This window comes from Tasmannia lanceolata, unplaced genomic scaffold (genome assembly GCF_043159265.1).
Source record: "Tasmannia lanceolata isolate RefF3 unplaced genomic scaffold, GAP_Taslan_0.1 ptg000005l, whole genome shotgun sequence".
NCBI classification, from domain to species: Eukaryota; Viridiplantae; Streptophyta; class Magnoliopsida; order Canellales; family Winteraceae; genus Tasmannia; species Tasmannia lanceolata.
In genome coordinates, this window is record NW_027518682.1 from 1,277,231 (window position 1) to 1,338,178 (window position 60,948).

Sequence of the window (60,948 nt, forward strand, 5' to 3'; positions counted from 1 at the left end):
ACTTAACCCCTAATGTTTAAAAAGTTACAAGTAGACCCCCTCGTGGTTTCAATTTGTGTAAGGTAGACCCCCTCAGTTGACGGTTTGTCCACAAATTGAAGGGTTAGGATGATCCGATGGAACTAATTTTTTAGGCACACCCTATCTATGTCAGGGCCCATCAAATGAACGTTTTGGATCATTCAAACAATGTGAGCCCACTGTGTTTTTTATAGTGTTTGGATTCGGATATGGGGGCCTACCTTATACAAATTGAAACCACATGGGGTCTACTTGTAACTTTTTAAACATTAGGGGTTAAGTTGAATGTGTCAGAAACCACAGGGGGTCTGAGTGTATTTTTAGTATCATGGCACATATTCTACTGACAGTACCACATCTTCTAGTGCGCCACTTGACCACCTAGGCATGTTAGCCTGGCCGTTCCAACTAACCACCCTTTGACCGTTACTTCAGCGTCGAAATCTAAGAGCACCAGTAAAACTACCATTTGATTTTTGCGGAAAAGTCGTTGTCGATTATTTCGTCATAGGATAATTCATTACCCATTGCCGTTAGGGGTGGCAATGGTTTGGTTTTGGTTCCCAAAACCGAACCGAACCGAAATTTGAATCGGTTTGGTTTTACCAAACCAAAACCGAGCCGAAACCAAATTTTCGGTTCCCTTCGGTTCGCTTCTGCCTATTTTGCCACTCCTTACTCATAATCACTGGGAATATTCGGTTTCGGTTCCGTTAACCAAACCGAAACCAAATTTTCAGTTCAGTTTCGGCTCGGTTCCGGTTCGGTTCGGCCAATTTGGCCACCCCTAATTGCCGTCTCTACATTGTCTTTTCTCTGTGTTTTTTTCCCTTGCACATCATTCTTATCCGAAGCTTGATCTTGGGACCCACGACATGGCCTCAGAATGATCCAGGCCTTTAAATCAAGTATTGAGCATTTCTACAAATCTAACCATTCATTTAAAATTGAGTTATCCGATTACTGTAAATTTCAGGTCATGTTATGTTCCACCAAATGAAGTGTCCAGATCAAACTAATATCATACAGGTGGGGCCAAATCCGCGCTTCTAAAATTAAACCTTCTTATTTTCTGGGTTCTTAATTACATGATAGATGCTCATATTTTTCCATATTTTTTCAAGGAAAAAGGAAAATGATAAATGAGCCCCTTTTCTTTACATGGGACAGTCAGCTCCAGTGTTCTTCCCAGGAAAAATAAGAGCTAGTAGAAGAAATGGGCCCCACTTGTTCAGCGATCCGAAGTTCGAACGATTTAACTGCCGACCTGTTATGTGATCCAAACCATTAAGTGCTGGGCCTTTCCAATGATGGCCAATGCATCAAAATCCACTCATATTGGGAACTTTTTTACCCTCCCATTTATGGTAGTTAAATATACGGTGAGAAAATAAAGATCAACGGTCAGTATTTTATGGTCACAAATCGGAGGGTCAACATTAATTGCTAAGGCCTATTAGTTCAACGGTTTGTATCACTGAACAAGTGGGCCCCATTTGTACTTCTACTCTTTTCTATTTTTTCTTGATAAGAAATTAAGAACCCTCTTTTTCCAAATGAGGGTTGGACGTCGGAGCTACTTGGGGTGTTGTGGGCCGACGACATGTGACTTTGGCTAATGCACAACGCAATTAGTCACCTTCATTACAGTTGGCTTGACATCCTGACTATGACTTCTAACTAAAGTCTAAGATGATTACACATTGCTTGTTCAAAATCCCTGTCTTTTGCCATGTGTTGGCCTTCTGCATTTTATTTTACTTTCTCCAAGGTAGGGGACAAGTCTTTTCTGGGATGTTAGCTGTGCTAATAACATTAAGGCCCCATTTGGATGCCGAGAAGATTTTGATTTGGGATTTTCACATTTGCAGCCCTTTTAGCATTGACATTTGGATCCCGATCAAATCCTTGAATTTCCAATTCAGCTACTAACAGTGAAAAAAATCAGATTTCCAAATAAGCTACGAAAATGAGAAATTTGAAATCAACAGATCTGGTAGTTTCCTTCACCCTCTTGGCTCCTCAACATCTCTCCCGGAGCAGGAATTATCTCCTTCTCTCTCTGTCCCCTCAACATGAGCTGGCAGATCTATTCATTTTGTACTGAAAACTCAATTTCAAATCCAAATACAAAATCTGAGGTATCCAGACGGGCCCTAAATGCTTTACAATTGAAAATTAGCACTCTCTTTAGTTGATTAATAGAGTTTTTATATGGTCCACAGTCATGCATATATGTGCAGCAAAACAAAAAATAAAAATAAAAATAAATTGGGACTCGCATTAGTTGGTGAGCTAAACCATTCATTTGTCGGGCACAACGTACTTAGGATGATCCTAACCCTCTAATTTGAGGATGGAAAACCTCACTAATTGGAGGATTACACGTTGAAGTACAAATGATTAAATAACACCAACTCTAACAGCTTAAGCATTTGGCGTAATTGGTTGTTTGGCATGGTATCAGAGCTAATGTCTCGCCACAGTTCTTGTGTTAAAAAACCAATAACAGCTTGATATTAAAAATTAGCGAGTAGGGCAAACCCAAAAGAGGGGCCACATGTACAGCCAATCCAAAAAAGAGGGGCCACAAGTGACGGGGAGTGTTGAAGTATAAATGATTAAATGACACCAACTCTAACCGCTTAAGCATTTGAAGTAATTGGTTCTTTGACATTAGAATCATCCTCTGGATTAGATTTTTGGGACACGATCTATCTACACTGGGGCCCAATAAAAGAATGGTTTAGATCACACAAAAATGTGGATCTCGCAGTATTTTTGCTCTACATGCATGCAATGCCGTCCATCATATAATAGGGCAGGGCCTGGATTCGCCACCAAGTCAGATAAACTAAAGGAGGAATAATCACAGGAAAATCACTTGGTTTAAGGTGGGATGTCGAACAGCATTTGTAAGATTGAGGCCTGCAAAAACCAGCGTTTGAAAAGACATCTTAACGTATGACTTTTTCATCTTGCTCTATCAAAAGTCGAGAATCATCCAATGGGTGTTTGAAATAGAATGTATTTGCGATGGCCAACAACAATGATGGACCTTGTCACCACACACGTGACAGGGGATTACAGATGGTAATTTTCCTTAACAACAATGATGGACCTATGTATATATTCATACAAGTCCATTAGGCATTACTCTCCATAAATATAGCGTGTATCTAACTATACACGCAACTTCTATGTATCGTCTCTTTTAAGAGAGAGAAAAATATAATGCAAGTTCTGCGTATAGACCCTTAATTTTATGCAATATTTTCATTCTTTGATTTTAGCCTTTTTTTTCAAATCCAAAATAAGAAACGTATTTTACTATTTTAGGAGATTTAATATGTGAAGAGATATTATTTTAATCAATCCTTAATTTTTGGCAATTTTTTCATTCCTTGATTTTAGGCATTTTAAATTCCGGGTGCCACATCCCCTAAACAGTTTTTAAATTTCGTTATTAAGGTTCGTGTGAATGCAGTGGGGGTGACACGTGGCGCAGCCTCAGCTTCCCACATTCAACTTTACTTTTATATATAGCTAGATTGGCTAGAGAGAGCTTTTTGGAAATGTAATAACCTTTTGACAGCTCTTAATTTAAATACTAAAAGGTAGCGAAAATATCAAAATATCGTTGGCTAATATCATTTCCCAAATTAAAACTTCTAACATGTATGGCGATTTTGTTCTTAAAATCGACACTTGCTCGTTTAGTTGAAGGAGAGAAAAACCCATTTCTCTCCATTTTCTTCTCCCTTTTTTCCGTTTGTCTCTTCCCTATTTGTCCTGTCTTCCAATTTTTCTCCCTTTTGTGGTGTGTGGGTCCCATCTACACAGGTACTGTCCACCTTAAATATCCTAATTAAAAATCAGGCTCTTCTAAATCCAGTTTTGTGATATTAGTTCGGCTATTGTGCCATGTAACCTTCCATTTAAAATATCATTGAAGCGGATTGATTAGGATGAGAGAGTATTGCAGTCAACACAATCTTTTAGGCCCTATTTGCATTGCAGGAATTTTTTGGAAAGGAAACATATTTCTAAATTTTGTTACCGTTTTTTACGGAAGAAAAAAAATAAATTAAACCAACCAATTCAATTTTAACTTAGAGGGACTTTCAATTTATGATAATATCCCTCTAAATTAACCACAATCATATCATTTCTCACTAAAAGGTGGAAAGAAAAAACTTTCCCAAGAAACAATTTTCCGTCGGAAATGTTTTTCTTGCAATCCAAACTGGGCCTTATTGATAACACTAAAACCAACCTTGCCTACCAAACGTGGAAAAAAAGGCAGCAAAGGTTGACCGAGTGCTAGACAAAAAACTGCATTTGCTGGCAGACTAACAAGCAAATAGAACGCTTGGGCTGTAGGAGTAAATTCGTTAATACAATGAAGTTGCTCTCCATTGGGAAGGAAAGCTCGGGTTTAATCTATCCTTGGAGAGGCTTGTGATCCTCTGTTCATGCCGATAGGGTCTAAAGTGTTTATTTAAGATATAGACAGGGTAGCCAATCCTAGGAAAAAGTCGACTCTCTTTTTGGTGGGCGAAAATGTCCACTCATGACCCATCATACCATCCTTCGAGTCCTCTCAATATAGTTTCGAATAGATACAATTTAGTATGAAAAAAGTCCTATAGTTTTCGAATAGATACAATTTAGTATGAAAAAAAGTTCTGGCGTGTTTCTTGTTTTTTCCTATAAACAAGTGAATCTGGTGACTTCAGACTACCACTGGGCCACCGTAGTTCTAATCCCCCACGTCTCTAGGAAGCAATTCGTACGTGTCTATTCCTTGCACTATTAACGAGAATAGCTATCATTTTCCAATATCAGCACCATAGTTATCAGGGTGGGAAACGGAAACGGGAAACGAAACGTGAAACAGAAACGGGAAACGCATGAAAAAATATATATGGGAAACGAGAAACGTGAAACAATAGAAAAAGGTACGAAAAACGTCTTAGGAAATTATGTGTTTTTCCAGAATGATTTTCCTAAGTTCCACACATGTTTCCTACACGTTTCATATGCGTTTCCTACGAGTTTTGCATATGTTTATCAGACGTTTACACATTATTTACATAACTTTTCTATTTATTTCCCATGTGTTTCAGAAATATTTCTCCAATTTTGTATCATATTTTGGAAACGTTTCGGAAACGTGTTTCCCAACCTCGAGAAACATATTTTTGGGGAAACGGGTTTCCCACCCGCCCAAGGAGTTTCCGGCAACTATGATCAGCACAATCATCTTTTGATGATTGCTCTGACTTATCTTATTGTTTTTTGTTTATTTAAATGGCTGTAAGGGTTATTACATTTCACAAATTGTGCCAATATGATTTCCCTTCCCGATTTTCTTGTTATATTCATTTACTTTACACAAAAAGCTCCAAAACGCACCAGTGGTCTAGTGGTAGAATAGTACCCTGCCACGGTACAGACCCGGGTTCGATTCCCGGCTGGTGCATTTTGGAACCTTTTTGAAGGTATGAGATTTGTGTTTCAGCTGAGAAACTTTGTTTTTGCTCAAGCAAATGGACCATAGGAAACTGCAGCAAAAAAAAAAAAAAACCCATGCTTGGCAGCCAAGAAAATATATTTTATGGAATATTGGTGGGCCAGTTGTGACAGAGGCTGAGACAGAGAGACTTGAGAATATGGGAGTGAAGGGGTACAAAAAGGCCATAAAAATAGTGAAAAAAAAAACACAATCTGAAGTACCGTATTATTTTTCACTGTTTTTCAAAGATGTTCACATCCTCTCTCCACTATGCCCTCTCAAGTCTCGCCCTTCTCTTTCTCAGCTCCTCTTTCACAATTGGGCCCACAAATACTATGTAGAATAATTTTACAGGGTTGCCAAATATGCACTCAGGCCCTGTTTGTTTGGGATTTTGAGAACCGGTTGTATGAATCGAAAAACGATTATTGGACTCAAAATCACTTCTTCCTCCCTGGCTCCTACAGTTACAAATTCGCATTTTTGTAGCAATCAAGACCATCAATCTGATAGGAATGAAAAATAAGTCTCGGAGGAAATGAAGAAAGAGCATAGCTCCCGAATGATCAAACAGCTTGGTGGCCCACACAAATGGAAATAAACTCATCCGTAGGCCCTGTCTGTTTTGGATTCTGGGAACAGATTTTGAATCCAAAACTGATTATTGGACACATTGACTCCAATAATCAGTTTTGGGCTCACAATCGGTTCTCAAAATCCAAAACAAACAGGACCATAGAGAGAAATGTAGGATGGACACAGTCCAAAACAGGGTTAGGGCCCACCCCAACGACTGGAACCATTAATTCGGCCAACCACCACAAGACCAATGCAATACTTCTTGCCTCACTATTACAAGATGATCCTAGCCCTGATGAAAAATGTCTACTTAATTGAGGCCTAAGCCTCTTTAGATACCTCTAAAAGTTATTATTTGCACACAATCTAATATAAGCAAATGGTTTTGAAGTTAAAAATGATTATTTGTAAATATTGTTTATTATATTTGTAAATAATATAATTAATGGCTTCCAGTTAATCATTAAAATCCAATTTGCAGGTAAGATTAAAATGATCATATTTGCACATGAGAGCAATTTCGATGGCATCTAACAGGCTAGCCTTAACCATTTGACTGTTTGTAGGCCTTGATCTTGTCTTGTGAAGTGATGGCAAATTGTTCAGTAATGCAAACCGTTTATCAGGCCTAGCCATGCACAAAAAGGAAATTCTCCCTAATTCCCTTAAATTCTCCCAAAGCAAACCTAGCTTAATGGGGAGCCGCCGATGTTTGGTGGTGGTTCGAGGTGGAAGCCGCTGCAGATCGGGTGATGATGTTGGGTGGTTGGCTATCATGGACCCCCACAAATATGGCATTTTTTGCTGGATTCAATTCAATTGAGGCTATTGGGTAAATGTAAGGGGTAATGGGTTTTTCTTTTGGGTCGAGGAGAATGCTCCTGAGCAATTCATACTATGTAAATTTGGTGAGACTACTGGTCCCCATTGTAAATTTGTTGGTATGAATATATTTGTCAATTTTTTTAAAAAAAGAGTTAATGTTTTTCACTACTGCACACTCAAAGGCCACAAATTGAACAAGGTCGAATAGAAGTAATTTGGAACATTGAACAAGTAGTCACTTCTATTTGTGCCCGCGTATATTTTTACATAGAAAAATATGGGCATAGATCATAGAACTCCCCCTCCCTCATATAGATCATATAACTCTCCCTCTTCCACAAGAAACAATTCAATGTGATTAGTTAAAATAAATGCAATACAATCCATGGGTGCAAAAAACAAAATACTGTAGTACAGCACCTGTAAATTATGCGGAGTTCAAGTAAACAAATACACATCTGAAAATTTAACACTGGCATGTCTAATAAAACGACACCGAAACATTCCTTTTCACATCACTGAACTAGAAGATTAAGTAACAAACAAACACAAACTGAGATGGGCGAATGAACTTCAACTTCTACATAGAATCTTTACACCACCAAGCATGCTCATGATGACATAACCTCCAAGATCCAGTATTGATGAGAATCCACCAGATTCCCCTCGAGATTCCATTTTGTGATAATAACATTCAAAACCCTCCTCCCATCTTTGAACCTCCGTATCTACCAGTAACACTACCATTTCCATATGCTGTAGAGACAGAATTTGATCCCGGACAGTCTCTAGCCCAGTGCCCACTTTGATTGCATTTGAAGCATTTACCAGAGGCACTGTCACTGTAACCTCCCCCCAATGGCTGTTGTCTATTGATGATGCTGGGGCAGTTCTGGGAATTGTGGCCAGAACCACCACAGCTATTACATAGAAGGAACACCCCTGTATCACCTATACTCTGACCAGCAACGGCACTATAAGCATTCCCTTGCAGTCCTACATGGTTATGTGCACCTTGTCTGATTCCCACATTGCCGTATCCTGGATTAGACATTCCAGAATCGGAAACTATAGCTGCTGGTTTTCCCGGAAAAACACTGGTTTCTTCTCCTGGAAGTTTATCTATCGAACTCAAAAGAAATTTGCTCTCAGATGAGAAATTTACTTTCTCTGCTTTGACAACAGTTGATTTTACACGCTGTTCGTCGCTGAAGGTCTCCTCTTTCACTTTCAACTTGAATAAATACTGAGTAAAGAGAATCTTCCTTATAATTTCTCCAAATTTTACATCATCTTGTTCTTCATATTTCAACATGTACAAATCCTTTGCAGAAATGCCCATGATCTCCTCACCAGATTCCTGGAATGCAGTAACCCATGTTAAGCCTGTGTGGTCCTGTATTTGAAGTTGAAGAAGATATCTATAGTCACACTCGGGGACAGACTGATCGCACCTCTCACAAACCCATGTTCCATCACCATTATTGTTAACCTTCTTGTTGCATTGCCTATCCCCAACCATCAGAGGACAAGCAGTATAGCAGAAATTTTCAACCTTTATGAATGAAACTGTTGCCTTAACGGTGATCCAATCTGGTTTCTCAGATCTTCCAAGCTCCTCATCCTTGATTTGTGAAACAGTTTTACGGGAATCTGTCCTTCCCATACTTGATGCGTCCCTGGAAATAGACTGAGAAATGGCATTCTTCCCCTCTCTATCAAACCACTCCATGAGCCTCTGTGCCTCGGGAAAATCAGGGTTTATGAATAATTGGGATGTAGAAATTGTCCCAATTGTCTTCCCATTGAAATCATTGACTCGTGCAGCTTTCACAGCCACAACAGGAAATACCCCAGAATCACACATAACTTGTAGTTGTTGGCCTTCTGCATTGCAAAAGCTTCCCCAGAGAGTTAACTCAACACTTCGGCCCGACATATCCTTCAACTGAAGAGTTCTTTTGTGAGTTTCAGTACCATTTTTTCTCATTATTGTACTCGAAGGGTTAATCAATGACACCATACCAATCACATCCACCATAGAATTACTGTCCATGCCCTCAATGTCGCTTATGGGCCGAAAGTTGAATTGTTGCCTTGGTATAGAGTTATCCTCTTCCAAACATGGCTGAATCGTCGAGGTAGACTCCAGAAAAATCTCCCATTCATTATTGAGGTGATTGAAATTTTTCTGAGACTGTTTAAGGCTTCCCTTTGATATCAAGTACACTTTACCAATCTCAATCACGTCATAAAACTGATCTGCCACTGCATTAAAACAGGTCACGCGTATTTCTCCTCCTTCAGAGTCGAGAAGATCAAAAGAGAATACCTTCCCCTCCCCCCTTGGATTGTTGTAGCGTCTAAGTTCCCCCTTTGCTGTTACCCGGGCCTTGATTGTCCACCTCCCTTGGTAAGGATTGAGAGCAGCAATGGGAATTATCCTAGCAGGTGCTTCGTTCTTAGATATAGGTCCTCTATTTGCATACATTGGAGGTGGCTGTTGATATGTCGTCTGTACCGGGTGCCCATAGTTATTGCTGGGAGGCCGTGATCCAACTGCTGCTCCGGGACCCATAACACTTTGATTGCGATTAGATATGTTTTGAGGTGGATTACTATAACTCCCAGATACTGATCCTGGAAGCCCAACACCTGGCTCTGCTTTGGGATACATGGAAACTCCATTAGCCGCGGTTTGTCCAGGGACACCACCACCAGAGAATGAACCACCATAAGATTGAGGGTTTGAATCTGAATTGGATTTCGGGCGGAGAGCAGCCCCACCGGCCACATTTTGTCCTGCAAAAGGGCCACTAGCAAGTGAACCACCACAAGATTGTGGATTTCCAGCTGCTATTCCAGGTTGAACCATTGAAGATGACTGTGCAGTCACGGGAACTCTTCCCTGTGAAGCAGCAGTTGCACCGTCCACATATTGCTTTGGTTCGCCAATAGGATCACACGTTTCAACTATTACTTCCAAGTTGATGATGATAATGATTCTGAATGCATTGATAGATATGGGAAAGTCGCAGTTTAAAAAATATGAAGTAAAGGGAAAAGGAAAGAAATAAGCAAGACATAATTAATAGAAGGAAAGCGAGATAAATTGAACAAAAGAAGATGTGACATAATACAACAAAAAACGAAAGCATGATGTTAGCAGAAATAGCACAAAACATTGCCCACACTTTTCATTTTGATAAATCTGTGACCTGCAAATTGAAGCTAAAAGCTTAAATCGTCAGTTGGTTTTCAACCCAAGGTTTTCCATGCTAGGTTTCAGTTATGCAGCATTGAGATTGAAGGGATGATTGATCATTACTAATATGCCTTTTTGTATGAAGGCCGACTGATTGCTTGATATAATCTTCGGGAGAACCCTATTCAGTCGCTCAGCCAGTGCTTTCGCTAGCGCTTAGCAAAGGCATCAGACTAAGCTAATAGAGTGGAAATCTGATATATTAACAACGCCTTTCACTTTAGGAATCAAGGCGATGGATGTGGCGCGTGTCCCTTTATTTAGCTCCAAGCCATAAAGAATTCCTTGAAAATTTTAGATGTCTCTTCTTTAACATAGTCCCAACATGTCTGAAAGAATACTAGGCAAAAGCCATCCACCCCGGCGAGCGGCAAATCCCTCCCTCCCTCCCCCCTCTCTCACTCTCTGCGCGCGTGCGCACACACATCCTGGACTAAGGGACACCATTCCTTCTGTTGAGTGTAGGCCCTCATAAGACTCTAAGATCTCTCGCACAATCGCTTCCTTGTCCTCCTTGATTGCATTTTTATTTCCCTCCTTGATCCATCACACCCATGATTTTCCCCTCCATGCAATTTCTTTCCGAATTACTATTCGGTTATACTCATGTTTTAGTGAACCCATCTCTTCTACCTTCTCCGAACTAGCCAATCCTTCCTCATCCGCCTTAGAAATCTGTTAGATTCTCGCAACCAGTCCTTCCTTTACGATTCTTCTTTTTGCCTTTCCTGATTCCACTCCTTCAACCTCTTTTTCACATGACGTAGTTTTTTTTTTCCAATTACTCCACCAGTTGGGCATGAGACCGATATTTCATTCCACTGCCTACACAATCTCTCGTCCATTTTAGGTACTTCCAATCATGTTAATTCGAATCGGAATGGAATATGACCCCACAACTCAAGTCTAAGATCTAAAAGATGAGGGCAATGATCAAATGTGGTATATGGCAGAGCGAGCAGATAAACATCATGAAGGATAGACAGCCACAAAGGGCAGACAAGGAAACGATCGATTCTCCTACGACTTGAATTCGTCACTCACGTGAACTAGTCCCTACTCAAAGAAAGATCAAGAAAGAACAATGAGTTCATTCCTTCTAATGAAATCAGAGAAGTCCATCATGCACCGACTTGTTCTACTACAAGCCACCCTTGCCACTACCATTGTGATCTTGTTAAAATCTCCTCCTATACACCATGGATTAGCCCACTTGCCACTGACCTCATCTAACTCTGCCCACAACGATCGCCACTCCGCTCTCTGAATCGGCCCATATACTCCTGTAAAAGTCCATACCGAATTATCAACTACGCTCTTCACCACAATCGATATTGAAAATCTCCAAATGTGGTTTTCTTTAATCCCGAATAAAATCAAGTCCCAGGAGACTATAATCCCCTCTGCCAGGCCACTTTCATTGATGATCACGAAATCCCAAGATTATCTACCTCCCAGCTCTTTGATCACAACCTAATTCATGAATTCCATTTTGGTTTCTTGGATGCAAAGAATTTTTGGCTTATGTTTTATCATCAGCGGCTTCACCTAGGCCTTTTTCTTCGAAGTAACCCAACCCTCTCATGTTCCAAGATAGTATCTTTATGGCAACACTAGTTAACGAGAATTTCTCCCCCTGGATATACTCCTTTTCAGCCAACTTCGACCTCTGCCTCCACCTCTTAGATTCAACCTCTTGGATTCACAGACAAAGCGCCTTCATAGTTCACCGAGAAATGACAGCAAACCATCTCCCTTATCAACCTCCGAGAAGCCTCCAATTTTGATAACTCCAACAGATCTGTCATCTGTTGATCCCTCTCTTCAGATTGTTGAAACAATCTCCTCAAATTTTCCTCTAGTCCAGCATATGATAGACCCAAAACCTTGTTAGTTGCCATAATATGATTCAAAAATAACTCATTCAAATCCCTATTCATTCTCTACCACGCGATTGGACTTGTGTCTTCTTCTATCCTCTGAACAATTGCTAAGTTGTTACTTCCCATTCAATATTTCTTTCTTGATTCACTCCCCTTGGATCCATGTTTGCTCTACCGGGGTTCTTGTCTCCTCGTTTTCCATCTCTTCACCTGAGCCAGCAACCTGCACAGAGCCAAAAATATGGTGCAAACCTACTAAAAAACCCAGAAGTGTGGATTGGGTACTTGGGGAAGAGGACTATATGGGGTTAGGGTGTGGGTGTGGAAATATATCTAACTATGGCCCAACAAGGTTCCACATATCAAGTTCATAAAAAAACAGCTAGCTAATGAAAACAGCATAAATCTCAAACAAGGTGTCACAAAATCAGATCTAGGAAATATATCTAACTATGGCTCAACAAGGTCAATGGCTCAACAAGATCTAGTAGTGACAAGCGAGTGGCAATAGGTGAGGAATTAGGGAAATGTGATGATGGGTAATGGGTAAAGAAACCGGTTATGTAAAGGATGTTAAAATATGAGGAAAAAGGTTTATGGGGAAAAATTAAAAAATGATGATAGGATCAAAGGAGGAGAGGACTATGGGATCAGAGTGTGGAAGTAGGAAGGGAAACCTAAGAGTGGGAGTGCCGGTTTTCTTGCCTTGATCATACTACTGCTCCAGGTAATGTCCAAGAGGAGAAAAAGAGCAAGCTCGAGAAGAGAAAGAATAAGGGGCTGATCTCGGCCGGAAGAGAAAAGAGAAGAGGAGTGTAGAAACAAGATCAATTGAGGGGGGGGGGGGGATAGCCAGGGGAAGCAAGGGATCGAAGGGGGAAACCAAGAGGGTGAGAGGAAAAAGATGATAAGAAGTGAGAGAAGAAAATTGCGGAGGGGGGGGGGGGTGGAAGAGTAGGAAAGAAGAGAAAGAGGAGATGGAGGGAGAAAGGGGGCGGCTCACCTAGCCATGAGGGGCAAAGAGAAGGGAAGAGAGGAGAGGGGGAAGCTTTCTCCACACTAGGGGGAGGGCCATCTTTTAAATCACCGTAGTTAGGGTTTTTGGAGGGGTTGAGAGATTTATATGATAGTGGATGTTGCGTAAGTGGTGGGCCCAAGGGGCTACCCAATAGGAGTGGTTAAGTGGAAGTAAAAGAGAAATAAATGGTGGGTCACAAGGTTGGCCAATAGTATAAAAGACTGGATTTTTAAAGGCTTAAGTAGATTTTAAGGTTTTTTTAAAGTGCGTTTAAAAATGATTTAAGCGATGGGCCGTGGTAATGCCCATTAGAATAAAAGAGTGAGTGGGTGTGGGTTTAAGTAACGGTGAGCCTTACAAGAAAAGAGAGAAAGGTAGGTTGTATGTTGATGTGGACATCTCCCACATCTAAGATAAAAAAAAAAAAACTAACTCAACTCAACAAAGCCTTTGTCCCAAACTAGTTGGGGTCGGCTAAATGAATCCTTTAGAAAAATTTCATGAAGAAGGTGAAAGGAATCTACCCGGCTCTAATCCTGGCTCAAGTTGGGTTCTTCTACGTGGATCATTTTCTTCCATTGTATCCTATCCAAGGTCATGTTCTCTGTTATGTTCCTAGCTATCAAGTCTTTCCTCACTGTTTCTACCCCAGTTGTTTTCGGTCTGCCCCTACCTCTTTTTACTCCATCAATATGGCACGAGTCGCCTCTTCTCACCGGAGCATCCAAAGGTCATCTTAAGCGGTGCTCTCTCATAACAAAAAAAAAAAAAAAAAAGAACTAAATAAGTCTCTCGTAACAAAATAAATAAACTAAAGTCTATGGTTGATGGAACGCATCAATCACCCAGATAGTTGTACCCATCTCTCCGCTTCTCTTGTCATGAATCACCCAAGTAGTTATACTCATTTCCTCTTCTCTTTTCATGTGTCACCTAGGTAGTTATACTCATCTCCTCCTCTCTTGTCATGTGTTACCCAAGTAGTTATACCCATCTCTACTCTTCTCATGCCATGTGTTATACAGATAGTTGTACCAACCTCTCCTTCTCTTTTGCCATATGTCAACCAAGTAATTATACTTATCTCTCTCCTTCTCGTAAAAGAGTGTTCTTTGTACATTATTTTGCTAATGAATGATAGAATGAATAAAATAATGGAAGCTATGTGCAAGTGGAGGTGATTTCCTCCCCTCTTGATCGTGAGTATGATGCCCTAGATCTAACCTTGAAGTGATTCCATGGCAACTACTTGTGTGATTCCTTAGTGTCTACTCGTACCTTAAGTAAGATCCAGTGATTAAAAATGTGATGCGGCATGGAACACGGCCGAGGAAAAATCATTGTCGACTCATTGCAGCCGCGGCCAAGGACGCGGTTGATGTGGCTATCGGTTGACGCAGTCATAACTTGGGAGAGTCAAAGGAGTTTCTATTGACTCTGTAGGGCAAACGAGGAACGCGGCGACAAAACGCGGAAGCGGCAAAGGGAAAAGGGAGTCGACTCGAGGGACTAGGGAGTCCACGATGACGCGGAGGAGTTTTAAAACTACTAAGATCTTATTTCTCTCTTTTTTGAATGCTATTATCTTCTAATTCTCTTCTCAATCCCCAATTTTAGTCTCTTTAATTTGTGGGGTTCAAACTGTAATCTTGGATCAATTTCAACCATTCTAGTTTCAACATTCTTAGTAGTAATTCCTAAAGAATTTTAAACCGTAGATTTAGTCGTTAAATGGAACTTTTGAAATATCTTATGTCATGGACCTGGTCAATATATCATATTTCTCCTAGCAAGCGAATCTGCAAGTCAGTTCATAGTTTCATACTAAGCGGAATATGGTAAAAATGAAAAGGAATTAAGAGTTACAAATCCCTATGATCGTATCAATTATCCCTGTAAGTTTCCATGCCCCCCCGATATATTCTGTTTGCCCGTGATTTTTTTTATGACATAGGATATCCCCACCCTATCTAGGGTAGGACTAATCCCTACGGATGTTCGCCCATGATATTGCGTTAGAAGAGTGTATGTCCCCCGGAAGGATACCAGCAGGATACTGATGAAGAGCTTTAAACCAGTCAGCAATATGCAACTAGAAAGAATCCACTTATGCCGTAGTGACCTGCCACTTTTTCAAACCAATGGAAACTTTAGAGAGGACTAGTATAATACTCTAAAGGGAAATGTTAGAAGCACGAGATGTTACTACCGTAATCTTTACAAAACAAAGCTTCATTGTTGTCTCCTTTCACCAGTTATTGGCAGCTTGCATAGGGATTCGAGATGGAAGCCACACCTACAAGAATCCAAATCATAGCTGTGCCCTCCAATTGTCCATCAAAACTTGAATAATACTGGCAGGAAGAGGAATCAGGGACCAGCTGGTATTTTTCTTTTTTTGGTGATAAACATAATACAATGAAACATTGTAAGGATCACGGAGAGCAGCCTCTTTGATTCAAAGAGATTTATTTCCAAATACAATTTGCAACACCCACACAAAATTCGAGCTCATCCTATCCAAAGCCCCAACAAATCCTTTCCAGCTTTAGGCTTTTACGATCTCCGACACCCATTTGTTATAAACGGTAACCCAATTATTTGTAGAGTTATAGGTCCGCCATTATCCTTGTTTACAAGCTTAGTTCTTAGTCTTTCGATTCTACTAACAGTGAAAGAGAACTTAAATACATAAAAACACAAAACCTTCTAAACATTAGAAACACATAAAGAGATTCATCTGAAATATAAGTAAATACCAGTACTAAAACCAAAAGAAACAAAATTGGGGGAAAAATCAGAACTCACTTGCGATTCTGGATGACATTACAGACAAACTCCGTCAACAGAACGATCGATCCTTTCTGCAACTTCCCTGATTTAATGATATGATTCATCTGCGTGGCAAGCATAGCTTGTTGCAAATGTGACCCATCTGAGAGAATCATCCGATACCGTTCGTTGGTGGTTTGGGTTGTATTTACCAATCTAATATCAAAAACTTGGAGAACAGGCTTCAAATCCGCCTCTCCGTTGCACACCATAGCTATCGCACCTTTTGTCAGATTAACTGCCATTTTTTTTAATCCTCTGGCAAAAACCAACTAGTAAAAAAGAGAAACCCTGTTCAATCACTGAAGCTTTTGTTCGCCTAACTTAATATTAACATTGCCGAAAGCTCAGAAGTGAACTCTAAGAGAAACGAAGCTCAGATTATGGATATTTTAATCAGAGAAATGGATCGGTAGATAAATCGATTAAAAGTAGAGAGAGAGAGAAAGAGAGAGAGATCAAAACCCTAGGAATGAAGAGACAGGACTTGGGAGTTGGGAGGGAAATCGCGCCAATTAAGTTTTGAGTTACCGCCCTTTCGGCAAAAAAGAAGGGGCACGGATATGCTATATAAATATCGTAAGTGCCCCTACGTGGACCCAATAGATGGAATAGATCTTAACCCTCCCATCTATATAGGTTTCCATGATCTGAAGTTCCTCAACAGATCGGAGGGCTACGATCATCCTATGAATATGATTTTGGGGGCAAAGCTTATTTACGTTGTGACCCCACTATTGAACGGTTTGGATCATCCTATGGAGTAGGCCGTACAATACTTTTTGAAAAATACAGGGCTATAAGAAAGTTTCTATTTATAAGATTTTAAATAATTTGGGATTTATCACCATAACCCCATCTTCCCATTGTATATATAATATATCATAGATAAACATGGTTATATGTTTATACAGAAAATGACACAAAATTATTTTCATTATCAAAATATAGTTGTAGGGAATGCACTTTACAGTTAGAAAATATGGTAGCGTTCTCTAAGGCCCTGTTGGTTTCAGATTTTGACAACTGATGTTGAGGATCCCAACCAATTATTGGCCCAAAATCGGTTGTCACAATCTGTTGGGATCCACCATAATTTTGCGCCAGTAATCGGTTGGGCCCTCACAATCGGTTGTTACAATATGAAACGAACTACAGCATCTGAGGCTCTATTTGTTTTGAATTTTGAGAGCCGATTGTAGTCCAAAACTAGTTATTGGACTCAAATTTACCTTTCATTTTGAGTCTAAGAATCAGTTTTTGACTGACAACCGATTCTCAAAATTCAAAACAAACAGGGCCTATAGCCTATTTGTTTAAGATTATGACAACCGAGTGTGAGTGCCAAACGGATTACTGGTAGGGCTGCAACTCAGGTCGGGTTTCGAAGAACCCAACCCTACCCGAGAAATATCTCGGGTCGGGTCGGGTTTTTTTCCAGAAAACCCACGATTCCCAAACCCGGCCCTACCCATGATAAATCTTGGGTCGGGTTGTTTTACGTTGACGCAATTTTTTAAGGAATACTCTTGTTTGGCAAGGCAACTCAACTCATAGAAGTAGAAAAACTCAAGCATGGCAAACTCTTTAGTGCATTAACTAATAACTAGTCCAAAGAGAATAAATTGATGCATTACCAAATACAAATGATTATACTCATATGAGATAAACAACAAACTATTTAGTTGAAACTTGAAACCCTAGAGCTAAAGGAGGGAAACAAACAGAAGATGGAAAGAGTCCTGTGATTGAATGCGTGCGTGAGTTTACTTTTAAGTTTTCACTTTTAAAGTAACAAAGTTTAAGAAAAAAAAATACATACTATAACTTAAGTAACTCGGGTCAGGTCAAGTCGGGTCGGGCCCCTTCAAACTCGGCTCGACTCAAGATTCATGCGGGCTTTTGGATCTTAGACCCAGCTCGACCCGAAACCCGAGAAACATGAACCCAACCCAAGCTATTTTGGGGTCGGGTAAAACCCGACCCAAGTTGCAGCCCTAATTATTGCAGCCCTAATTACTGGTCTCAAATTTAAACATAATTTTGAGTCCAATGATCGGTTTGGCACTCACAATCAGTTGTCATAATCTTAAACAACTCAATAGTGTTTCTACCCTTTTTTCTTTTTTTTTTGTTGTTGCAGGGAACCAAAAAAAACGGCAATAATGGCATTCTTGAAAATTGACCTGTTCCAGTCAGCTTCTTCTATTTTCTACTTTTGGGCAAAAAATTGTGACAAATCATGTGAGCAGAGAGTAGGCGTTCCGTAATGAGAAATCGTTACGGCATACCATTTTGGCTGTGTTTGTTTTGGATTTTGAGAAACGATTGTTACTCCAAAACTGATCATTGCACTCAAAATTACACATACATCTGGGTCCAACAAACAGTTTTGGACTCGCCATGGGCTCAAAACCCAGAAACAAACATGGCCTAAATGTACGTTTGAGTCCACTTATCATCAGTCTTGGACTTAAAAATCGGTTTTCAAAATCCAAACTGATTTCATGTACAGTTGATCGCCAAGAAATCTGGTGCGCCCATCACTTTTGATGCCCTATCAGACCATTTTCGATGGCTGATTTGGTTGTATCGAGACCCACTTTGAGGCATTGTCATGTAATTGGGCCTTCCTGACCTTCAATTCTTCATTACTTGAACGTGTTGTTATAGAATTTGAGCAGTTTTAAAAGAAAATTTTATTTTGGCAATCTAACCAGAAAAGGTCTGGGTTCGATCCAAACCAATTCAACCATAGTTTAACTTGGGGCCAAACTGTGTTCCCTTTAATAAATTAAATTTATATGCCATGAATTATTGTAAGATATCTTAGTAGGAAAGAAGAAAGATCATGGTGATATCTTAACAAATTTTAAAAAAGTATAAAAATAAAAAAGATTAAGAAAAATAAATTAGGGAAGAAGAACAGAAAGGAAAAGGTGGCATTGCTGTTTCAAAACAAAAGGAAAATTCATTTGTCAACGGCATTTTGCCTATGCAACCCATGTGTCATGTGTGCCACACTATAAATAGCCAAATAAGGGAAGTGATAAATTTGCCCCATTTTCTTCCCGGGCCAGCCTCCTCCAGTGTATTTATGATTCTGCAAGGGGGTGGCTCAGGAAAGAAATGGGGGAGAATTTACCCCCCCACGCCAAAATAATACACAGAGTGTTCCAACGCATGACATAAATCCCATCAGAAATTAATATAAAGCTTTATTTATTAATTTTATTCAATTCCTTTATTCATGTATGCACGGTCTCCCCAATGCACACATCATGACAGAAAAGAGAAGGGTACCACAGAGATGAAGATAGATGCGTCCATAAGTCTGGAAATAATTATACTCTCACTCTCTCTCTCTCTCCCTCTCCCTACTCTTTTAAATAAACTCTCGGATGATATGTCCTAAGCCTTATACATTTTGGATGACTTGCCCTGAACCCTGCTCATAATCCCCGTTGTCCTCCTCGTCCTCCTTCTCCTTCATAACTTCAAGCTCATTTTCCAGTGTTGCAACCTAAAATGCGTACAAGAGACAAAGCTATTATTAGAGGAATATAATTAGAAGGGAATTGCTACGGTCCATCGCAAAAGGCATTTCGCAGATGGTCTGTTGCATGTCAGATTAGCCACCTCGTGAATGAAGACAACAGCCGCTGAAAATTGAGCATGTGTGGCTAATCTAACATGCGACAGACCACCTGCGAAATGCCTTTTGCTATGGACCCTAGAAATTCTCTAATTAGAATAATGTTAGGTACCTAACCAGTATCCCAAAAACCGCAAAGTTAAGCCTTTAAACCTGTCTCATACAATGATCGGTCCCACCCAGTCCTATACATAGGCATACTTTTATCAATGCACCGTTCCTAGTGGCCCATTATGTGATGAATTTCACTATAGCCATTTTTTTATAGGTAGCCCCTTTTCCTGCATCTCACTCTTCGGTAACTTTCACTCTGTTTTGCCGAGTAGCCCTTTTTAGGTAGTCCTCACTCCACAGGTCACCTCTTCCATGATTGGAATACTTGACATGGAGACGGTTCTAATAAACTAAATTTTAAGTACGAACCAAAACGCCAAAAGCCCTAGAGTTGATGGAATGCATTAGATTAAGTCCTTTAAGCCTGTTCCATAACAGGTTGGGTCGTACCTAGTCCCACAGCTAAGCAGGTCCCCACTTAGGATCAAACAATTTTTTTTCAAAAGAATCAAAGGCAAAAGTAGAAGCACTTACCCGTTCATCGAATTCCTCTTGCATGCTGATGAATGCAGCTTTGAGAATCGCGTACTCTCGGTACATAAACCTGACTTGAGTACACAGAGCAGATACGTTCACCTCTCCACTTGTAGAAGGGAGAGCTCGAAGAGGTGGGGCCAGAATTGGACCGGAATGAAAGGGTGTCCCTCCCAGCTGTGGCTGTACTTGATTGTAGAATTGCTGAGGATCATGTGGGGGGAACACCGAGTTTGCATTTAAGCCAGTGTGAGGTCCGCTAAAAATCTCCGGATTTCCAATGATATCACACGTCTCCACCAAGATATCAACGGTGATCAGAGTTATTTCTCTGATTAGAGAAACTTCAAGTTAGTCAGACTAAAATATCAGAAAACCACACACATACACGAATGGAGAGAGCCATGCAATCGAGGGCCTCTTTGGGGGGTTCCTCTAATAATTAATTACATATAAACTTATGAACATGATATTTTCACCCCCTTTTGGTTGTCTTTTTCCTGAGAATGGCTTCATTTTCAGGAAAAGACAGGCAAATGGAGATGGAATGCAACAACTTTTAGGGGGAAAAGACAAACAAAAGCAACATTTTGGGGAAAAAGACAAACAAAAAGATACGGAAATTTTTATTTAGAAGAAAAGGCATGCAAGCCATGTGTTCAATAGAGGGAGAAACCATTGTGGATCTTCCTCTCTTTTCAAGATCTTAGATCGTTCTTGATCTTGATCTTACTTCATCTAGATCCATCTTTCCTTTCATCTCTCTTAATCTTGTGTGAGATCAAGAAGAAACTACCAAAATCTTAAAAAGTGAAAAAGGAATTAAATTGGATAAATGAGCGCCTAGAAAAATCCGCCAATAATTTTGAAGAACCGTGCTTTTAAAAAAATAACTAATTTGTGAAAATAAAAGGAAATAAGTAAAATATTTTCACCATTATTAGAAAGCATTAAATAGGATAGAAAATGCTGCTCGAAATAATCGTTCAATTTAATTTGTATTTTCAAAAGAAAAGGATTAGATAATAATCTATTACTAGAAAGGGATTTGCTAGGGTCTAAGGCATTTCGCTGCTAGTCTGTGGCATGTCAGACCAGCCACCTCGTGAATGGAGACAACAGCTTTTGTCTCCATTCACGAGGTGGCTCGTCTGACATGCGACAGACCAGCCACAAAATGCCTTTTGGATGGACGCTAGCAATTCCCTACTGGAAATAATCCTCCAACCCCAATATAATATAACGCATTGTATTTTTCCATAGATATATATACCATATATAGGAAAAGGGAATCTAAGAGTTTGCATAGGTAGCTTACCTATGCAAGCTACTTACCGCAAGTGACTGGAAAACTTTTCCGGTGAGTGGCTGGTATCGTTTTGTTTCTCTCCGGCCGATGAATCACCCCCTAAAGTATCAAGTCGATCCGACGGCCAGATCGATTTGAAACTTTTGGAGAGGAACAAAACAATACCATCTACTCGCCAGAAAATTCTTCCGGCTGCCGGCGGTAAGCAGCTTGACGTTTGCATATGTGAACTTACCAACTTCTCCTAAAGCTTAAGCTTTTGGAGCAGGCAGTATTTAATCTTTTATTATACTTTAACACTCCCCCTCACGTGTGGCCCCTCTTTTTAGGTTTGGCCTACATGTGTCACATGTGGCCCCTCTTTGGGTTTTGCCATTGCATGTGGATTTTGCTACTAAGGAGGTTTGAAACCAAGCATTTGCTCTGATACCATGTTGGAGAACCACGAAACCATGTTGGAGAACCACGTAAGCTACCTATGCAAACTCTTAGATCCCCTTTTCCCATATATCTATTATTAACGTGCAAGAATAACATGGTTATTTGTATTTCAATCCGAATAAAAAGATGTAGCTTAATGCCTTCAGCTGGTTTGGTTGCATGCATGTAGGACTAGATGTACAAAACCCCCGAAGAGGACTCCATTCTGTCTGAATCGTAAATCGGCAGTGAAAAATTTGACTCACTGATTTACCGATTTAACTCGGCCGACGAGTTATGGATATCAACACAAGTTTGAATCCCAATTGCGACACCATGCATACTGAAAATGCTAGAGACACGAACAATGAGAACACTGTATAAATTAAATAAGAAACCACTGCATGTTCAATTTTTATCTAGACAGACCTTCAATTTATAACGATATCTCTTCAAATAAGCCATACCCACATTTCGTAAGGTAGAAATGAAAGCTTTTCCTTATAAACTTTTTCTACAAGAAACGTTTTCTTGCAATCCTAACGAGGACTAAGGGGAACAAAAGCTAAGATGGAAAGATAGCAATGAAAAAAAAATCAACAACTTACAGAAAGTCCTCTTCGACCTGATAAATGTCATAATCCATTACTTTGATGATCGATCCTTTTACGACACTCCCCCGCATTGCAAGATAGTTCGAGTTTCCAGCCAGCATAACCCAATTCAGGTGAGTGCCGTCGGAGACCTGCATAGTATATAGTACTTCTTCGCGGGTCCTCCGATAAATGTTGTCAAAAAAGTTCAATGGCCTAACAGCATAAACTTGAAGGATAGGCTCCATGTCTTGCCTCCCATGAACAAGCATGGAGACTATAGCACCCCTTGTCAAATTACAATCCATTCCTCTTGAAGAGTGAGCAAAGGCCATATGCTGGTCTTGCATGAGAAATGGACTATAATTTCCCTAGGGAAATCTTACCTTCTGATTGTTGTGAAGGAGGAGGAAGAGGGAGCTAGCTATTTATAGAAATCCAAGCGGTGCCGTGCTTTCGTAACCGATGGCTATGATCCTTCGAGATTTCAATGGCTAATTTTGGGCCGTCGTTGAAAGCAATGAATATATCTATCTGTATCCGCTCACAGCCGCTCCACGCGTGAGCTGAACAGTGGCAATTTTTTGTTTTGACATTAAATAGATGCCAAGAATGGAAGATATTCGTCTTCGTTGCATGCGTAAGGTTATCCTCTGAAACGTAACGCTTACTTTATTTGCTCCGAGGATTTTTGTGATAATATTTTGAATAATTCGGGCTTAAGTTTCCCGCAAATTTCATTACTAGGATCGTAGTATATTTCGAGAAATAAAAGATTCATGTTTGGGAAAATTTTACAAGGAAATATTTGGGTTTATGAAAGAATTGTGAAAAAAACCAAGTATTACCCTTCAAATCTGGGACTACTTTGTGTTGTTTGTTTTTCTTACATTGGGTATGTTGATTTGGGAAAGAAAGAACATTATAAATAGTTTACTCACAAAAATTCATAAATACAAGGTCACAAGATCAGCACAAGAGCATAATTTATAGGGAAATATTATACCAAAAATATCATTTTTCTTAAGTGGGGCTTTGAAGAGTCTTCAAAGTCCCTTCATCATTCATTCTACAAAAAAGAAGAAGGAAATAGTGTTCATATTCAAATGATAATTTCCATTTAGTATTTTGTTTATCCTAGCTGGGAATGCCAAAGAGAAGGAATACTGTTGAAGGATAAGTGATTAAATAACACCCTATTGAGGTTTTGGAGTACTTCGCTGTTTCACATGGTATTTAATAACACCAACTCTAACAGCTCTAACAGCTCAAGCTTTTGGAGTAACTGGCTGTTTCACATGGTATTGGAGCTATTGCTTGCTATTGTTTCACGGCAGGTCCTGGCTTCAAAACCCAACTCCTTCATATTAAAAATCCATGTGTACAGCTAAGTGGCTAACCCACCAAAGAGGGGCACACATGAGGGGGGAGTATCGAACTATAAATAAATGACTAAATAACACCAACTCTAACAGCTTAAGCTTTTCGAGAATTCGAGCAATTGGTTCGTTCACAAATACTAGTAACAAGGCATTTCGTTAAATCTATTGTAACCTCCAAAGAGCACTTCTCCGAGAAGGGTTATAGCTCTTATGGGGTTCCCACAGTTCCCACTCGTAAGTTAAAGAGCGCTCTTAAGTTAAAAAGGGGTCGTTTGGATGTTGTGTAAATAGGCTTTAATGTGATGAATTTCCCACCCTTTGAGTCTTTCTGTCGGACATTAAGGACTCTTATGAGCTTGGGAAACTCAATTTGTATAAAAATGGGTTTCGAGATTTTTTTTAACAAACGCGACGTTATGTTCGGCTGTAAATAATTAAAAGAGAGTGCAAGACAGCAACCAAATAGATTGTCTTTCTTTGATACTTGATGATCTGAACTTACATACGACTGAATTTAAATAAGAAAAGAAGGCTAACTCCTTCCTACAAATAAGCAACTAAAAGAAAATGCTCCCTACAGATAAGCCACAACGACACTACTAGCAATTTAAAAGATAATGCTAAATAACTGCTCCCCCAATATCTCAACCACACCGAGTCTTGAGATTGACTGAATAACTAACCTACTAAGCAATATTTTCGTAACATCCCCTCTTATTGCTTAGTTGGTATCTGCATCCTTCATTCCTAAGCTTGACTTGAACTTGTTAAACTTCTATGCACTTAAGGATTTGGTGAAGATATCTGCAACTTCTTCGTTTGTTGGTACATGGATCATTTCTATTTCCTTGTTCAGAACCTTTTCTCGAACGAAATGATAATGGATCTCTATATGCTTTGTGCGAGCATGAAATGTTGGATTTGATGCCAACATTATGGAACTGATGTTGTCACTTTTGAGCTTAATGCTGTAATCAACCTTTTCTCCAACATCTTCAAGCAATTGAGTTAACCAAGCACTGTCGCAGGTGGCTAGCATTGCAGCTCTATATTCTGCTTCGGTGGATGAGAGTGCTACAATAGGTTGTTTCTTGCTTGCCCAAGATACAACTCCTGTGCCCAAACTGAAACAGAATCCCGACGTTGAGCGACGTGTAGATGGATCTCCGGCCCAATCTGCATCGCAATAGCCTGAAAGTTTTATTGAAACTCCACATTTATAAAAGACTCCTTCGTTGACTGTTCCCTTTACATATCTTAAGACGTGCTTGACAGCTTCCATATAAGATTTCCTTGGATTTTGCATGAATTGACTCACAATTCCCACAACATAAGCCAAATCTGGACGAGTAATTGTCAAATATATGAGACCGCCAACAATCTCCCTGTACAACCGAGGATCATCAATGACTGCTCCTTCATCTTTTGTCAAGTTGTGATTCACTTCTAATGGTGTTGGCATTGGATTGGAATCCAACATTCGAAACTTCTCAAGTAACTCCAGAGCAAATTTCTTTAGCATGATTAAAATGCCATGATCATTCTGCACTACTTCAATTCCAAGGAAAAATTGAAGCTCTTCCAAGTCTTTCATCTCAAAGTTTTGGAAGAGATCATTCTTTACTTTCTCAATCATACCAGAATTACTCCCCATAATAATGAGATCATCAACATATATGGCACATATTGTTAATGATTGGGGAGAGTTGTTGATAAATATGCAGGAGTCAGCATGTGAGGCAATAAATCTGTGAAAGTAAAAGAATTCTCTAACCTTGGCAAACCAGGCTCTTGGAGCTTGCTTTAGCCCATACAGTACCTTTGTGAGTTTGCACACATAATTTGGCTTTTCAAGATCTTTGAATCCTTCTACTTGATCCATATAGATCTCTTTGTCAATTTCTCTATTTCAGAATGCATTTTTCACGTCCATTTGGTGCAGTTTCCATCCTCTTTCAGCTGCAATTGCTATGATAACTCGAATGCTTGTGATTTTGGCAACAGGGCTGAACGTCTCATCATAGTCATCACCATAGGTCTGTGAGAATCCTCTTGCCACTAATCGAGCTTTGTAATGCTCAACTTCACCATTGGATTTACGCTTAATCTTGTAAATCCACTTGCAACTGATAGGCTTCTTTTCAGCAGGAGTGGAACAAGCTCCCATGGAGCATTCTTAGTTAATGCTTGCATTTCTTCTTCCATAGCTTGCTGCCACTTTGGATCATTTGCTGCCTCTTCATAGCTTTTTGGTTCATAGGAGTTTATGACCTGTATTATGTAAGCATAGTGTAGGTTTGTGACATAGTAATCAGCAAGTCTTCATGGAGGATACCTTTCACGTGCAGGATATTGATGTCTTCTAGCAGGAGAATTAGGTGAAGTGAAGATCCCATCATTCTCTTGAGAATTCGGCTGTGAAGAATTTTCGGATTCTTCTTCTTCTTCATGCTGTGGTGTGAAGGGCAGTAACTCTTATTAATTCTCTTGAGATGGCTGGTACCATTGTGATTCCTCATCAAACTTGACATCCCTGCTTTCATATATACGCCTCTTGATGGGATCAAAGCATCGATATGCTTTCAGTTCCGATGAGTAGCCAAGAAAGATGCACTTTATAGCTTTCTTGTCAAGTTTATCTTGGCCTTCATTGGTGCTCTTCACGTATGCAATGCTTCCAAATATCCGCAAGTGTTCTAGACTTGGTCTTCTTCGAACCAACAGTTGATATGGAACTTCCATTTCAGCTCGCAGTGGCATCCGATTGATTAAGTATACTGCAGTATTAATTGCTTCAGCCCAGTAGATCTTCGGCATTTGCTTCCCACTAAGCATTGCTCTAGTTGCTTCAGCAATGTGACGGTTCTTCCTTTCAGCAATGCCGTTTAGCTGTGGTGTTTCAACACATGTAAGCTGCCTTTTTATACCATGCTCATCGAGAAACTTGATGAACTCATTTGATACGAATTCTCCACCATTGTCTGTCCGTAGGTTCTTTATCTTCCTGTTAAGTTGATTCTCAACCAGAGCTTTAAACCTTTAAAATTTTCAAAAACCTCGGACTTCTTACGAAGAAAATACAGCCATGTATATCGTGAATATTTATCAATAAATGATACAAAGTACCTCTTCCGGCTGTGTGACTCAACAGGACTTGGTCCCCAAACATCACTATGAACAACTTCAAGAGGGTAGTGTGCCAAACTTTTAGAGGCCGTGAAGGGCTGCCTTGATGCTTTAGCGAATGCACATGCTTCACAGATGACTTGCTCACAGTGTTGAATGAGAGAAATTCCAGTGACCAGCTTCTTTCTTGACATATCTGCCACCCTTTGAAAATTGCAATGCCCCAATCTTTTGTGCCAACGATGAGCTATGGCAAGTGCATAATTCTTCTTTGTTGGTGATCCTTCCATTGTTAGAGCAAATAGTCTTCCCACCTTCTTGCCTCGTGCTACTAAGTCACCATTTTCTTCTTGTAGATCTCACATCCATTGCCGCTAAAATTGACATCATAGCCTTGGTCTACGAGCTGTCCTACAGACATGAGGTTCTTGCAGAGTTTAAGAACATGAAGGACATTAAATAATTTGTTAATACCTCCATTTGACTCTTGCAATTCAACTTGGCCTTGCCCTTTGATTTCAAGAGTGGTATTGTCTCCCGTTATGACACCCGAGACCTTCGTGAATGGTTCTTTGGTGACAAACAATTCCTCCCTTGGGGTCATGTGATTTGAGCACGCTGAGTCAATGTACCATTGATCATTTGCAAGATCTGCTTTCTCCATCATGCACAGGGCTTCTTCATTCTTGTTATCATCACGATTTTCATCTGGTTGATCTTCATATTCCTCTACAGCGCTGGAATTTCCTTCCTTGTGCCAGCACTCCCTTGCAAAGTGACCTCTCTTGCCGCAGTTGTAGCAGTTGAAATTCCTGCCATTGTTGGTAGATGGTCGAGACTGGTTGCTATTTGGATTCCTAGATCCCTGAAACTTTGCCTTTCCTCGAGGCTTTCCACGAGCATTAGTGAATAAGGCTTCGTTAGAATTCTCATACCTTTCAGGTTTGCTCTCCAGTTTACGTCTTTCAAGCAAGGCTTCTTCTTGAAGAAGGAGGCTCACTGTAGACACCCCATTTTGACCATACCCTAATCGGCTCGGTTTGAATAAAAACCCTACCAGGGTAATGATCTAGAGTCCCAATCTATGCACTAGAGTAGTTTAAGATCCCGAGTAAAGTTTTGGAAAATTTCAGAAAAAATTGATGGAAATGGTCAGGGCGAGTGAGTGTGTTAATCGAAGCATGTATATAAGGTCACAAGTGTCAAGTAAAGAAAAGGGCGGTGCATCATTGAAGCATGGTAGTGTCAAGTGTCGGTATTGGTTTACCTTGTGAAGTTCTAAACTATTGAAGGAGCGGGCATCTATTCGGCCATGCATGGATAATAATAAGGAGCAGTGAATGGTGGACCAGCTCTGGTTCTTCAGTGCTTCTCATTTTTGTGGGCCCACCACCTACTATATGGAGGGAATCTGTTAGTAGAGAAAGGAGTTGGGAAAGCATTTCATTTTTATAGTGGCCCCTTTCTTGCCGGAACCACTCTCTTACAAATTTGGGTTTCATATACACTGCTAAAAGGTGGCTGTCCCGAAGAGAAAATGGGCTTGAATGTTTCATTTCTTATATAAAGGGAGGGTAGATTATCCAGGCAAAGTGTGCGAATATCAAAATATTGTAGTTCTAATAGCATCTCTCTATGAGCAGAGGGGTGTGAAGTAGCATAATGAGGGCTGTCCATAGAACTAGGAGGGGGTTAGAATTTGGACATTTCCATTTATAAAAACCCTATCGAGTTAGGGCAAAAGGGGAGGGGCTCTTTATTTTCGTTGAAGGGGGGGCAGCCGCATAAGAGGAGAGATTTGCAGAGAGGGAGAAAGAGAGGAAGCTACCGTCTCCGGCCATTCCCCCGGCCGGTCATCACCCACCTTTTCCATCTTCTTCTTCTTCCCCACCTCCCACCACCAAAACCCATTTTCCATCAAAACCCTCATCCACCGCACCACCGCACCTCCACCACCCTCCAACCTCCAGCCGGCCCATTCTCAGCCACCATCACATCTCCACCACCATCAAGCTCCACCATCGGCCTCCACCCGGGCAGCCAACTCCAATCACCTTCCCCGGCCACTCCCCCTCGCCACCAGCACCATCTTCTACGGCAAAACCCCTCAAAATCTGGCAAACCCGAAACCCACACCTAAATCAAAACCACCTCTGCAACCTCCACTCAAGCCGCCACCTCCTCCGGCCGGCCAACCACCATCTCTCAACCATAGCCGCCGGCCAGCCACCAAACCTTCACCACCGTCGGCCGCCACCCCCATTCTCTCCTCCATCACCGTCGGCCACCACCCTCATTATCTCCTTCACCTCCATCGGCCGTACCTCCACCAAGCCTCTTCCACCGAAACCCACCGAAACCCTCTTCTCAACCACCATTCACCACCACCAACCGCACCACCCAAACCCAAAACCCATTTCGAAAAACCCAAAAAAAACCAGCCACCACTGACCACCCCAAACCCATTCGAAAACCCTCTCCCACCTTCATCTCCTTTTCCCTCACCGGCCGCCACCACCGCCTGCTCCGGCAAAGCCACCATCACTCTCCACCTCCACCAGCCATCTCCTATACCCCCACCATCACCCACCTCTGCAAATCCGACTATCCATTATTTTCCCCTGCAAACCCACTTCATTTCTCACCCCCACCATCTCCATTTCTATACCAATCTCAAACCCATTTTTATTTTCTTATCAAATCCCATCTTCTTCCCAACCCAACACCATTAGCTCCGGCCAGCCACCTCCATTTTCATCCATTTTTTTTTCTTTCTTCTCTTTCTTTCTCTCAGACCCCAAACCCACATCAAAACCCTCTTGATTTCTCATCTCAACCTCCCTATTTCTGTTCTCTCCCCATTTCAAACCCCATCTCACCGACCATCTCCATCTTCATTTCGTTCTAATAATCCCTAAACCACCTCTACGACCCACCTCCAACCACCGTCTCTGGCCGTGCCGCAACCTCGGCTTCCTCCTCTCAACCCCCATTTCTACCACAAATTCCCCCACCGTTACCTCCGCCGGATTCCGGCCTGTGTTCTCCCTCTGGCCAGCCATCTTTTACCAAGCTTCCATTACAAGCTGTTACTATATTCAAGATCTCTTGAGCTTTAGTTGATCCATTCAATTCAGTTGCTCGGCATTACATCAATGAGCTCAACAAAAATTGCATGATTCGGTGACGGCATCAGCTAAAAAAAGGAGGAAACTAAACACGAAGGTTTAGATCTGAGAAGGGATGAGTGAAATTCATCATTTTAGAGAATGAAGCTCAATTAAGGTTTGGACTCGAAGACAAGAAGAAATTAACTTGTGGTCTCACACTCATTGCAATCGGTAGTTCTTCGATCAGGTAATATGTTTTCACTTCTATCCATTCTTTATGACTGCTTGCTCGTTCTCTTTAGTCCTATACTTTTCAATCAAAAGGTGTAGGTCTTCTACTATCCTTCTCTAATTGCTTCATGGATGCTAATGTTTGCTAATGTTGTGTGTTTGATTGAAATTTTCCTGATGCTTATAGGTCTGAATTTTTTTCTTCTTTATTAATGATGCTCTGATCTTTGTGTAACGTGTTGTTTCTTATCATAAGTGAGTTATCGAGATGTGGGACATAAGAGATAAGATGACTGGAGGAAATAATAAAACCCGTTGCGCATAAATTAGAGTATTACTACTGATGGTTTATATTGCATGGTGTTCTTTAGTCATACATTTGCTGTGTTTACTTCGCTGGATGTCATCCTTAGTACAAAATTCTCAAAACTTGTATCCAATTTTGGAGAGGATTTTTATCTTGCATATCTTTTTGTTTTGGTAAAATAGAGGCAAATAGTCTTAATTGAGAGGTTCCCAAATGAAGGTAGTGTAATTCACTTTATACTATCTCATTTTAGGAATTCGCAGGTTCAGCCCTTTAGTGCAGAGTTTTTGGTGCATATAGCATTTTGTTAGCTGCTCGTGCACCATTTTTCGGGTCTATATTTAATGAAGAAAAATGAGATAAGCATACCCTGTATTGTTATTCATGATCCCTTGATGTGTATTAATTTCTAGATAAGAATGACTCTATCAGGTTCAGTTGGAGTTCTTTTGGTTGGTATGGATGCTATTCACTTGATTCTCTGAATTTTAAAATAAAATGTCCTACTGCCTTTAATTATGTAGTTATGTTTTCAGAAAAATGGGCTGAAATTCTTTGTGAATCTCATGTTTAAATGTTAGAGAAGCTTTAGAATAAGAAATATTGTGCACGACTGTGGCTACTGTTCTTGTGTCGATCAATCTAATTGAAGTGAGACAGATCTCTTTTCCCTGTCATTTCTTTTGTTTGGAAGTAGCTTGTTGGAAGTTATTATTTGTTATTCTCTTTCACTTACTCAAAGATGAAGTTCTTACTTGTTACATGTTTCGTATGGTGTCACAATTGTTACATCTCTTCTTATCTTAAGCATTGAGTTAGGTTCTGAAGACAATAACGAATGGACTGTTCAGGTGAGATTATCTTGAAGCTTATCATATTTGTTTAATTTTATTTAAATAAATTGTTTTAGGAAAGAAGGAGATCAGATGACTACTCTATTCGATATTATCGACATGAGTACTGTCTGATTTCAAGGCGGGATTAGAAATATTATCATGTGTATTATGATATCAGATGATTACTTTAGCATCATCTGATTTCATCCCCATATTGGGGTGGTGTTTGTGGTTGGGCATAGAAGTGTTTGATATTGTTTTTGCTTTATTAGGCTATCCAGCGGCTGGTCTTGACTAATTTATGTTGTTTATCATTTTATGATTGCTATAGGTTGTGTATTTTTTAATTGAAAATTCTTCTTTTCTTAACGCTTGATTTATTTTTATAATAATTGAATGGAAATCTGAGTTTACTTGATACCCTTTTTCTTCACTTTGATTAGAGACTAACTCAGTCTTGTTAGAGCTTTGCTTGCTTGGGATCTTGGATCGTTTTCTCTCTTCTTGGGACGCTATCTTTCTTGTTGTGGTTCGTCTCTTTGAGGCGTTAGTTGCTTGTTCGGGGTTTCCCCTTTTGGATTTAGGGCTTTGCCCTAGTTTGTGGTTGTTCTTGCGTGTTCCCTTTAAGATTGAAAGCATTTTAAGGTCCTGAGCATTGGAAAAGCTTTAAAATCCAAAAACATTAGAAATTTAAAACTCAAAAACATTTGAAAACTTTAAAAATATCAAAAACCTTTGAAAAACATAAAAAACCTTTAAAAAAAAATCTAAAGTGTTGAGTGTTTTCTTTTATAAGCGTAGTTTGAGAGTTCGTTTCGAACTACGTTGGCTTGATCCTCTTCCACGAGGTACGTAGTGCAGCTTGAGATTCTTATCTCAAGTCCAGCCAAACTTTGTAAATAAATGCTTTAACCCTTTTTCTTCAAAACCTTGTTTTCAACAAGATCTTCCTCTAGAGTTAGGATTTTGTCCTAGATAGAGAGTTTTAGAGTTAGGAGTTTGTCTTTTGTTGTGTGCTTGTTGTGTGTTTGTGTTAGAGTTAGGAGTTTGTCTTTTGTTGTCTGTTTGTTGTGTGCTTGTTTTAGAGTTAGGGGTTTGTCCTAGAGTTATAGGAGCACCTCCGTCCGGTCAGTTGGCGATTCACATCGCCGACTGATGACTAGGTCTAAGATGCGTTAGTGATCCCATTGTTTTCCTTAGGACGCACAGCCTAGTTACACATAGGTTGTAGGAAACACCTGCATTAGCTTATGGCTAATCTGCATTTAGTTAGGGCATATAGGGTGTCCTAAAATCTACAATTCACTGGAATTTAAATAATCGTACAAAAAGCTTTAAGAACTAGTCCGGTCTTTTAGATCGAGTCTAGGATAGAGGTCTAGGTGTCTTAGGCATCATAGCTTAGAATAGGTGCGAAGAACTACGTTGCCTTGATTCTCGTGGAGGCGGGGATACGTAGGCTTCTTTGGATGAATACCAGACCATCCGAGGACTCGGGCTAATAATTTAGAGTCTTAGGATTTGTTGTTATTGTATTTCTTTTGATGTGTTTTCTTACTTTCTTGTACTGATCTTATACATTTAGCTATAGCTTGCATGTGTTTGCATCATAACTTAGACACCCTTTAGGCATGTCACTCATAACCTAGCTATGCTTAGGTGACACATCTTTCATTTTATTTTATGTGTGTTTATATTCTTTATCCTCAGGAAATGCATGCTTAGGTAGACGACTCCTGAGGATTATTCCCATTTCACATGATTTTTACCCAAACTTCTTTGGAGTTAATGAAAATGGCATAAGAGACCAAGTGTTCGCACTCGGGCGAATTGGGGGCGCTCTTCAGACCTTCTCCATTCGTCATCAGGCACGGACCTTTTGTATCTCTAGTTATCCATTGCAAACAGAGCATTTGTTTTGGTTCCATGGCGCGTCCATGGATGGCGACTCTGAGTTATTTTTAGGTACATCTCGGTTTCGAGCCGTGGCTCCTGATCAGGATGTATCTCATTCGTTTTGTATCGCCACTCATGCTATGCTATGAGAGTGGCACCTATTTCGAGAGTTCCTTGGTAGAGCTCTCCTTCACATGTGGAGATCTTTGAGCATTGCTGTGGGGACCTCGCGTCCCTCGCCGCACTCGTCCTCTCGGATCGGGTTCCACACTCACTGCCTCATTCATGGATGGCTTCTCCTTCTGAATTAACACTCGCATAGCATCAAATTCAGTTCTTAGATTTTCTGATATGATGGCAACGCGAGTGTTATTCTCCATCTTGATGCCGATGCCCTCCAATTGATCACGGATGTCTTTGACCTTGCGAGAGAATACAGCAATGGAGTATTCTCCTTGTTTGCTGGCTCGTAATTCAGCTTCCAAAAAGGATTTTCTCGCTCCACTTGCCTGTTCGTACACGATGACCAAGCTATCCCAGGCTTCTTTTGCTGAATCTAACTCTCTCACATATGAGAGCATGTCAGATCCACAAGAGATTTGGATTGCATGAAGTGCCTTGCCGTTCTTTTTCCATGCATTTAAGCCAGGTTGATTTCCTTCAGGCCTGACATCAGATCCATCAACAATATCCCACAGACCTTGTCCTTGCAAATAGCTCTTCAACCACACTTTCCAATTAGCATAGTTATTCTATGTAAGAATTTCAGGTACAATTGCACTCGATGATGACATTGTGAAACAAGAACTTTTGCAACTTGAGAACAATTTGTATTCCTTGCTGCCTTCCCTCTTTTACAGCCAACCAAGCTCTGATACCATGTAAATAATTAAAAGAGACTGCAAGACAGCAACCAAATAGATTGTCTTTCTTTGATACTTGATGATCTGAACTTACATACGACTGAATTTAAATAAGAAAAGAAGGCTAACTCCTTCCTACAAATAAGCAACTAAAAGAAAATGCTCCCTACAGATAAGCCACAACGGCACTACTAGCAATTTAAAAGATAATGCTAAATAACTGCTCCCCCAGTATCTCAACCACACCGAGTCTTGAGATTGACTGAATAACTAACCCACTAAACAATATTTTCGTAACACTGCGAAACAGTTAGTCCGAATTTGAGCACCCCTGCGTACACTTCAGTCGTACATCTTTTTCCGTGTGTAACATCTTCCTTCTTGTTAGGCGTAAAATCCATTTCCCATCCAGGCTCTGTTTCTCTCCTCATAAATGGGCGTGATATAAATTTTATACCCATCTTTTCACTTAAAAATGAGCGTAAAATTTGTTTTAATTACCACGAAAAGACACACAGCCTCAGTAAATTTGTTTCCATTGACATAAGCGCGATCCATGCCCTTCATTTCAGAGGAATACCGTCAAAAATTGAAGATCCTTGTCAATAAAAAACGTCAACTGCGAAGTTCAAGCTACTTTTCGTGTGGAATCATATAATGGAAAAGCAAGAAATTTTGAAACAAGTTTTTGTTTCATCTATTGCGACTAACTGCGTCTTCAAACAGAGATCAGCCTTTCAATTTCTTGTGAAGGGTTGAGATGAGGAAAAAGTAAGATAATCTCAGCCCTTCACAAGAAAGTGAAGGGCTGATTTCTAGTAGACACACTTAGTGCCCTCCCTCGACTAGATCAGAGGGCTAGGATCATTTTATGGGGATGGTTTTCTAGGGACGGTGGTTTAAATTGGGGCCCATCAAATGAATGGTTTGGATCATCCAACCATCTGGACCATAGTGCATTTTAACAAAAAAAATTACAGGCAAGATAAAAACTCCAACAAAGTATATGTTTGTTCTGTTGTTAGGGTCCAAGAAAAAGTCTGTTTCTATGACAATGGAATGAGATATATATATTGAACAGTTTGATACAAGGGCGAGAGATCACCATACAAGCGGTGTATTTCACCAAGAATGCCTTACATTTGCTTTACTGAAATAGCCAGCACAAACAGCATCTCTGCCGGAAAGTGGCCGGAAAGAAAAATATCCGGTGCTGTTGCATCCCTTTCCAAAAGACTCTCTATCAAGTAAAATGCATAACGGTGTACATGGGAATTGACTAAAATTACAGGGGACTAATCAATGAATAAGTATTACCCTTTCACTGGTTTCTCACCCAGATTTGACCTGATGAAGAACTCCGAGAGGCCGAGCATCTTGCCGTATTGGAGCATGAACCAGGCCACGGCAGAGATGTATGCAATAAGGATACAGACTCTCCTGAAATGCGCTCTATAGGGTGCAATATGGAGTTTTGAAGCTTCCCACTGTCTTGCTAGCTTATGTTTTAACGATTGAAGGAGTCTAACTAAGTTGATGACAGTTATGCTAGATAGAATACCAGTGAGAATACCCGCTCCTGTACCCTGTAGCATGCTTCGGACTCTTCCTGCGTGGGAGAACGCAGATTTGGACTTGGTGAAGCTGTAGGTACAGAGAAACAGATAAATTAACCAATTAAAAACACAGAATGAATTACCCATATAATGTATAATCTTCAATTAGTTTTCAATGCAATGATAAAAGTACACTGTTTCTATTTTCCAGGATATGCAAGCTATGTCGCTGTGAAGCCTCTAATCTGGACTCTGGCTTAATAAGATGACTTCTTATCAGCGCTTTGAATGTGTTGTATTAGTTACTGACAAAATTTAAAAATAAAATAAAAATGTCTAACATTTAAAAGAAGGGAAATGATATATTCACCCCCTTTTCTTCACCAGGCCACCAACTTGAAGTGTAAAAAAAAAACTAAAATAGTCATACACGGTTAATTACACTACAGAGGGTGGCCGGGGAAGAAACGGGGCAAATATATCACTTCCGTTAAAAGACATGCAAACACATGGCAATTATAAGTTAACTTTTGTAAGACAATTGTTTGTCTAAATGTAAACCCATAGAAGTTTAATTTCCCCTTTATCAGCAATGCATGCAAGGTCTTGTGGTCTGGATTACATTTCTGTTTATAAATTTGAACTGAAACACAGTTTCAAATGAGCCTGAAGATAATTAACTAGTTACAACATATTACACATTAAAAACAATTGCCCTTAAGCACGCAAGAAAGCACTCTTCTGTGCTTGGCTCGTGACATGAACCTTGTATCATCCCTTGGATAAAGCTTTGGTGAAAGCATTGACAATCTCATGAAACAAAGCACTAATGTATATCTTTAGCATACCTACAGTGAAAATAAGATAAAAGAAAGAAACAAGTGATGTAACATGAGTGGTGTACTCACAGAACGAAAGATCTCCTTATCATCTCAAGCAAAGATGGATCTTTTGCTTGACAATTGAAGAGACTGTCAGAATAGATATCAACTTTGGAAGCTCCAGGTGTATAGCTGCAGGCATAGGTTTCATTTACCTGAGAAGAAAGCGATCAAGATTAATAGAACGCCATAGAACTACAAATGAAATAAAAATAAACAAGAACTTGATAATTAAAACTACATTACAAGTGCCTCTCAAATCAACTCAACAAAGCCTTTGTCCCAAACTAGTTAGGGTCGGCGAAATGAATCCTTTAGAAAAATTTCATGAAGAAGGTAAAAGGAATCTACCCGGCTCTAATCCTGGCTCTAGTTGGGTTCTTCTACGTGGATCATTTTCTTCCATTCTATCCTATCCAAGGTCATGTTCTCTGTTATGTTCCTAGCTATCAAGTCTTTCCTCACTGTTTCTACGCAAGTTGTTTTCGGTCTGCCCCTACCTCTTTTTACTCCATCAATTTGGCACGAGTCACCTCTTCTCACCGGAGCATCCAAAGGCTTACGTTGGATATGTCCAAACCATCTTAAGCAATGCTCTCTCATCTTCTCCTCAATTGGTGCCACCCCCACCTATCTACGAATGTCTTCATTTTTAATTCTATCTAAGCTTGTGTAGCCGCACATCCATCTAAGCATTCGCATCTCCGCTACACTCATCTTATGCACATGCTGCTTCTTGGTGGCCCAACATTCTGAGCTGCACAGCATGGCTGGCCTCACAGTTGTCTTATAAAAATTTTCTTCAACTTGGTAGGGATTTTACGGTCGCACAAAACTCCTGAAGCAAGCTTCCACTTCAACCAACCTGCTCTTATTCTATGGTTAACATCCTCTTCAATCTCTCATAGGTACCTCCTGTCCAGTCATATTTACTATATCCTCGTCCCGCCTCCTTACATTACTAAAGTTGCACTCCATATACTATGTCTTAGTCCTACTCAGTCTAAAAAAGTTGGATTCCAAAGTAGTTTTCCATAACTTTAACTTAGCATTTACTCCTTTGGTTTCGTCAATTAATACTATGTCATCTGCAAATAACATATACGGATATACCAAGGCACCTCATCTTGGATACCCTCGGTAAGCTCAACCATAACCAGCGTAAAAAGATAAGGGCTTAGAGCTGATCCTTGGTGCAGTCATATTGTAATTGGAAACTCACTAGACATGCCATCCGGGGTTCTGACACTAGTTACTGCTCCATCGTACATATCCTTAATCACATCAACATATTTAGTGGGCACTGTTTTCCTTTCAATGACCCACCACATAACACTCTTGGGAACCCTATCATACGTTTTCTCCAAATCAATGAAAACCATATGAAGGCACATTTTATTTTCTTTAAATCTCTCCATTAACCGCCTAATCAAGAAGATAGCTTCCATAGTCGATCGTCCGGGCATGAAGCCAAACTGATTCTCTTACACCTTAGTCTCTTTTCTTAGTCTATGCTCAATTACCCTCTCCCAAAGCTTCATGGTGTGACTCATTAGCTTAATTCCCCGGTAATTGGTGCAACTCTAAATATCCCTTTTATTCTTATAAATAGGTACTAATGTACTCTTCCTGTACTCATCAGGCATCTTCTTACTCTTCAAAATATTGTAAAATAATCTAGTTAACCAAACCAAACCCACATCACCCAAGCATCTCCAAACCAAACCACAATACAAGTGCCACGGTTTGAAAAATAAATAATTAGTAACATGTTTTTTCTTTCTAGCAGAGTCGACAAATATGTCGACTAAAGAAGCAATTCAAATTTGTAAGCATTATTAATCAAAGGAAATTGCTAAAAATATGGTGGCTGTTAGGCTCGCTCCTAACAGACACTCGCTGGGTCTCACATGTGCCATACACATCCATATTTTCAAAATTCTCCAAATAATTGAAAATTCTTGAAAAAGTCCCAAATTTTTAATGCCCCGTATTAAACTTTTAAAAATCCCAAATAATTCAAATAAGATTGCATTTTTCGAATTGAAAACAATTTTTTGAACCAAACACCTTTTTTCTGAATTAAACATGATTTTGATTAATAATTCATCAATTTTTAGTATATTATTTTTATGCCTAAAGAAATTCAAAACTATCAGAAAAAACAGATTTCCCTTTTCCCAATTTTTTCCTGAAAGTTTATCAAACATTTTCTAGTATTTTGAACCTTTGCCTAGACGATTTATTCTGAAACCCGAATTTTGTAACTATTGCCACACCTATGTGATCGATCCGTCGTTCAGACCAACAACCACAAGTATGGACAGTGCCATTGAGAACATCTTGATCGGATAATCCTAGGTTCTTGATCCATCAAGCCTCTTTTAGGGTTCCACCAACAAAAGGTAAACCATTGAGTTCTTTAGTTATTTTATCTTATGCATGGAATGTTTGTTTCACATGGGACCAAGACCATGTGGGTCGCCTCATAATGTTCTACAAGATCAATGGTCTTGAATGCACAAACAAGTTCCCGTGTGGGACCCAAGAACTGGCTGTTGCATTGATCTGGACAGTACTGTCTACGCAGTTTTCTAAATCACATAGTTCTTACAACAATTCACGGTACTATAATCCGTATTAAGTCAATGAAATTGTATACTGGTTCAAACTTCATATGGATTCATGCTTCGTTTTGATTATTGTGTAAACATAAAATTTCCATTAAAAACAGTATTTATTGGTCACAATGAAAAGAAAACCTGTAACAACATCCACCTGGGTCAACTTAACAGCCTAAATATTTAAAACCTACAATGTAGATCACATCTTGCCACATGAGCAAGTGTCCAAAGTAAACCCACAGTGAGGTTCAAGGTGGAATAACAACATATGGGAGACTAAAATTTAGTATCACATACCTTGAACTTATCTTTTGTCAACCATGCGACACCAAAACTAGGCCTACAGTCAAGAGGAAGGGCCTCTTTTGGAGCCTCTGCTAATGCATGAAGTATCTGACCAGAAGAATCTTCTGTGTATTCCACCTGAATCACAATCTCAGTTTCGACTTATTAGAGCATCCTAAAATTTAAGACAAAATGCCTTATAATATCAGATTTGTACAATGCATTTGAAACAACATGCCTCAACCATTTTATGATTCAAGCAACCTCACACTTCAATGCATTTTATATGAGAGAGCATCCATGAACAAAACCAATAAGCCATGTACATTTAGGCTTATGTGCATGACCATTCATTCCCATGTGGCCATGGCTACTAAAATGCTAAAGAAGTTAAAAAATGATGATAAAATCCCATAAAGAAGTATGCTCAGAAGATCATAATATGTTACTTTCAGTTTCTCTTATATCTAGTGTCCAGTTAACTATGTAAATCAATGTCAACCTCCAAGATTTCTTTATTGGGAAGCAGCTAGAGGATTCCTTAGACACACCAAAGGGGCTATTAATGATGGATGTTCTACCAAATGCAGCATAGAGTTTAAGGACATGCTGAGGAAGATTCAGCTGGTAGCCCAAGTGATAGGGTTTCTATCACCAGGACTCGTTTATTAGTTGGTAATGGTATCATGGTACAGTAAGAAACAAGCATATAGCTTTCTTGTTTTAATGGTTGAAAACTTGAAAGTTGAAACTTAGAACTTAATTATTTTTGTGCATGCACGTTACAAGCACATAGTTATTTATAAAGAAGTATGTTCAGAAGATCATAATATTTACTTTTTTTTCCCTCTTATAGCTACTGTCCAGTTAACTACGAAAATCAATCAGTCAACCTCCAAGATTTTCTTCATTGGGAAGCAGCTGGAGGATTCCTATGACACACCAAAGGGGCTATTAATGATGGGTGCTCTACCGAAGGCAACATAGAGCTTAAGGACATGCAGATGGAGATTCAACTGGTAGCCCAAGTTATATGCAGCTCGCTATCAAAGACTCGGACTTCTTGTCATCACAAGTACACCTGCCAATATCCATCACTTACTACCTAAAAGTACCAACAAAGATTCTATGGATTTTTCTTCAACTACTTTCTTGGAAGTTGGATACACACATTTACCGCCCCTAAACAACTAAAAAAATGAACCCGTTAAAAACAAACGTGTACACTCATAGCGGTCTATGGTTTCCCCAAACACGATTAGTCCCAATTTGAAATTACTGTATTCGAACTTTACTGATCCAAACATAAGACAAAAAATCTTTAGCGTTGGAGTTTTTACATTTGATTTTGTAACAGTTATAGTTTTGTTTTATGTTTGGAAAATGATATAATGATATGGGAACCGGGTGCATAACCGATCTGGGACCCTACAATTAATTTGTGCCATGTGGACTGGGAGGAAAGTGTGAAACCATTTACTCAAGTTTCATCTGTCTACCATATCACTGAAACTATTTTTCTTCAAAATGACGAAAGCAGCATCGTCTTTATTTTTACCCCCTTCTTTACACAGTCGCAACAAAATCACTAATGAGGTATACCGATTAAAATAGTGATTTTTAGGGCAGTTTCTCCTTCGTTGTCTCCAGGTTTAGCGAACAATAAATGACAAGTACTGGTGAGAGAGTAGGTGGTGATTGGCAATGGTGGTGGCAACAACGATGGATATGAATGTGCTACATGTGGAAACGGTAGGGAGTCTGTGGGAGGAAGGCAGCAAACAGGGATCTATAAAAAAGAGGATGGTGAAAATCAGGGATGGGGAGCAAGAAAGCTGTACAGAGCAGTTTCTCTGGTTCCAAATGCAACAGAGAAAACCGGTTTCTTGGTTTCTCATGGCATAATGGCTAGCGGGGATTTGGCCAGTTCCAGCTCAGTCACAATGTCAGTTCTGCTAGCAATACTCTTTTTTCTTAGTCTTTCAATTTGATAGATTTCTTTTAGAACTAAAAGAATCTTATGTACTTATGTTATGTTATGCCAAAACTAATAAGTAATATAACGATAGATTTAGATTATTTCCCAAATTATATTCTTAAAAAGCAACCACTAGTTATTAATGTTTAATTATTTCTTGAACATTTAAAAAAAATATTTGGATGGGCCGAGCTGTCGCTTGGTCAAATCTACCATACCCATAACCATCCGGATTTCTAAATGGGCCTAAGCCAACCCAGATAAGTGTTAAAAAATCAGACAGAAAACATAGCAAAAATCGACCTGATCTGAGCCTTACCCAATATGCCCATCAGGTAGCCTGGGCCATTGACATCCCTACGCATTCTGCTCCTACTTCCATCTTCATTAATGGTTTCTAAAGATTCTCTTTGCTTTCTTTTTCTAGATGTGCATATCTAATGCACCTGGACCCAAATATTATCCCATAAGACAAATTTACTTGCAAGAAATAGTAGATGGTTAATGGCTGCAACAGTTACAGTACATCAGCGATCAATTGGACAAATATTCAATCTTTTAAGAACTTCCATTTATAAGATGTAACAAGTACTTCTGTCTTAGATAGAGATGACAATTGGACATATATTCAATCTTTTAATAACTTTCATTTATAAGATGTAACAACTACTTCTGTCTTAGATAGAGTGATATCCAACATTGGGGTCATGCTTCATTAAGAATCATCAAAATATATAGGAAGTGAAAGTCCAGAAAAACTCTCCTAACAAGAAAGGCATGCAAGTGAATGTAGCTACAATAAGAAAACATTGCCTTGAAAACTGAAGCCCAATAGTAATCATAGCGGCATCGGAATCTTGTTCTTTCTAAAGGGTAAAACACATTCTTGGCTTTGTAATTAAACACTCCAAGTTCACAAACCCTAGATGACCTAAGATCCACACCTGCAAGAAATTCAACATCAGCTCAAGTTAACAACCAGCTTTAGAATTTCTGACCATGTACAAGAGAATGGTTACATATCAATTGAATTTCAAGTTTTTTTGTCTTTTATTTTTTCCTCTTGAAGGGTAGTTTTCCGTATCATGTACAACAAAATGGGTAACCAAATCAATTGAATTTCAAGATGTTTTGTTTTGTTTTTTTTCTCTAAAAAGATAGTTCATCAGTACCTTGAATCTCAAACTGTTTGCATTCATTCTGCATGAAATATTTTCGCAACAATTTTTACATGCATGAAAAGAGAATCACACACAAAAATGCATCAAGATCAAATTTCCCTCTTGCGAGAAGAGGTTTAATTAATTTTGTAGGGACATACACTTTCGACTCTAATGGCCGTTAATTACATTTCTTAAAATAAAGAAACACCCCTGATTATTCATCAAGAGGTTCCCTAAGTAAATATAAATTTCAACTATTCATCCTCTGGGAAGATTATCTTCATGGAGAATCTGATTTTTTTGATACTCTCTATGGAGTAGGCATAGGGATAAGAGTCACAAGCAGTAGGAACCAGAACCGGAATAGGAAAACAAGTGGGCACACGGCACACCCGCAGGGGAACCCATCGCCCCTCTTTCCTCACTGTAGTCTTCGCACTACCAAGTGGACTCGTATTCAGTCACAACCCGAGTACGCTCGTTGGGGGCCTATTTACTCCTTTTTGTTAAAACGGTTGTTTCGACGTACATACTCCAAAAGAGAACCATATGAGGGGAACTCAGACCTCTGTAATCAACTGATTTGAACAAGTGACCAAACCAGAGGCCGGTGATATTCAGTTGTGAGAGATCATACAGTTGATTTGGTGCTTCGAGTCAAGATTGGCAAAACCCGTTGAACCGCAACTGGTTCTGACACACCCGCGCGCCGAAACTAGTACAATTTCCTACGATTTATTTCTCGCTCCATGCTAAATTAAATTTATTCATTTAGGGTGGCGGTGCATATGTAAAATCTTCACTAATTTAGAGTTTGCAGCCATTGGATTTCAGTTCAATAGGATTTAAGTGACTACCCCAAAGCTTAGTGTGATGCATTGCCCTTTGGGTTAAATAAAAAAGTAGACTTAGTCAAGAACGAATCTTCTTTGCTAAGCTGCTCGCGAAAATAATGTTAAAACGTTCTTTCCACTACGCTTACATTATCTAAATGAATTACAAAACTATGGATAAAAATCCACTTCTTATGTTCACTAAATAGTCCCTATCATGTAAAGCTTAAATCAAAGCCAGTAAAGACGAAAGGATGAATCTAGAATTCTGAGAAATTTTTAAGAAAATCTCATTACATGTAAATTTCCACATTGAGAACGCAAGAAAAAATGTTTGGATTGCAAGAAAAATGTTTCTGATGGAAAACTTTGTCCTGGGAAAATATTTTATAACCAGAATTTAGAGGGGATGCTTAGAGTGAGATGTGCGGCCACACAAGGGTAGATCGAATTGAAAATGAAAAGGTGTGTGTGTGTGTAGAGCACCGCTTAAGATAGTTTGGGCATATCCAACGTAGGCCATTGGATGCAACAGTGAGAAGAAGTGACTCGTTCCAAGTTGACGGAGTAAAAAGAGGTAGGGGCAGGCCGAAAACAACTTGGGTAGAAACAGTGAGGAAAGACTCGAGGGCTAGGAACATAACAGAGAACATGACCTTGGATAGGATAGAATGGAAGAAAATGATCCGTGTAGACGAACCCAACCAGTGTCAGGATTATTAGACTTAGTCAATTTGACCCGCGTAGATCCTTTCACCTTCTTCATGAAAATTCTCTAAAGGATTCATTACCCAACCCCAACTAGTTTGGGACAAAGGTTTAGTTGAGTTGAGAATTTAGAGGGAAAATGATATAATTATGGTTAATCTAGAGGGATATTATGATAAATTGAAGCTCCCTCTAAGTAAAAATTGAATAGTGTTGGATCAAGTTATGCATTTTAATGTGTAAAAAGGTAGGAGAATTTTAGAAATATTTTCCCTTTCCATACTTTTCCAGTAAATTCCTTCAATCCAAACAGGGCCTAAATCTCAATTTATGAGTCTCTTTCAAGGTGAAATTTTCTTGAAAAGAAAACCTAACTTGTATAAAGAATTCATACAGATAAATGAAGAAGCAACAACCAACCAAACCCTAATTAACAACAAAAACAAAGTAGAAGAAGTGAAAAAAAAAAAAAAAAAACTTACTCCCGGAGACGATCTTGCACTGAGCGGGGACTGAAGCCGGATCAGGAACAGAGGAATTTCCAATAAAAATCGCAATAAGCCCGCAAAGAAAGGCGAAGAAGAAGGAGATTATAAGAGAAAGGAGAAGAGTAAACCAGCAACGAAATAAAATGTAATGGAGGCTTTTTTTGCCTCCGTTGGAAGGCTCGGGAGAATCCATGGTCAGAGAAAGTAAAAGAAATCCATCGACAAATCGGTCTTTCTCTGCGATTATCCGGTGTTTGGAGGGTGGGATCCAAAAGATGATCAGAAAGAGAGAAGGAAACGTAAGGAATCTCGTTCTTGGCTTTGGTATTTGTTTATTTATAGTGTTCAAAGTAGAACTAGAAATGCAAGAAGCAGAGAAGAAAGAACGAAAGAATCGGAGGCATGAGTCACGCATGAGAGGACTGGCATTGAAATACGTGCGTAAGCTAGAGGCCGCTCATCTACTAGAACGGGTTAATCATTTTGACTGTTGGATGTGACTGTTTTTAGCCGTTCATTTTGCCGGGAATCAATCAGATGGCTAGGATTGTCAGACACCAGAAAACAAGGGGTCCCATCCACACGATCATATCTAGCCAAGTACGGCCACCCGGGAATTTTTGACTTCTTCGTACCATCTACTATTCAAATGAGAGAATTCTTAGTCGGCTGTAATGAAGTTCAAACATAACTTTTTGACTCTTCTAACTGTGCTTGCAAAGTAAAAACAATGTGATGAAGCTGTTAAGAGAGGACTCTTTGTTTGGTTGCTTGTTCGATGGCTGGGAGATTAGGAGGAGAAGAAGAAGTCAAAAAGAGAAAAAGACAAACATGAAAGATGGGTTTAAGATTAGGAGGAAGATTTGTGAGTAGTGTTTGGTTGCTCGAGAAAATTAGCAGAAGATGTAGAAAGGGGAGAAAATTATGGGGGAACATCTCTGGCACGCAGACTAGGATAATGATGTCTAGAAATTGCCTACTTGTCAGAGGTCTAAATGACAGCCAAACATGCTTTTGGGAGATCTTTGGAAGATATCAAGCATTTGAAACTCCTACAATCCCCCCACACCAAAATGAGCAACCAAACAAAGTAAGGTATGGCCCGCACCATAGGATGATCCAAACCGTCCATTAGATGGGCCACAGCCTAAATAGGTTGTGCCCCAAAAATCATTTGCATAGGTTGGTCCTAATGAAATTTAGACAGGTTCCATGGCATTCAGACATTCACTTTACATTGCAGCCCTTTCAGTTTCCTTTTTGGTAGAGCACAAACCTTTCAAATTGCATCCAAATGCATTTTTTTTTTTGAAAAGGGCAACAGAATATATATATATATATATATATGTAAAAACAGAACCGAGGTGGTCCTGAAGGAACAAAGATAATACAAAGATAGCAGTACAATAATTCAAGGAGGTAGATAGTCATGCATCCAAATGCATTTTAACGAGTAAAAGATGTCAAACTGAAATTTAGATAGGTTCCATGGATATTCAATTTACATTACAGCCAACAACCACCTTGGTTGGTTTGAACTTCGAAGCATGTTGTAGCAGGGTAGCATTCCCCCTGTCGTAAATTCACAAGCAGTTGAACTTCTTGGTCTGGACTTTTCCAAACTTACAAACAGGAAAGGGAAGATAAGGATCAGTAACTTTTTTATGTGAAGAAATAACAGTTACAGGTGAATTTATCAACCATAGTTTATTTAAAATATCTGCTGATACGCAGTGTATCTATCTTTGGGAGGGTATTACTAGCTTTGCTTGACTTTTCCTCCCCCATCTCATGACAAGAGTCCCAAGATACAATCATGGCTGATATGCCACACTATATCAGTACTTGAAGGATCATCGATATGCTACGCCCATGAATCAGTACACGGGTCAACCATCTGTTCCTTCTCGAGCAGGCAAGAATATTCGCATGGAATAAAGAAGGGTCACATCTTGCCAGGTTCACTGAGGATCCTCTCAATTTCTTCTAACAAACGCTCCTTTTCATCTACCAAGTCCTCATTTTGCTTCTGAAGCTCTTCTATTTGCTTGGTCTGCTCAGAATCCTTCCTGAAAGTTAAAAAATAACAGCAACTTAAGAAATTAGGAGATTATGCACTTGTATGGAATCTGCAAATTGATATTATTTTAACGGTCTCTTCACAGCTTTTTATGAAAGTAATGATAAACAAAACTGATAATAATTACAGTTAGGATTCCCATAAAAGAGGCACAAGTAGCGGTTATGAGCTCTGATGTATGTCTCATTGTTTGGAAGAAGGGCTGAAAGTGGTTCATGTCCATTCTCCATCCTGAGAAAGAGCTTTGATGTATGTCGCATTGTTTACTCATATGCCATGTTGGTACTAATGTCACTTTATCAATTCTTTCATTCTTGCATTTGTATAGATTCCACCGTTGTTACATTTGTAAAGTGTTATTATTTTAATTTAAACGGTTAGTTGTAGCTTGAGTGCCAAGTATAAGAATCAAGTAGTCTATTCTTTCCAGACATCAACAAATTTTGACATTTTTTTTATCTGGGCGATAGTACTGGGATGGGTGACCTTCTTGGAAGTCCTTGTGTTGCACCCCTGACTCTTTCTTTCTATAATTTTAGAAATCGGGGATCTTGTTTGAAAATTGAACCTCAATTTCAACATAAGAAAGGAATCAGCTAATGAACAAGTTGATAAATTGGCTAAAGAAGGCGTGGAAAAGGAAGGAGTGGATGCAATCTTAGAGGAAGCAATGATGGAGCTTTAAGATTTATGAGGCGGACCGTTTTCTGTGTGTTCTGCTGTAATTATCGTAAGGGATGCCTTGTCCCTGTTTAGCTTGTATTTTAGCTTAGATATTAATAAAATCGTTACTTTTTTAAAAAATGACATTTTTATGAATGGTAACATATTGTCTTCACATAACCAAAAAAGAAACCTCTGTAGTCTTTACATAACCAAGAAAAGACTAAACAAACTAAAAAGCCATAAGACCGACTTAGTTTTATTATAGGAGCATCAATAAGTTTGACAAATACAGGTGGCATGACAAAATGCGAGAATGTATATGCAAAATAAATAAACTGAGTAATAAACTGAATATCAACCAACCAGGAATCATATACAGGCTCCATTTGGTTGCCTTCCCTCGGTGGAAAGGAAAGTGAAAGAGGACAGATTGAATGGCCATGATGTAACAGATCTGTCCTTTTTCACTTTCCACAGAGGGGAGGCAACCAAACAGAGCCATAGTGATCAGGTAAACCCAAGAGAACATGGCACCCAATACCATACAAGCCACATGGACCAAAACAAGCACTTTCACACGACTCTAGTTCTGGTACCCTCATATTGAGGACTTTTAAAACAAAAACAATAGAAAATCAGGATCCAAGGCCACATAACACCATGATGCAAGCAACTAGTCAAATTAAAACAAGATGATCTTCTATCGTCAGTTACAACACATTCAACTTCCTATGTGAATAAAGATAACAAAAGGCAGTACTTGCTTTGGTAGAAATACTTTCATGGGAACACTGTGCTGGTCCATCATTGCAGTTTCATTTCAATAAGTTTCAACGGGGACATACGGTATTTGTACGATAAATCACAGAAGTTTTCATGTAGAGAGATTTCTCTTTGAAATTATTAATTAAAAGATACCTAAGAAGAAATTGACAACAATATGCAATCATATTTGCAAAGAGCCTAAGAGCATTCTTAGGCTTCTTCCATAACATGAGAATTGGCTTAAATAAATTGATCAGAATATGACATCCTATCTTTTGTTAAATTAATGTAAATTCTGCATTTACCTATTCATGAATGATAGGTTGAGTTTCAGTGAGCGCACTTCCTTCTCAAGATTTTCACAACGCTTTAGAATAGACTGCATATCAGATGGAACTGCTGGTATCTGATTTCTTTCCTTTGCCTCCGCCATTCTAGACCACCAAGAAAAATTAGATGAAACCAAAGTGTATTTGGGTTTACATTTGTTCAACTAGCATCAAGAGATAATTACTCAACCTTCGCCGACAAGAATGAATGAACTAATATAAAGTGTTTTACTGATATACATATAAGTACACATAACAGAGTGAAATTAGGAAGGCACTTAATAATAAGATCTATAATATAAAATTTAAGAAAGACAAACAGTTTAATGGACAATGTTGAGGATATGGTTTTGTCTTGAGATAAGGGATTGATGATGTGATTCAATTTAAATTGAAACCTTTCAATTTTTCAAGCTTATTCAGAATTTATTTTTCAGTGTGTGCTTTAGGGCTATCCAAAATGGGGAAAAAAAGGATTTGCAATCTTGAGTTATCGCTTTTTTTTCCCCTTTTTTCCTTCTTTTTTTCTCTGGGAGAGGAGGGGGGGGGGGGGGGGGGGGGGGGGATGGTGTTGATGTAAGGCAAACTGGGGTTTAGTGGACCCCTATAAGATTTATTGCATAAGATGAGAATTACAATCTAGAGTATTAACTCCATTACAATCATTATGCAGAATGAGAGAGTGGTAATGAGGAATAGACTGTAATGGAATGTCTATGCTATGGATAAATAGATAGGGAATAGACTGTAATGGAATGTCTATGCTATAGATAAATAGATAGGGAACAATCTCTTAGATAGAAAATCAGTAGTTGAATTGCCCTCGCCCCCCTAAACCTACATATAACTAGGGAACAAATCGTTCTGAGAATTGAAAGTACAGCATATAAACTCCATTCCTAAGAAACCCTTTTATCTAATACGATTTAGAAAGACATACTCAAAAAAATTAGAACCTGGAAATCCCTCTTAAAAATAGATTGTTTATTGAAGATTCATTTTCTACAGTCGTTTGCATAAGCAGATATCAACCCATAAAACAACAGTTAAGTTGAGTACATACTTGCGTGATCGCTCCACCCTACGTTTCTTTGTCGGATCCCCCTTGTCCACTGCATAATTTCTGTTAGTTAGAGAAAATGATATAAGACTACATAACATCTATATTAACACATTACTGAAAAATGGATTTTATATGTAGTTAAGCATTGGGAGTTGGTATGTAAAGAGCGTTTTCCACGAGTGAGTAGTATTAAAATTATGTTATAATTTTTCTTAATAAATGGAGACTTGTGGATAAAATGACATATGTATGGGATTGCTTCTCATATGATATATCCCCTGAAAAGAAAAGCTTAATAATTGTATTTTTGTCTTATATATATATATATATATTAGTGCTCAACTTGCAACTTTGGACTGACCTTGTGCCACAAATTTTCTGTGTTTTTTTTTTTTGAAGTTAAACAAATTTTCTTTTTTGAAACGGACGTCTAATCTCGTAGACTGAAATTTCTAGATGGAAAATGCAGCTGAGTTGCATAAATTGAGAAATGGATATTTGACCATGGGAATTTGATGTACCATAAAACGGTACCCTTCCATCCAGTGCATCCTACGCTTATATAGCACAGACACACTCGAATAGAACATATTGGTGCTTACTATTAAATAAGAATGAATGAATCCATGATTTGTACCTAAACTAATATATTGAAATCTATTGGGCTTTGATCATATATAGTTAGGGAATGAAGGAAGCTAAATGAGAATGGTTTTTTCTTATTTTCACAACTAAATTTATGGAGTAATGTAATAGATATGAAGTAAAAAAGGATATACAGCTTGGCTATTTAAAGTTCATAATGATTACCTGAACCTCCTGATACTATGGATCCCATCCGAACTAGATTTCCTTTCTGTCAGAAAGAATTACAATGACACAAAATGAGGGAAAAAACTCAACTCAGATACAAGCAGAATGCATTGTCTCAGATATTAACATCTGATGGAACACACCTTTCGGTCATCCTTTATATTATTTTCAAATATCCTTTCCCTGAATTCTGTATTACAAAAAGGAAAGGTAGATCACCACACAATGTTGACGGATGCTTCACTCTGGAGATCAATAGCAACGAAACTTGCATGTGTATTGTTAAAGCCTTCCATAGTTACATGCTTAGTAGTTCAATTAAACTCTCACATACTAAAAAAAACATGATTTACAAATACGTTCATCAACTTTCAACTTTTTTGAAAATGCATTAAGAGAACAGTAACTGCATATGCCCCACAGAGGTGAAAAATCTGTGTTACTGTTCTTTCTGAAGTTATAAAACTAATCATGATTCTTTTGTGAAAAAGCTGTGTTACAGTTCTTTGTCAATTTATAATACCAATCATGCTTCTTTCATTTATTTCAAGATTAATTCAAACTATTAACAGCATTTAAGCAATTTCCATGAAAACCCACAGAGGTAAAAGGAGGAGAAAGATTAGCACACAAACCTGTAAATTTGTTAACTACATAAGTCAGTCACCAAGATGGGGGGGATGAATTCTTCGCCCGTGAAATTACTTTCAAGGAGTCCCCTTCAACTAGAAGCTCACCACCTCTATTCATGCCAAACAGACTTAAACCAATCAAAAGTGCATGTGCCTCTGCTTCGTTCGAATCTGTTCGACTGATCAGAAGTCAGAACAGAGAATGCAAGAGCAATCTCATATCCGCAATGGGGACAGAACTCAGAAGCCAAAGAATCCTTCCTTTATCTCCAAGATGATGGCACCAACGCCTTTCAAGCAGCTCACTAAAAGAAGATGGCAGAACCCATTGGATTCAGAACCAAGCAAAGATGAAGCACCATATCCTCCTTGCAAGGTGGCCATGGAGGAAGAGTTGGTTCAACGATTTCTCATCTTCCATGCAAAGGACATATCTATTCGTCAAATTGAAGTTTTCCCTCTTCAGAATATCAGGGGTATTAATCTTTTGGTGCACTACCTTCCAACAAAATCCTTGAACCTTGGGTGGGGTATATAAGATCTCCATATCAACATCCACCCAAATGACATTGACCACCTACCATTAGACAATGAAAGAAAGACAACTTTCCAGTAGGGTGCTCAAATCCTCCTATCCACTAAATTAAGAGACACAAATACCGTATCAAGAACTCCAAAGAGAAGCAAGAGTTGTAATCTCTTCCTCCTTGAGGTTCCTTCTACACACCCATCCCCAAAGATTACAGATTGGATGGTGAGCATATCTACCAGGTTCACAGTTCGCTCTGCCTCCCATGTAAGCAGTTCTCTAAATGCTTGCATATTAGGTAACTAGACTAAATTCCTAATCAGTTCCCTCAGCCATGGTTAAAGGGAGACGTATAGGTTTGGTAGGTATTTTATTGCAGGCTCCCAAGCTAGTCCATGGATTTGTGTGAAGTTACAATAAAGTCATTTGTTTCTGTTAACACCTACCAAGATTCCAACTGAGAATTCACGATTGCAGTGTTGACCTAATAATGACTTTGGAGTTTGGAAAACTTTTCATTCAAACACATGCACTCAAACTGTATACATAAGGAGAATCTGAAAATCTGAAATCTTGAATGTGACCTTGGACATTGGGGGGGGGTTTGTTTCAAAACAAACTCTAATGGATGTGGGCGACAATGAATGAAATGATGGCTGGATAACTGACTATACTGGCTGGCGACCAACGATGGCCACAGTTTTTAAGTAAAAGTTGAACATGGCATGATACAACACATGCGATGGAGGCAAGGTTTCAGGTTTAGGTTTTGGGATGCATTTCGTTCGTGAAGGAAATAGATACATGTCAGTTTTGGATGCAAATTTACATGGAAATCTTATAAAATCATGTTGTATAGAAACATATGCAAATGATGGACATTTAAGATTAAAGTTATGGAAGTACTAGAATAAGCACAAATACACACTAAAAAACCATCACAAAAAAAAAAATCATCAATGGTTTAACAATAACGAACACTTAGTGACATGTGTTGTCGCATATATCTGATAATTCAGTATGTACCATATTGGATATATATTTTGTATAAATATTTCCTCATAAGGGATTTGCTAAGCTCCATCGCAAAAGGCTTTTCACGGCTGGTCTGTCGCAATTCAGACCAGCCACCTCGTGAATGGAGCACGAAAAGCCTTTTGCGATGGACGCTAGCAATTCCCTACTCATAATACATGCACCATATTTTACATGCAAAACATATAAATATAATTATATAGTACATTTTCAAACAGTGTACCACTGATACACATACGATTTTGGTTTCAGTATGCATCTTGGTTTCGGGGTGTGTTTTGGTGGGGATGGAAACAGAAATATTTTGTTCAATTCGTGTTGGTTTCGGTGGAAATTTAAAAGCATGAAAGGAGGTTTAGGTCAAAAATCTACATGACACACAAACAGAGAAATTTTTTGTCAGTGGGGTGGATTTTTACAATCTTCTTGTTTATTTTATAGGCAGAAACTCAGATTAAATTCCATGACATCCTGAGCAAGCAGCTTCCAAGAAAATGAGTATAAGACTAGCTCAAACCACTTTTGCATTGGCATGTGAAATAAATTAGTACATGAGCTGCTGCTAGATTGAACAGAGAGCTCCCACTTATCGTGTTTTTTTCCCTGAAAGATATAGAGCTCGCACTTATCAAGAATCAAGCAGAGCTACTTGCTCAAGGCACCATGAAATTAAATCCCATGGTGACATGATGGGTAGCCATAACAGAAAACTAGTCGTTACAAGTTTGCTCCATATCAGATGGTAGCATGATCAGATAAAAAAAGTCAAATGGAAATAATACAAATATGTTTTAAAGCATAGTTCATGTGATAAAATATTGAAGACATTTTAAAAAATGTGCGCATCATAATCTGCGCCCATGAATCAATATATCACAAACGCACCTTTGGCTTTAGAGCCATGCTCTGAACTTCCATTCCCAACCTGTTTTCTAGAGCTCTCGCAAATAGAAAGAGTTTGTCCAGAGTTGGCAGTACCATCACATACTTCAAAACCAGTTGATATCACAGGGGCTGCAGCAGATGATTCACTTTGCGGAGGTTCTTGAGACACTACAGTCATTTGGACTGGGTTTTCCGGAGCAACAAAATCGTCAATGTCTATTTCTATAGATTCCCTAATTGGTTGTAAATTCCCAGAATCCTTCATTTGGACGGGGGACACTACGTCAAAATTTCCTGATAGCTCAGGAATCTGAGTCACTGCTCGTTGGTCAGAACTCATAAAGGCCAACATTTCTTGAGCACCATAAAAGCCAAAAGAACTACCTTCAACAGTTTCAGTATGGTTACTTAGCTTTTTGCACTCTAGGGTACCCTTCAGCATGCTTACAACAGAAGAAACTGCATCTACAGTGGCCATTGGTGGATTACTGAAAGGAGATGTCGATGAATTGGATGGAGACATGAATGTCCGCAATTGGTTGGACATTTCACCCATTGAAATACCACAGAAACTAGTCTTGGTTGAAAAATCTTGTTTCATCGTGTTAATACCTCTTCCTGTTGTGCTATGTGCGGATTCCATACCTGGTGTTGTTTGACAGCTTTGCATGGCAGCATATCTCCTCCTGCAAGATACGAATATAATGTTTCCTCCTAATAACTTAAAGTTCCACAACATGAGCCCATTCAAATGGAACATGTGATATCAATTTCAATTTTCTATCTAAAACAATCACAAATATAAGAGAAATACATGGTCTATGCACACATAGATGTTCCCATGCACATCTATGTGTGCATGGATGTTCCCATGCACATCAACAAGTTCCCAGCATATCTCTTCAAAGGAAAATGTCGCTAATAAAAGAAACATCATAATAACAGATCTTAGAGAAGTTTTCATTATTGATTCACATCTTTTCCATCTAAATATGGATAAAAAGTAGAACTTAAGATAAGCAAAATGTGAATGGTTTGACAAAAAATGAAGGAAAGTACACATAATAAGTCATTCTTAAGACTTCTGTGTTTCTTGAGATGTGAACTCCAGACTCTCATCATAGTCAAGTATGAAAATTTCCAAATAATAGACATGCATTTATGATTGTTATTAATATTTATACAAAATAGGGAAACATTACCTCAGTTCAGAAGATCGGCTTCTCGTCATTGGTTGAGAACTTTGAAACCATGCCTGCGTGCAGGATGAAATATGAGATCATGAGCATCTTCAATGAATTATGAATCCATATTGCTTAGTGATATTAATTGCAAAGGGGTGAAGTTAACCTAACCTTGGCCAAAAGCAAATTATTAGCTTGCATTCCTTTTTCTACCGCACTCCTGATGAGAGGAGAAGAAGAATTAACCATCATTTAAAGAAGAAACTCAAATCTCAAGCAGTTCTACTTCTATGGAGAGGCTTGGAAAAGTCACTCATGACAATGAAACTATCCTTTCCTAAAACATACATATAGATCACATCTTCCTGACAAAAAAGGGCTACACAATTTATTACCTTTCTAATCCATCATCAAACAGAACATCTGAGTCAAGACCTTGTTTCAATCAATCCATCAACTGACTATAATACACCATGATATAACACATGCCATCTTGCAGATACGCAGCTAGAGTCAACTTCTTATTATTTTGGTAGGCTACTTTCAAGGACAAATTGGATATTCATTGGATATGCATGTTTGTGAAGCAAATCATGCATGATTTTGATGTATTACAATTAATCCATAAAAAATGAGAAATATAGATTTTACCTCGAACGGGAAAAATCCAAAGATTCCGTGAATAGACTTTGATGCATCGATTCACGCTTCAAAACTTGTTTTTTTGTTGAACCTAGTAGGTCTAGCTGATTTAGATCATACAAAGTTAAATCGTGCAAAACCCAGTTGAAATTGGAAAAAAATAATTTAGTACAAGGTATTCACGCGAACATGACTTGATTCGGACCCCACAATGGCCTTGTAACATTCGTTACGACCTGTATCGGTCTATACACCAACTGCATTGGTTGATCGGAGCCCATACACCTGCACCTTTTTATAAATCCCAATCTGGGGGGCCCGTATCAAATCAGACCCCACTGATACAGATATGAATCAAAAGATACCCATCTGTATCGACCGATATTCTGAACCATGGATACTCCAAAGCTTTGAACGTAGACCATTATTTAGTAATCCGTCTAGCCAGGGGGTTGCAGCAAAACTCAATAAGGGCGATCTTTAGAGATCATACTTGCAGAATTAGTAAGATACTTCTGTAAAGTTCCCACCGCATCCATAAAAACTACGATGATGAAAAAGAAGTGCTGATTCTCAGTAATAAAAAGGTCAAAAATAAAAGCATGTGCACACAGTACATACATCCGAATAGCACTAGCCCCAGGCAGTGCAGGAATAAGAGAATGCTAGATGCATCCGATGCAAACAAAGAACATTATGATATGGCGATGATGAATGCATTATGTCTTCGTTCAAATACTCAACACTTATGGGCATTATCGAAGTCATAATGAGTCGAAGAACTAAAGTATAAACCAGAAGCCTATGTATTACAAAAGGGTCCAGTTTTACAATCCAACAATGAAAATGAACAAAAAACATGGGGTTGACATTATGATAAATTTGCTGATTACTTGATTTTGATGCTAACAAAATCAAATATGATCAAGGTAAGAATCATTTCAAAAAAATGATCAAGCTAAGAAAACCAACAGCTTTTAGTCATCAATGAGCCAGTAATACATGCAACATAACAAAAAACACTAACTTGTAGTGAAGTACTAGGTCCAAAGCAGTTACCATCTTTTCCAGAAGAAACTTCTTTACAAACTTAGCATCAATCAACAAATATATCTAAATTATAGCATAATATGTGAATGTGCACATCACATAGCCGTCCAAAAGTTGGGGCACGACTATTTTGTTAGATCTGGTAATGCTGAAGTAGCCACCTGAGTGAGCGTTGGTTGAGTCCACTTGAGAGTTCATCAGACATGCCCAAATTTTGTTGGAATAAATTGTCATTACTGCTTTTGTTTCCGCCATGTTGCAGACTCGAAAAAGCAGCAAGTTCAGTTGATATCCTGTGTTTATTTCATAAAAGGTTAGTTATCTATGAAAATATAACAGATATTCCACAGGAACATGAAAGTTGAAAAATGGAATCTACATCCAAAAGTAAGGGGAGAAAGAATATATATTGAGTAGGGTCGCCAAAAGGAATTTCACCCTGAAACACATGAATGGTTCCTTAAAGTTGAGACCCATGCATAATAAGATAATATTTCAACCCCCAATAACTTGATTTTAACCCTAAAAAGAGGGGCCACACATAAGTGAATAATCTGCATAACTTACCTTCTAGATCCTTGTCGAGTACGATGTGCTACGCTTGTAGAATTGTAGTCCTGAACATGCAAAAAAGATATATGAGTGAAACAAATAGCTATGAAAAAGGAAATCTAATAGAATTACAAACAGCATCTACAATTCCATTCTGAAGTGGTTACAAAATGAACATCATAACCACTTCATCAACATAATGATTGAAATCTTATGTCCTGCCAAATCAAATGCCGATGCTGGTAAAGATCAACATACTGACACAACCAATAAGCAGCAATCAAATCATATTCTTAATGAAATCTGAAGAATAATAATATTGTCAAAATCCCTTAGTCACTCCTTCCCACCTTCTGTTTATTGCATTTGTTTTCTATATACAAATGGGCCTCTAAAAGGGAGGAAATCAGACACCAAACTCCGCTATATCCTTTCAGAGAGCATCACGGGTGACTTCTATAAATAAATATTCTTACTCTTATGCTTATTGTCTTTCTCCTGGTCACATTTCCCCCATATCCTCACCAATGGAAGATGAGGACATTTGCTGTTCTGAGGGTTATCTGAAAGACGGATTCTATGATATACTACTAGCTTACAAATTAGAACTATCCTCTGTTCTTCAACAGAAGTGTCTAAACACTAAAACTAGGAAGAAAAGATTTCTGAATCTGCATGTAAACGCAAATTTCTCCATGATACCAAGTAATTGTTATCTAACAAAGGACCCATGGAAGTACTCATTAATTTACATTTTGAAATCAGGATATGTCAAGTACTACTGACTGATTTTGCCTTCTTTCCATAAATATTCTTGCTATATCCTTATGGTTCCTTCTCATGGTCACAATTTCCCTATATCCTCTCAACTGTAAAATAAGGCCATTTAATATTCTGAGTTGGCTAATCTAAAAAACCAACAACTCCTCTAATTCCAACTACCACATGTTCATGTGTTGCTAAACACAAAAGCTAGGGGAAATTCTTAATTGATTTACATGTAAACTTTGTAAAGCTACAATGTACAAACCTAGAATTCATGGTTTCCTTCCTCTATTAACTAAGATTGACCTTTTGGTCCTATAGTTGTTCTTTCATGTTCTCTAAGACCTTCAATCAATGAAAAAAATCCTTGGGGATCAAAGACTAAAGTAAATAGACAACAAGTAAAATTGCTTGCCTCTTCATTCATAAGCCAACTGTTGAAGAGTTCTTCGCTATCTCCGCGAAGGGTGTGAGAGAGATTCTTAAACCCCAGAGTCTCCATGGTTGGAGGTGCTATTCCAATCGAGCTTTCCATCAACGACTTCAGAAACATCTCTTCACTAGAATTCCTATACAACTCAGAGTAACTCCTTCCCTCTGTCTCCATGAATGTCTTCAGGCTCCCTTTTCTGAGATGATTGGGATTGAAATGAATTCAGATTCTGATTATCACTGCCCAGTATCTGCAAAGGATCATTAGCTAATCCATTCTCACTTCCATCTTGAATCATCTTCTCCAACAATCCACCTCTTTGTGGAACCCAACCTATAGAAACACTCTATAGGAAGGCATGAACCTCCATACTAGAGAATTGGGATTCCACCAGCTCTAAAAATTGAATTCTCATGTCATCACTATTTCTAAATTTTATCGCTGCCCTTGCTAATTCACTACCCACAAATTGTCACAAACTCAAAAGAAAAAACAGAAACCTGGGTATATCATCCAAGGACAATTTAAAAAAACGGGAGATGATAAATTCACACCCCCTGTAGCCCTGTAGGATGATTCGCACCACTTATAACGTGAATTGTGGCAGATTTTTAACGTCAAATCAAGTTAAAAGTGGTGCGAATTATCCTACAATGAGTGCGGTGCGAATCATCCTACAGGGTGCGAATTTGTCATCTCCATAAAAAACTAAAGAGCAAAAGAATATGCGAATTCAGCATTTTTAGATGGAAAATGATATCACCTCTACGGTATTTTGATGATCGCACCTCCTCACTTTATTAAAAAGTACGGTATGGCCCCCACACCATAGGATGATCCAAACCGTCCATTAGATGAGCCACAGCCTAAATAGGTTGTGCCCCAAAAATCATTTCCATTGGTTGATCCTAACCTTCCGATCTATAGAGCGACTGAATATTAGAGGGCTGATCCTAACCCACTATAGATCGGAGGGTTAGGAACAATCTACGGAAATGATTTTGGAGGCACAACCTATTTAGATTGCGGCCCATCTAATGGAGGGTTTGGATCATCCCACGGTGCGGGCCATACTGTCCTTTTGAATAAAGTGAGGAGTGTGATCATCAAAATACGGTGACGGTGATATCATTTCCCGTTTAGATTCCAAAACTAGATGTTGTCTTATTTTTAATAGAAAAAAACCCTAATCGGCAATGCGGTAAAAGTTTGAGAATTAAAAACAGCATAAGGTATTTATTTTTGCTATGAATAATATTAAAATGGGGGGAAGTTGAGTGAGTTGCGGAGCGAAGGCAGGCATGAAAAGGACATTCTCCACCTTCCATTTCTTTTAATGGAAGTTGCCGTTGGGAGCCTTTTTTTTTCTTAATACGCGGTTGCGAAGCCTCCTGATGATCAACGGTCTCGATTAAGATGTACATAAAAGGACCTACATGAGTATCAGACTGAGTATGACAAAAAAAGCATTCATGTTTTGGGCGTACCTCAAAAAATGAGGGCCGTTGGATGATTCTAAACCCATTGATTTGAGGACTGTCCAACATATCGAAGGTTAGGATCATCCTGTGGCCCCATTTTTGGGGCACAGCATATCTACAACAGGGCCCAAAAATGTGCAATAGGTCCCATTTGTAGTAGTTTTCCAGCCTATCTACAACAGGGTCCAAACATTGTGTAATAGGGCCCACATAAGTGGACAGTGGGAACCAGTTAAAAGTGACCCAAAAATCTTCTCCACATGTTTGATCTTAACCCCTCTCATATGTTGAGGTTTCTATACCTTATATCTGAGGGTTAAGTTCTTTGGGGCATCCATAGCTAATTAGAAGAGATTGAGGGGGGGGGGGGGGGTAAACAGTAGTGCCATTATCAAACAAGGAGTGTGGATATCAGATGTAATAGAAGCTGGTTAAGTAGAAGGACGTCATTGTGCGGTTCATTTTCAAACAAGTAGTAGATCACATTCCATTCTTCTCTTTGAATAAAATTCAGTGACTTCTTTGGAAGGAAAAAACAATGACTTACATACCTAAGCATTTACGTAATCAACTTTTAAATATTCTCTTATAAAAAGCAGAAACAAATTAAAAATTTAACCATCGATATGTCATGACAAGACCCAAAGAGCTTTGACTGGAAGTCGAACTCGTGCCTCAGCAGCGCCCGCATACTTACAAGTTACAAATAGTTTTCTTTGGAATTTCTCATGAGTAGGAAAAAAAAACTGGAAAAATAAAAATTTAAAATATATAAATATAAATTTTGATAACAAAATTAGTCAAAAAAATAATATCATGAATTGATCTTCATATCTCAATCATTTTTCAGAATCTCGGAAAAATTTAGAATTTTATCATTTTATCAAAAACTGTAAGGGCCCGTTTGGATACCTCCCATTTTGTATTTGTATTTGGAATTGAGTTTTGAATACAAATTGAATAGATCCGGCAACTCATGTAGAGGGAGACACAGAGGGAAGGGGGTACTTCCTAGTGGAGGGGAGAGGTTGAGGAGCAAAGAGGGTGAAGGAAACTGTCACATCTGTGGATTTCCAATTTCTTATTTCCACAGCATATTTAGAAATCGGATTTTTTTCACTGTCAGCTGCTGAATTAGAAATCCAAGAATTTGATCCGATCCAAATTAAAGGCCTGCAAATGTGAGAAATCCAAATCAAAATCTTCTCGGCATCCAAACGGGCCCTAATAGTTTTTGAAAATATCAGTAGTCTCCATGCTTCGGCTTCTTT

General features: G+C 39.0%; 4 protein-coding genes, 1 non-coding gene and 1 pseudogene across 6 annotated transcripts; 1 reads left to right on the forward strand and 5 right to left on the reverse strand.

The window, feature by feature from the left end:
* Positions 1–5,435: 5,435 nt before the first annotated feature.
* Positions 5,436–5,506, forward strand: TRNAG-GCC (transfer RNA glycine (anticodon GCC)). Its single transcript has one exon. It is a non-coding gene; the product is annotated as a tRNA-Gly (tRNA).
* A 1,880-nt stretch (positions 5,507–7,386) lies between these two features.
* LOC143877011 (replication protein A 70 kDa DNA-binding subunit A-like) lies at positions 7,387–16,455 on the reverse strand. Its single transcript, XM_077378713.1, has 2 exons — positions 15,918–16,455; positions 7,387–9,948 (listed from the first exon to the last, which is right to left on the reverse strand). Exons 1-2 carry the CDS (start codon positions 16,184–16,186, stop codon positions 7,638–7,640), a joined length of 2,580 nt encoding a protein of 859 aa, XP_077234828.1. The 5' UTR covers positions 16,187–16,455; the 3' UTR covers positions 7,387–7,637.
* Positions 16,456–19,146: 2,691 nt separating this feature from the next.
* On the reverse strand, positions 19,147–22,918 carry LOC143876448 (uncharacterized). Its single transcript, XM_077378143.1, has 3 exons — positions 22,522–22,918; positions 20,185–20,515; positions 19,147–19,464 (listed from the first exon to the last, which is right to left on the reverse strand). Exons 1-3 carry the CDS (start codon positions 22,854–22,856, stop codon positions 19,360–19,362), a joined length of 771 nt encoding a protein of 256 aa, XP_077234258.1. The 5' UTR covers positions 22,857–22,918; the 3' UTR covers positions 19,147–19,359.
* A 4,427-nt stretch (positions 22,919–27,345) lies between these two features.
* LOC143876883 (uncharacterized) lies at positions 27,346–34,824 on the reverse strand. The gene is made up of 5 exons (XM_077378564.1): positions 34,759–34,824; positions 33,670–34,113; positions 29,938–30,076; positions 28,979–29,128; positions 27,346–28,067 (listed from the first exon to the last, which is right to left on the reverse strand). Exons 1-5 carry the CDS (start codon positions 34,822–34,824, stop codon positions 27,346–27,348), a joined length of 1,521 nt encoding a protein of 506 aa, XP_077234679.1.
* Positions 34,825–35,300: 476 nt separating this feature from the next.
* On the reverse strand, positions 35,301–45,182 carry LOC143877012 (exopolysaccharide production negative regulator). Its single transcript, XM_077378714.1, has 5 exons — positions 44,768–45,182; positions 42,395–42,525; positions 39,616–39,741; positions 36,722–36,849; positions 35,301–35,901 (listed from the first exon to the last, which is right to left on the reverse strand). Exons 1-5 carry the CDS (start codon positions 44,964–44,966, stop codon positions 35,571–35,573), a joined length of 915 nt encoding a protein of 304 aa, XP_077234829.1. The 5' UTR covers positions 44,967–45,182; the 3' UTR covers positions 35,301–35,570.
* A 1,035-nt stretch (positions 45,183–46,217) lies between these two features.
* Positions 46,218–58,895, reverse strand: LOC143877013 (protein CYCLOPS-like; annotated as a pseudogene). The gene is made up of 11 exons (XR_013250517.1): positions 58,179–58,895; positions 57,014–57,063; positions 56,608–56,739; positions 54,926–54,974; positions 54,773–54,825; positions 53,571–54,256; positions 50,633–50,679; positions 50,487–50,532; positions 49,677–49,725; positions 48,590–48,718; positions 46,218–46,842 (listed from the first exon to the last, which is right to left on the reverse strand). The product of XR_013250517.1 is annotated as a protein CYCLOPS-like (transcript).
* Positions 58,896–60,948: the final 2,053 nt, after the last annotated feature.

Coding starts and splice junctions, on each gene's coding strand:
- LOC143877011 (XM_077378713.1), bottom strand. CDS start 16,186: ATGGCAGTTAATCTGACAAAAGGTGCGATAGCTATGGTGTGCAACGGA. Junction 9,949..15,917: donor AATGTCATCCAGAATCGCAA/GTGAGTTCTGAT, acceptor CAATGCATTCAG/AATCATTATCATCATCAACT.
- LOC143876883 (XM_077378564.1), bottom strand. CDS start 34,824: ATGAAGGGCATGGATCGCGCTTATGTCAATGGAAACAAATTTACTGAG. Junction 30,077..33,669: donor AGCCATCCATGAATGAGGCA/GTGAGTGTGGAA, acceptor GCTTGGTAAAAG/ATGGCTGGCCAGAGGGAGAA. Junction 28,068..28,978: donor TGAGAATGGGCCGGCTGGAG/GTTGGAGGGTGG, acceptor TTACCCTGGTAG/GGTTTTTATTCAAACCGAGC.
- LOC143876448 (XM_077378143.1), bottom strand. CDS start 22,856: ATGCAAGACCAGCATATGGCCTTTGCTCACTCTTCAAGAGGAATGGAT. Junction 20,516..22,521: donor CAGGTCGAAGAGGACTTTCT/GTAAGTTGTTGA, acceptor TTCTCTAATCAG/AGAAATAACTCTGATCACCG. Junction 19,465..20,184: donor AAGAGGAATTCGATGAACGG/GTAAGTGCTTCT, acceptor TACGCATTTTAG/GTTGCAACACTGGAAAATGA.
- LOC143877012 (XM_077378714.1), bottom strand. CDS start 44,966: ATGGATTCTCCCGAGCCTTCCAACGGAGGCAAAAAAAGCCTCCATTAC. Junction 42,526..44,767: donor GTGCAAGATCGTCTCCGGGA/GTAAGTTTTTTT, acceptor AATTTCTTGCAG/GTGTGGATCTTAGGTCATCT. Junction 35,902..36,721: donor ATAAGGAGATCTTTCGTTCT/GTGAGTACACCA, acceptor CTGTACCTACAG/CTTCACCAAGTCCAAATCTG.